The sequence below is a fragment of the Juglans microcarpa x Juglans regia genome, chromosome 4D, assembly GCF_004785595.1.
Source record: "Juglans microcarpa x Juglans regia isolate MS1-56 chromosome 4D, Jm3101_v1.0, whole genome shotgun sequence".
Classification (NCBI taxonomy): Eukaryota; Viridiplantae; Streptophyta; class Magnoliopsida; order Fagales; family Juglandaceae; genus Juglans; species Juglans microcarpa x Juglans regia.
Window position 1 is genome coordinate 12503914 of NC_054600.1, and position 72089 is coordinate 12576002.

General features: G+C 36.8%; 2 long non-coding RNA genes across 9 annotated transcripts; one reads left to right on the forward strand and one right to left on the reverse strand.

The window, feature by feature from the left end:
• Window positions 1-20077: 20077 nt before the first annotated feature.
• Window positions 20078-20443, reverse strand: LOC121261604. Its single transcript, XR_005939933.1, has 2 exons — window positions 20389-20443; window positions 20078-20270 (listed from the first exon to the last, which is right to left on the reverse strand). It is a non-coding gene; the product is annotated as an uncharacterized LOC121261604 (long non-coding RNA).
• A 26400-nt stretch (window positions 20444-46843) lies between these two features.
• On the forward strand, window positions 46844-54055 carry LOC121261547. Of its 8 annotated transcripts, none has more exons than XR_005939917.1 (5): window positions 46844-47211; window positions 47531-47628; window positions 47904-48316; window positions 48665-48794; window positions 53907-54055. It is a non-coding gene; the product is annotated as an uncharacterized LOC121261547 (long non-coding RNA). The 8 variants fall into 8 exon arrangements; XR_005939919.1 differs by having other exon boundaries at window positions 46847-47211; window positions 48744-48794; XR_005939913.1 differs by having other exon boundaries at window positions 46849-47211; window positions 48727-48794.
• Window positions 54056-72089: the final 18034 nt, after the last annotated feature.

Consider the following 72089-nt stretch of genomic DNA (forward strand, 5'->3'; position numbering starts at 1 on the left):
AGGAAAACCTAGTTGGGGTTGAGAATCTTTATTAGGTTTTAATTTATTTTATTGAAAATCATTAGAAACGGGTTATAGTTGGACCCTAAGGAAATTTTAAGGCTTGATTTAGTGGGTTTAGAGCACTAGCCTTGGTTTAGCCAAATGCTAGTATTAGCTAAAATTTCGCCAATTATACTAGAAGGTAGAGGGCAATTGTGGAGAATAAAGAGAGAATTTGTGAGGGAGTGGGGGCACGAAAAGGCAGAGGGCAATTGTGGAGAAGAAGAACTGTAGTGGAGTGGCGTGAATGGGGATGAAACGGGGAGAGGGAAAACAGGGATAAGAGAGTGACGGGGAGGAGAAGGATTCGGGAGGGAGAAACTGTCAGCAAGGGAAGAGAGAGAGAGAGAGAGAGGAAAGTTTCTAACACCAAAACAACGCTGTTTCTTCAAGTGGGTTGGGCTTCCCTGTGGGTTTGGGCCTAACTTGGGCCTAACTTGGGCCTAACTTGGGCCTGGGTGTTACATCTTCTTCCCCGTAGAAAATTCCATTCTCGAAATTTGCTAGCACCTCAAGCAAAATATACACACTTATCTGTGACATCCATTCTATGCCTATTTTGATTGTTGACCATAATATCAAACCTAATGTTCTGAGATAAAACTAATGTTCCTAGATTCTAATCCTCCAAAATTTTAACCCCGCGCCTCACATTCCTCCCACTAGACATACATGTTTGCGCACACTGTATTGATTATCATACACTCCAGTGTCCAAATAAAATAAAAATGTAAACCTTCCACAACAACTCGATTAAAAGCCTAATAATAATTTTCACCCAACTTCTTAACTTTACTTCATCTAAAATTGAACATAAAACCATTAACATAAAATATAACCTCATGTGGATAGTAAATTATAACTCTCTAAAGTCCAGGGTTCTTAATCTCAGACTCGATTCTAAAGGTATCTGGCTTGTGGTTCTTAAGAATTTATGGTTCCTCATAATCCTCAAAAATTGAAAATCCATAGCCACGAGATTTAAATTCTAAATGATCTTATGTCAACTAATTTTTAAACCCTCACGAAGTTTACTTTCAACCCATCCTGCCAAACTTCATTTGCACATTCTAATAAATCCACCATCAACGCCACCCATCATAAGTGGGTATTTACTATAATGCAATCAATTAATATAATCCTGTAATTTAATTACAAATAAATTCAATTTTATAAAAATTGATGCAAAGAGCAAAAGAGCGTCAATTTTTATAAAATTGAGTTTATTTTTAATTAAATTACATGATTACGTTAGTTGATTAAATTTATTTTCTTTTAGATTATGCAAGAATGTCATGTTTTAAGATTTTTAATCTAGATTCAAATAGCAAAAGTGAAAAGAAATAACTGAGTAGTAAAAGAGAAGTAAATGAGGTGTAATGGTATCATTACCCATGTTACATATACACTAGTCGCACGATGAGACCACATGCACGTAAGAAAAAACCAAGGGTTATTGTCATGAGAAGCGCTTCAGACCAGTCCGACAGTTAATTCCACAAAAACAACCCTCCATTCAACTCAAGACACGTAAGGAAAAAATACTGAAAGAGAAATAGGCTAGACCATAGAGAATCCCTTTCTCATTTCCACCGCCCAAGACACGAGCCCCTCATTTGTTCTTCTTCCCTCTTCCACCAAAGCCCCCAACCCCAGAAATTCCCCTACCCAACCTGTGCGACGGAGATCAACCAAGAGCCACAACGGAGCTCGACTTCACGAGGTTACCTTCGGATTCTGGAGCCTTGGTAGACTGGGCGGCTACGTCCTCTTCAGCCGCGGGCCATGCCGCATCGGATGAGTTCTCCCTTGGCTTTAATGTCAGACTTACCACTGCAAGAACTAGCATAGGACCCACCTTTGGAATGTGGTCTGCTGCGCCCTCCAGGCAAATCAATTACGGCCTCGCTTCCACGGAGATGGGCATGGTGGGCCTGTGCGACCTCTTCATCGTCAGACTTGCCTCATCTTTCCACCACAACCACCACCACCACCACCACCACCATCAGCATAACCCCATCATGTCTGATCCTCATTCCATCAATGGCTCCAACCCCGCCACTACACTTGGAGTGGGCGTCGACGTGGGCATCATCCCTCTCCTCACTAATACTCATTGCCTCGTGCCATCAAACATTGGTGTCGAAGACCTTCATCTTTGGTTCGTTCAATCCACTTTTGTAAGCTGTTATCTCAAACAATTCGATTATTCACAACAACATCAATGAAAAATTATTTTATTAAAATCAAATACATTTGACAGATTATGGTTTGAGGAGAAGGGTCAACGTCGGTGGACTGTGGATGGGCTATGGGTTTTGTGAGGGCACGAGGAGAAGATTTGGGAGTTGAGATTCAGGGGTTCTGGTTGCCTTCGGGTTGAGATTCGACGAAGCCAATGCAATTTGTGGAGAGTTCCTTCGGGTTGAGATTCGACGAAGGGGGGTGCGAGGGGTGTTCCTTCGGGTTGAAATCGCGTAGAAGAGAGATTGCCCTTTTCTGATGTTTGCTTGTTTAGGATAAGTGTGGTGGAAGTTATACGTGTAACTATGTGATTGACAGGCTGTTATTTGGCTAATAACAGCCGAACCAGTCCTAAGGAATTCTCTATTGTCATTCCACACCTTACTGAGCTCCACACATGTTAGCCACCAACCGTGTAGATGGTTACTTTATTTAACCACCATAAAACCAACCTAAACCACCATCTCTCCATTACAACACCACCCAACGTGGCCTTGCACTGCCACCCATCAAACTAGGCCGAAGGAGGAGCCCCAAGTTACCCCAAGAATGGGCAACATACTTCAAGCCCAACTACAACCCATACCAGTGCATCAACGCAATCCATAACGGTGCACCTCCTTCATCCATCCTTTTGTTAGAAAATTATAATGAAAATAATGGAATCACGAAGATAGAAAATAAAATTTTGGACTCCAAGGGTTAATCATAATGATGATTGTTTTAGAATATATTTTGTCCCCTTTCAATGTACTATAGAGTATTGACAAAATTGTTCCCAAGATCATACAATGAAACCCTCTCTCTTCTAATTTTTCTACAATAGCACTTTTATAGAACAACTCAAAAACACACCTTTTTATTATTATTACAAAATAGAGTGATATATTTTAGAATGAGAACTCTGATTTTTCTTTTCTATTCTAAAATCTGAATAGATTAATTATTTTATAACCACTTATGATGCATTCCAACAGCTAGAAAACAGCTAGTTTTCTTGTTACCTAAAAATGCCATCTAACAGCCAGTTTTCTTGTTACGTAATAAATGCCATATAACGTCTAGAAAACGGTTAGTTTTCTTTTACATAACAAATGTCGTACAAGGTTTCCTTCTTGATATATTTTAATGAGTTAACGTTCTTTATCAATGCACAAGATTTTATTTAAACATATAAGAAAAATGAAATATTACATTATTATTTAAAATACCAAAAAATAATTTATCATTTTAATAAAATCTAACATTCCTCCATTATTTGATATAATAATTAAAAAAGATTCTTGTGCACATGGATGAAATAAATTGCTTCAATGAAAGTGTCTTTTGGACTTGAACCTTCACCTGGTGTAATTATATCAAAGTTATGTCAATGTAATCAGTGAACGTATCTTAAACTGATGACCCTATCAGACTAGCTGGATAGAATTCACACAATTATTTTCTAATTCTCCAGTGGTTTTCATTTAGCTTGCACTCAAATGGCCTTGTGCATATGCCAGTTTAATGAGAGCTCTGAGCGTGGTCGGTACCATAGGAAGTGGCCACACTTCCACTCTCACATAGGTAAGTTCATCTAAGGTGATCCTGTTTCACCTCGACAAAATTAGTATATAAACTTACTAAGAGTTTTACTCATCCTTTAAACTCTATGAACTATTAATACTAGAATACATCTCTTTGAAATTGGGGTGTAAAAAGATAATTTCCTTTTAAACAATTATGTAGTGTTAGACAATCATCACTCTATCGACTTGTTGATACCCATTAAACCTTGTCTATATTTTAAATCCAAGGATGGGTTCCCATCATAGGAGATTTAATTTATAGACCTCAATCTCATTCCCTATGATGTCTTATAGATCATATCTCTTGGTAGGCCTTTTATCAACATATCCGCCAAATTTTGAGTAGATTTAATATATTCAACAGTAATCACTCCGTTATTAAGTAATTCACGCACATAATTGTGTCTCAAACTAATATATCTTGATTTATTGTTATACGTCTTAGTTGTAGCTACTCACAAGATTGTCTCACTATCATAATAAATCGCTATTGCAGAAAATGGTTTAGTCCAAATTGGTATGTCTATCAATAAATTCCTAAGCCATTCTGCTTCTTCACATGTAGGTGCTAAAGCAATAAACTCAGATTTTGGGAAGCCCCCATCTCTACTTGCAATGTAACAGAGACTTAGAGCGTTGGGACATGCAACACAAGGTTACATACCTCATACATGATAGTTAATATGCAATGCATCGTAGAAATGCAGCTACCAATATCCAATAATCATAGCGGAAAGTAAGGGTGAAATGAACTTGTGCCAGAATAACTAAAATCATCCCAATAATATTGATTAAACCATAAGTTCAAATCATCAAGTAGCTTAATCCTAGTATAAAATACCAAGTTTCCAAAAAAATCTAAATCAGCTGCTTCATGCGCTCTATGGCACGAAAGGCAAGGCCTAGAAATATCAAAATAAGATCAAGTCTCCTATTGGCGTCTGGTTCCTCTTCAATCCTCTTGAACCGTTGGTCCATTGGGTCCATCTATATCTATAACTTTTATCATTTTGAATTGGTCCACAAAGGGTGAGATTTACTTGAAATTTTAGTAAGTTAGACAACTAGCGTACACAAAGATAGACTATGCATAAAGAGTGATAAACATGACATGCATGCAATACAGAAAAATTGTATTTGTCTCCCATTCAGATTTCTCAAGAAGATAGATTTTGATGCACATTTTCTTACAAAGAATATAATTTTACTTCCGTTGCTAAAAACTTAGTCTTTCATAAAAATCATAGAATTAACATAACGTATGGTATTATCACAGTTCCCTATATGCATTGTGCGTATCTATTGGTGATAGTAGTACTACTCACATTGAAACTACGTTGTCTATAGATTTGTTCTCAATGCATTGGTAATATAATATAAAATAACATCGTAAAAATCATAACATGTACACCCACCAGCATGAGGTGTTGTAACATATAATTTCGCTCTGTCGTTCTTTAAAAAGAACCCATTCAAAACATGTTGACTGTTATTCATTAACTCAGGAGTTACCACTCTATATTTAATCACTCCAAAGTGGACAAAAGAGTTCCAACAGGATACTTCCCCATCCTAGCCTTTGGGGTCATGATAAAATAATTTTTTATGAAATACTTTTAAAGAATTATCGTAGCAATACAAAGGAGTTCCACCACTCCATAGTTGTATGCAAAATGACAAAAATGGAACATAAAATATGACATTTCATTCTCAAAATGACACTTATAAAATGAATGCGACATTTATCAATAATTCATAAATAATCATCAAAGTGTAAATTAGAGAGCAACTTACAGAATCTTGAAGTTGGAAGTGAGGTAGTGGCTAAGACTGTTCAACCGGGCCGGATTTTTTTCCGGCCCGGTCCAGAACTCAGATTCCGGTTCCGGGTTTCGGCCCGGATTATAAAACCTGGACCTATACAGTCCGGATGTGGGTGTTTAAAGCAGGTTCTAGATTGGAAATCCGAAACCCGCATTTATATGATTATGTACACTATTTTCATTCGATTTCGCTCTGTTGTCACTCTCTCTCTCTCTCTCTCTCAATTTCCTTAGGTCATCGACTCATTGCCGTCCCCTCTCTCTCACTCTCTCTTCTCTTCGAGTTTCTGTTTCTCACTTGTGGCTCCGTCGTCTTCTTCTCTTCTCTCTTTACTTCGAGTTTCTCACTTATGGGTCGTGGCTCCGTCGTCTTCTTCTCTCTCTCTTTCTCTCTCGTGCTGAAACCCTACCTCTTGTCACTCTTCCTCTGCCGATCAAAGATCTGTTCCTCGTGGCGGTCGTCTTCTACTTGACAAAAACCAAATTATATTCTCTGTGTTAGTTCTTGACAAACCGAAGGTTCGTATTTACACTTCTGAATCTGATTTTTTTTTACAGTGTTTTAGATCTGTAAGCATGTGGGGTAGGATTAGGGTTTATTTTTAAATGTGGGGTTTATTTATTTATTTGTGTCTGTTATATGTTGTTGTTTTGCTAGATCTGCAATTTTTTTCTGGTCTTGGCTTGATTTCTGCGACTAGGTTTTTGTTCTCGCTGTTGTTTTTGAGTTTATTTTGATGTGAATGTTTGAGTGGAGTAATCTTTGTGTAGTGTTTTTATGGGTTAGATCTGGATTTGTGAGACCTAGAAGGGAGAGGAGTGAAAATATCCATAACAACAGTCTCCTAATAATATCTGGATCTGGGTTTGTGAGATCTAGATCGTGGGCATAAGTTTTCTTATAACAGATTTGATACGAAACTCGTATGTACTTTTATTTAAAATCATGATAACTCTTCCAATCACGATAACAGATTTTATTTAAAATGTATTGTTTTGTTATGATCTGTCGGCATGTTCCATGCCAGTAAAAGCTCCTTGTCGTCTGTACTCTCTAGATCCAACCAAATCACTATTCTATGTTTTAGGGTAACAAGAGTTGGTCAAATTAAAATTTTCAGGAAGATTCAAGAAGACATGTAATTGGGAACAACTTGGAGAGTCGATCACATCAATATTTAGCAGTTAGCTACTCTACAAAGGTATGCTTTGTAGATTATCTTAAAGAATGGAGAAGCAGAGTAGATTATAACAGAGTTTAGTAAAATGTTGTTATCTGTATAATATCATGTGATGGCCATGTTATAGGTCTTCAACATGGATCTATCATCTTTTATTCGACTATTTTATGATCTTATTAAATGTTGCATATTCCTTGTGTCACCACTCATCCATCTTATCATAATCATATAGGCTGTATATTTTCTTAATAAATTATTTGTGATTGCCCAATACAATAATATTACATTATACTGCTTGATGGATCATGTGAGATTTGGATAAGTGCCATTACATATTTGCATCTCTGCTGTTACCCATATACTTGATTTTTATCATTTTGTACTGCATTGTTTGGCTTGATAAAAGAACTGGTGCAACCTATTTGTCAAAGGGTGGGTTTCTGCTCATTTTTGTGGAAAATGTTCTTTGAGAAGCATGATGGCTACAAGGTAGATGGAATGAAATATTTCTTTCGTTCTTGAACACTTTTTGACGTGAAATTTTTGTTTTTGCAGGATCTCTCAATCCAATCACTTGAAGTTGCTATTTGGTTTGAGATTAAATAACAAATAATGTAATAGAGGTAGTCAGATCACTTGAAGTTGCTACTTGCTGGAATTATTTTGTAATTCATATCTTGTAGTTTTGTATTTTGCAATGTAATGTAATGTGTAAATAACAAAATAGTGAAATATGTAGTGGATTACATGCATTTGAGTTTTTCATTTTTATATATTTTTATTATTCTGGAAAATGTTAGTATTATGCTTTTTAATGATGACTCAGAAATGTTTTTCATTAATATATGCTTTTATAAAAAATTATGATTTTCAACACTTTTTAAATTTTTTTTAATAAATATAGAAGAATTATGCTTTTCAACATTTTAATTATAGGCTTTTATTAAAAAAAAAAAAAAAAAAAAAAAAAAAAAAAAGATTATGCTTCTAAACCCTTTACATGAAAAAAAAAAAAAAAAAAACGGTTACAACCCGGAACCCAAATTTCTGGGTTTCAAAAAATCGGATCCATCCGGGTTCCGGCCTGGGTTTGAAACCTGGGTTCCGGTCCGGGTATACCCTGGTTCTCGGGTTGGAACCCGGATGAACACCCCTAGTAGTGGCTGTGATAAAAATTGCACTAAGTTAGAATCTATACCATCTTAAGGAAAAATAAAACTTTCTATATAAGTGGAAATTACAAAAATAACCCTAACCTATATGAAATTTTGACTATTGATCCTCATAAATGCATGCATGAAAAACCCCTCCAATAAAAGATGATCACTATAAATCCTCGATGACGAAATAAAAGATTAACCTTGAGCAAGTTCATCTCAACACTTAATCGTGCCTAATAGAATCATTTTAACTAAACCTCAAGTAATGCATGATATGACCTTTCTATCAATGACATGCTAGAAATAAATCATGCATTCTTCTTATCCTAATGAGAAGGTTTTCTAAATACTCATATTTCAAGTCTAAGTAAAATAAGTTAATTTTCTCAAATGAAGCATGATTAAAAGTCAAACCATACATGCTTTGATGATAAACACAAGATAGAGATTAAAACCTGTTATGGCATGTTTCTAACCTTAACATGGTATCTCATGCTATAATCACCCAAAATTAATGCCAACACTCAACAACACAACTTAACATATGAACTAAGATCTAGAGAGAAAACTTACAAAGATTTTGTAGCCTTTGAAGCTTCCCACTCAAAGCTCCAACTCAAGAACTCACTTAGAACACTTAAGAACTTCAAAGAACTAGAGGATGAGAACTCTCAAGAACACTCAAGGGAGTTTGAAGAAATGAAGTGAGGAAGAAGTGAGGGTGGAGTGGAGTTTATATACGCTCCAAGGGATGTGAGCAGCCTTGGCAAGGTGGCCTCCCATTGGGGGGTTTGGGCGGTGGTGATGATGCCGCCTAGCCTAGATCCTCCTTGGGTGGTTGGCTCACTTGATGATCATTACTCCTTAGAATAGGCTGCAATGGCTATGGGGAGAAAGCGGCTGCCGTGTGGTAATAGTGAAAGGGTGGTGCAATTAATGCAAAGGCTTAAAGGCTATTAGTGTCACCTGGTATGGGGAATTTAACAAGGCAAAACTTTTTTGTCTTCTTCATATGGACTACCTTCTTGGCAATATGTGGCTAGTTAAATGCACACTTGAGTATCCTCCATAGGTGGTAGACGGTGGGGATTGGGTGGTGAAGTGGTGATCAATTAAAATCAAATAAATGGTGATCAAGGGAATTTTCAGATTGGACAAAAATTTTGGGGGTTTTAGCTAGGGTTTTCGAAAATCAAGCTTGGTAGTAAGTTCATGAATAAAAAAAAATGAGGGGCCAATGACTGAAATGTCCTTGATAAAAATGTATAAAATATTCAGCTAAGGGCACATTAGTCCGTGCACACAAAAGTATACATGGGTGCCGATTGATATGGTTTTAAGGCTTGACATGTCATTACCCTAAATGACATGTGTAAAGATTTATTGAAAATTCTAATATGATCTATGAGTAATATAAATGGATAATCAACAAGGAAATTTTAGAACAAGAAGGGTGAGAAATGATAAGAATAAAAAATCAAGCTTAAAACTAGGTTTCAAGATCACTAATCGTGTGGTGATCGATCAATGCTCTTAACCAAGATTCTAAACTTAATTTAATTCTTTCTAAAGCTCCTAGGATCGTGGACTACTCTAATGATCTATTATTCTAAATTCAAATGTTGATCTAAGAGTTAATCTATAAGGGTAAACAGACGGGGTGTTACAGATTTGATTGTAGAATGAGTTATACAAGTTTGCTTCTTTGATCACCATGAGATCGCAGCTCTTCCTAACGTAAGAATCCACCCACTTGTAGACTTAGAATATGATTCTACACTATTCCAACTAGCATCACTATATCCTTCTAATACAACGGGTTCTCTTTGATAGTGTAAACTATAATCCATTGTCCCCTTAAGGTATTTTAGAACTCGAGAAACAGCATCCCAATGCTCTTTACCTGGATTGCTAGTAAATCTACTTAGCATCCCAATAACAAATGCAATGTCAACTCTAGTGCAATGCATAACATACATTAGACTACTTATCAAACTAGCATATTCTAATTGGGATCTACATCTCCCTGTGTTTTCTCTCAATTTAAGATTAGGATCATATGGAGTTGAGACTGATTTTTGGTCTTCATGACCATACTTCTTGATCGCTTTCTCAATATAATGAGACTATGCCAAGGATAAACCATTGATTGTCCTAACAATCTTGATTCCTAGAATCACGTCAACCTCTCCCATATTTCTCATGTCAAATATTGAGAAAAGAAACATTTTAGTTTCTTCTACACATTGAAGAAATACTTCCAAATATTAACATATCATCAACGTACAAACATATGATCACACAATCATTGTTATCTAGTTTATAATAGACACATTTATCAGCATCATTCACTCTAAAACCATAAGATCAAACTATTTTATCAAATTTTTCATGCCATTTTTTTGGACCTTATTTTAAACCATAAAAGGATCAATTAACTTTCTTTTCATGACCAGCCATGATAAAACCCTTGGGTTGCTTCATATGAATCTCTTCATCTAAATCTTCATTTAAAAAAACAGTTTTTACATCCAATTGGTGAACTACTAGATGATTGAGTGATGCAAGAGAAATTAATATTCGAACAATGGATATTCTAGCAATAGGAGCATATGTATCAAAATAATATATACCTTCTCATTGTCTATATCCCTTAGCCACTAAATGAGCTTTGGATTTATAAATAGAGCCAAAAGCATTAAGCTTCGTCTAAAAACCCACTTACATCCTATTTCTTTTGAACTAGGAGGTAAATCAACGAGTTTCCAAGTTTGATTTAAAACCATTGATTTCATTTCATTATTTATAGCATCTTTCCAGCAAGTTACATCTTGTGATGACATAGGTTCTTGGTAAGATGAAGGATCACTTTCAACGTTAAAAACAAATATAACTTCCTTCTTCACCTCACTTATATCTCCTTCTATGAGATAAATTAGGACCAAATGATGTTTCTTTTCGAGCCACTTGCTCCTCCTTAGTTTAAACTCACTAGGATGTTCAATCTCATTTTAAAAAGTATTTGGGATATGAACATGAGAATCATTCTGTTGAAAATTCAACTTAGTCAAATTTTTAGAAAATTCTACATCCCTAGACTCATATATCTCATTTGAATCTAGGTCTAAAAGTCTATATGTCATGCTATTTTGAAAATATCCAACAAAAACACATCTATATGTTTTGGAATCCAATTTTGGTCTTTTAAGATCCGGTTTCCAAACATAGGCTAAATGCCCCAACACTTTTAGTCTTTTCAAAGATGGAAAATGCTTATGCCATAATTCAAAAGGAGTTTTTAAAATTTTCTTATGGAGTGTATGGTTTAAAATATAACATGCAGATAAAATAGCTTTACCCCACAAGTTAAGAAAAAGACTAGAACTTAAAAGCATGACATTCAGCATTTCAATAAGGGTTCTATTTTTCCGTTCGGCTATTCCATTTTGTATAGGTGTATAACGAGTAGTGACTTGATGATTTATCCCATGAGTTACACAAAATCTTGTAAACTCATTTGATAAATATTCATCCTCATAGTTCGACCTAAAAGCCTTGGTCTTTTTTTCTAACTAATTTTTACTTTGGCTTTGTTAATGAAGAATTTAGAAAAAACTTCATCTTTGCTCTTGAGAAAATAAACATGTGAATATCTAGTACAATCATCAATAAACGTAAGAAAATACTTATTACCACCACGAGATTCAACATTTTTAAGATCACAAACATTACTATGAATAAGTTCAAGAATTTCATATTTATGCTCTAACATTTTGAAAATATTTTCTGGTTATTTTTTATTGTTTTATCTAGCATTTTTTAACATTATCATCAAAATTAGAAATCAAACCAAGATTACACCTATATTTTATGGAACCATAATATATATATCATAATCTACCATGCCATAAATATTTAAAAAAAAAAAAGATGCAATATAAACTGAATTCTCATCTGTTACATTGAATTTAATCATTACATTATAAGAGTAGCCTTTCCCTACAAACACCCCATTCTTGGATAAAATGAATTTATCTTATTTATACACAAGCTTAAAACCTTTCTTATTCAAACGATCACCAGAAATTAAATTCTTTGCCATGTTAGGAACATGGTGTAGATTGACAAGAGTCAAAACTTTCCAGAGGTGAACTTTAGCATGACAGTTCTTTTTCCAACGACCTCGGTTCAAATGTTGTTATCCATTTTCACCACGGTTCCATCATCAATCATTTCATAAGTTTTGAAAAGACTTCTATCCTTCAAGATATGAATTGTAGCTCCAGTATCAAGCCACCATATATTCTCGGATGTCACATGGTTGGATTCACAAACCGTCGCGACAAGATCTTCGGTCACAATATTAGTTTTTTCTTTCCTATATCAACATTGATAGGAATGATGCCCTTGCTTGCCACAAAGAAAACAAGTATCTTTTTTCTTGTTGTTTTGATATTTAGGGTTAGGGACAATTTTCTTGAACTTTTTATCGTTCTTTGCATGAAGCTGGTTCTTCTACTTGTTTTTGTTAATGTCAATCTCGTTAACCTTTGTGTGGCGCGTCCAGTCTCCGTTTGGGATTCGACGGTGACTGAAATGCCGGGACATGCAACACAAGGCTACATACCCCTTATACATGACAGAGAAGATGCAATGCACCTATGTATATTAGCAATATGCAATAAATATCACAGCAAAAAATATATTGCTTCATATATTGTTCTCATTCCTAAAGTGAAGGACCCAAGAAATTTTTATAAATTCAGGCCCATTAGTTTGTGCTCTGTTGTGTATAAACCTTTTTTCTAAAATTTTGGTGCAACGGTTGACGAGATTTCTTCCACAGATTATCTCCAATGAGCAAGGGGATTTTATTCCTGGTAGGAGCATTTTTTACAATATTACTCTTGCGCAGGAAATGGTACAAGGTATTAGTAAGAACACTACGGGAGGTAATGTAATGGTCAAAATTGATATGGCAAAGGCATATGATCGTGTGGATTAGGAGTTTCTTCTTCAAGTGCTTGAAGGTTTTGGGTTTTCTGTTGCAGCTTGTAATATGGTGATGGAATGTATTAAATCTCCTTGGTTTTCTATCATGCTTAATGGTATGTATAAGGGTTTCTTTCAACCGACTAAGGGATTGCATCAAGGTGATCCTTTATCACCCTACTTGTTTATTGTGATGGAGGAGGTTCTCACAAGACTTCTTCGAGACAGGTTCCAACAGGTTCAGATTAGGAGCTTTTCTCATCCTCGAGGTGCACCTATGATTTCTCATCTTCTTTATGAGGATGATTTGTTAATTTTTGCTAATGGCTCTAAGAGGACTATGAGAAGTTTGATGCAAACATTGAGTCTTTATGAGAAATGGTCGGGTCAGGTGATTAATAGTGATAAATCAGCTCTATTTTTATCTTCTAAGATTGCGGTTGGAAGGCAACAGGAGCTTCTTAGATTGACAGGATTTTCTTAGGGAAATTTTCCTACAACTTACTTGGGAGTGCCTCTTGTCTTAGGGAGGCTTAAAGTTCAGGATATAGAGCCTTTGGTGGTGAAAATAAGAAATAAAGTTGCAGGTTAGAAATTTAAATTGTTGTCGCAAGGGGGAAGGTTAACTTTAATATGGCATGTTCTATCATGTATGACTACATATCTACTAGTTGACTTGAAGATTCCAGAAGTTACATTGCATAAATTGAATACTATCCTTTCTACTTTTTTTTAGGGGGAGAACGATGGTAAATCAAAGATGAAATGGAAGAGTTGGAATAAGCTGTGCAAACCTATAAAGGAGGGTGGTTTGGGGTTGAGGAATTTTGAGGAGATATAGAGTTCCCTTCACATGAAGATGGCTTGGAAAATTAATAGAGAACTCGATGTGGTCAGTACTTGACATAAGACTTGACTTATGCAACTTGACCTTTTTCAAAACATGAGACAGAAATCCTTAAACTTTTTAGAAAAATGTCTTTTTACATCATTTTCATGTTGAACATTACACATTCATATTGTATTATTTCATGTGAGCTCATGGTCTTGTTCATTTCATACAACATATGGTGGACACATCATGGCTCCCTTAAGCACCGTGTGTTCCTGCTAGTTACCACAACACCAATGATCCGTACACCGTAGTGAATACGTCTTATTCATATTCATTATAACACAACAGTACTTCGTCGAGTTATTTGCTTTAGTCATGGCACCCACTAGCATTAGGCCCTACCTCACTCTAGCATCCTTTCCAAAAAGATCGATTCGAGGTACACCAACGGTTCTTTATTGACCTAGGGATTACCACTCCATTCTTAAGCACTCCAGAGTGGACAGAGGAGTTCCACTAAGACACTCCCTTGTCCTAGCATTTGAGGTTGTGATCAAACATGTACTTGACTTTTGAAAATATCATTTACCCAAATGCATGTGACATGAGACTTAAGACGTGCTTTTCCTTATATAAGACATGTGACGTATGAAATGTCGTGTATGCATGAACAAGCATATCACATTTGGTTTCATGGCATGGTAACATATGAGCATAACATGATACATAGGCAATATCCGAAGCATATTACAAATAAAAAATCAAAACTCTCAAACCAAACATACACAAACATGCTTGGCCAAAACTCATAGGGTTCATTACCAAGTGAAATTCATCTTTAACATGCATCAAATCTGAAACACAATAGACTATACATCATGACAAAGATAATCACATAATCTGAATCATGAAAACATGGTAAATCATCACACAAGTCAAAACCCTAATCTCTAGCTAAAACCCTAAATCGCATAAAATCATGGCATAACATCATGCAAACCGAAACCCTAATACACATGTGATCTTAGCATGGCATCATATAAACCAAAACATGTAATCATGGCATGTTCTTATACAACTCACAACAAGATATTTGTTCACAAAATCACTCAATAACAAACATACACAATACCAAACAAAATGAAAAATTCACACAAGTATATATATATATGTTAAGTGAAAATAGGTTGAGGGTTTACTTATAAAAATCATTCGAAATATTCACTAGCAAGTTGTAATAGAGTTGGTATGACTTATTAGAACAGAGGTCTAACTCTAATCCATGTGTGTGTGTGTGTGTGTGTGTTATGGAGTTGCTAGGGTTTTTCATTTGCTCAAAGTGATGCTTTAAACATTTGGTTCAATGGTTTAGAACACAAAGAACTTCAAGTTCATGTGACCGTGGCTAGGTCATGAACATGTGAGTCGTGTGCGTCTGCGTGTGTCATGGCCGAATGCCTTGAGGATATGAGTGCTTAAACTTTCGGTCTCTTCCCCTTGGAAAACCTAATGACCTTTCATGTGAGTACGTGTGTGTTCTAGGTGATCGTCTAATTCTAGATTTTCATCTTCATCGTGTAGGAGCCTATGTGTTTGTGAGAAAGATTATGGAAACGTGAATCTCACGGTGGGGTTCCTTCTTTGCTTGGAGCCATGGCCCTTCTTGCGTGTGGATAGTGTTTGGTCGTCGCTTGGTTGGAAGGAAAGTGTGAAAAAGTGAGAATATCACTAAGTGTTTGTGTAGAGAGAAATGGTTGAATTCAAAAATGGCAAGAAGAAAACGCATGGGCGTGTGGCTTGTGGCCTTCTTATAACATTTCCCTCTTGAAACCGATTGGTCACTCAAAAGCCATTGCATGTTGGACATGTGGCATGGCCTTCTTCCCCTTTGGCCGAGATCCTCATCATTGAGTGGCTTTGGGAAGTGCAAAGGCCACCTTGAAAAGTGGCGTGTGCTTTGCCCTAGGTCCCTTCATCTTCCCAAGAAGGAGTGTGTGCATGCATGCTAGGTGGCATTGCCATGTGGAGGGTGTGTGTGTGCCGCCCCCTTTCTCTTTTCCCCATGAGGATCCTTCCTCTTCCCCATGCGTGTCTCTTCCTTTTCTCCATGTCTATCTCTTCCTTTTCCCCATGCATGTTCCCTAGGTGGCTTCTCCCAATCCCCAAAGTCTTCTAGAATCCCTACACATGACATGTTGCAAGTGAGGGATGGTTGGGTGAGTGTGGTGATTGAAATCCTAGGGTTAGGAGGATAATTTCGTGTGGTGCCTCTTCCATTTCCCTAAGGCAAATCTTCTAGAACCTCTCTTCCACCAATGAGTGAGTGAAAAATGGTATAAGGATCTAGAAATGCCCTTGGGTTGGCATGTGGCCTAAGAATTCGAAATGCCTCTTTGTGTTCCCCATGAAAATCCTTAGGAAGATCAACCTTTGCTCTTCCCAAAGTGTCATTCCCCATGCAAAGACCTTTTTGACTCTTCACAATGACAAGTGGTGTGGGGTGGAGGTGCATTGGGAGTGTAAGTGGCGTGTTGGCCGAGTGGCTCTTGGCCTCCCCAGGTGAATCTCATGATGTTCCTTCTAGAACCTCCATGCATGGATGACAAGTGGCAAGTCTAATAGCTTGTCACTAGGGTAGGTGTGCAAGCCTCCCTTGGATTTCATAAAACCATATTCTCTCTCCCTTAGCCCACTATCACGTCCAGATACATTAAGCTCTGCATGCGCGACAAGTGGCAAAAGCCACATGGTATTGGGCATGACCTATGGTCTTTTAGGGCTTTTGGGCTTAAGCCCACCTAGTTGGCCGAAAATTCAAGGGATTAAGTGGCACTTCTCTTGAGCTTTGGATGCCTAATATAGGGGCCCAAGGCCTTAATCACTTTATGCCTAATTCGTGACCCTTAATAAAATAACAACTTAGACAACGAAATACAGACGAAAAATCTAGCTAAGTCCAGGTTATCACACTTTGTTTTCATTCCTAAAGAATCATCTTTTCTGTCTCTATTGCTAGAATCTTCCTCAATACATAAATGATGTTGAAGAGATTCTAAAGAATATTTTCTATATCATGCTTAAACTTCCTCTTGTAATCATTCCATGCTGAGGGGAATTTATTAACAATTGCTCCCACCAAAACAATTTCAGCAATATCAATTCCCATAGATTTAAGATCACCAACAATAAGCAATAATTCATATACTATGGTTAAAACTGGCTTATCATTAGTCATCTTAAAATCCATAAAATTTGAAATAATAGACATTTTGATACTTGCTTCCTCGATTTTATATTTTGTTTCCAAACTCTTCCATAAATCCTTTATCAAAGGAGTATACTGATAGACATCATATATTGAATTGGACAATGCATTGAGGATGTGACCTTTACATAGAAAGTCGTCCTCTTTCCTACATCCAACACTCTCCATATACAAATTTGTGAAGGTTCACAATCTAGAAATAATCGGTTCCTATGAATACTTAATCAACAATAGCCAAAGGTTAGTACTCTAACTATTATTTTATTATTAGATTTTCTCCCAAATCTTATATTAGGGTATCAAAGCAAACTCTTGTGCCACGTTGTTTAGTATGGATTTCGATTGTTATGTGGGTTATTTGTTGAAATACATGTTTTGGCATCTATGTTTATTTTGATATGTGAGTAATGAAAAATTCTATTTAACATCCCCACACACCACACTTTTTGTTTCTCTCTTACCAAATGTATGCATATGGATGATAAGTAAAAGGATTCAATAAGTTTAAGAAGAATAAAACTAAAAAAAAAAATAAGAATAAAAATAAAATGTAGTGTGTGGTGTGTGGGGATGATGAGTAGCAAAGCTGGTGAGTTATTGTTAGACTTCATCTTTGTGAGTTAAAGTTTTTTAAACTTCTTTAGATCTGAAATATTTCTTTTATTTCGACTTTATAGATCATAACTTTTGTGAATTTGTTACAGAATTCTCAATGGAAAGTAAGGGAAGGCAAGGTCTCTCTTTGGTTTGACAAGTTTATGGAGGCAAGACCTTTATGTATTAGGGCAAATGACATCTCGGAGACTCATCTTAGGGTGAAAGATATAGTGGTGTAGAACTGTTGGGATGTGGATAAACTCAATCAGCTCGTTGGACTGCAACTGGCCAGTGAGGTTATGGCTTCGGTGGGTGGGGTGAAGAATAAAGACGATGTGTTAATTTGGACTCCAGATAAGCACGGGGATTTCTCTACCAAGTCGGCTTGGGAGATTATTCGTGTCAGAGTTACAAAAATGGATGGTGCGCTATGGATCTAGAATAAATGGTTGTCTGGTAAGATATCTATTTGTGTGTGGAAAGCTTTCTTTAATTGTCTAAGTGTGGATGATCAAATTCGCAAGATTGGTATTCCTATTGTCTTTTGTTGTAATTGTTGCAAGAATCGGCAATGTGAAGATCTTAATCATGTCCTGGGTAGTGGAGATTTTGCTACTGCCCTTTGGAGGAAAGTTTCCGTTGAGATGGGTGTTCCGTTTGTGGCTATACAGAACTGGAGGGAACGTATTTTAGCTTGGTTTCGACGTGCTACGTGTCAGTCCCAAGTTGGGATTCTTACTGGTCAACTTCCGTCCATTGTTGTGTGGAGATTGTGGCAATGCAGATGTAAGGCCCGGATGGAAAATAGGAATGAATCTGTGAATGAGGTTTGGTTGCATGTGGTGATGGAAAGTATATCCAAAGTTGATAAGTTGAGCATCGGAGATACTAGGCTTCTAGCGCGTCTTGACATTCCCTTTGTCGTTCCTAAGCATAAAAAGGAAAGAGTGGTTTGGTGGTCCAAACCGGCCCATAATTGTGTTAAATTGAATGTGGATGGGAGTAGTTTGGGTAATCCAAGGAGTGGTGGTGGTGGTGGAGTGCTTCGTGACAAGGATGGAAAAATTATTTTTGCTTTCTCTAAAAATTTTGGGTCCTGTACCAATACAGAGGCTGAACTCCGTGCTTTGCTTGAGGGCCTTCGTCTTTGCAGAAATGCTGGTTGGAGGGACATTGATGTTGATTGTGACTCACAGGTGGTGGTGTCCTGGGTTAAGTCCAGGAATTGCTCTCTTTGGTATTTGTGGGATTTCTGGGATCTTATTGTTGATCATCTTGAAGAGATGGATGTTGAGTGTCGTCATTGCTTCAGAGAAGGGAACTCAGTGGCAGATTCCTTAAATAAGGAAGATGCGATGGGTGTGGATATGTTTTACATGGATACCCAGAGTCTGCCTTGTCATATTAAAGGCCTAGCTAGGCTGGACAAATTGGGTCTTCCCTATATTCGGTCTTAGTTTTCTTGTTTTGCTAGGCATGTTTAGAGGTCTTTTTAGGCTTGTTTAGAGTTGTTGCTATTTTGGGTTTGATGGTTGTTTTTGTTTGGGTATCTTTGATGTATTTTTTCAAGTTTTGCTAGGCTTGTTTAGAGGTCTTTTTAGGCTTATTTAGAGTCGTTGCTATTTTGGGATTGATGGTTGTTTTTGTTTGGGAGTCTTTGATGTATTCTCTCACTTGTTTTTCTTGTTCCACGGTATTCCTCCTCCATAAGTGAGGGTTTCTTTAATAAACTTGAGACGGGGCTACTATTGGACATGTGGCTACAGGCTCTTCTCTAAAAAAAAAAGAAAAATAAGAGTGGATTTATGTTATGGGTTTACGTTTAGCTTTTTAAACTGAGTTTCGTTCAACATTTGATCTTTTATTTTGAATGCCTGTAAATTTTTCAATGCAAAACTAAGTCATGCAAAACATAGTGTAGATATTTTTATTATTCCTAAGAGTTAATTGCAAAACTCCTAGGGTTGGCCCAAGTGGTAAAGGCCTTGGATTTGGGGGTATTAGGGGTAAAAACCGACCCTCTCGGTTCAGCTTTTTGCAAAAATCGAAACCAACTGACTGTAGCTTTTTGGGAGAGAAAATCGACTGGATCGGTTGCTGGCCGATTCATGGTCAGTTTATCGATTTGGGCTGGTTTGGACCTTTTTAAAAGCCAATTCAACCTCTTTTTAGGTTCAATTTATTATTCAAGATCATCAACATTTTAGGTTTTTTTTACTGAATTTTTAAAATTAATTTTACATATTCAATTTCATTTTAATTTTAATGTCATGTATACTATTAGTAACTAATAACTACTACATATATACTACTAATACTACTTATACTTTATAGTCTTATATACTAATTACTAGATAACTAAAAAAATAATAAAAATAAAAAAATAAAAAACCTCCACTAAACGTCTAATACACATTACAAACAAAACTAAATTGTCTTAAACAAGTAAGCAACAATTATTCTTGAATAAAATTTCACAAATCTTCATTCTTCAAGATTCCAAATAGATTCCCAATGGAGTCTTTGACTCTTCAGTCATCAATAGTTGTGATGAACGATGCTCCTAACTCTATATAGAAAAACATCAAATAATCAATATTAATAAATTAAGATAATAAAAAAGAAATTAAATTAAATTATAAAAGTAAATAAATATGGAAATTGAATGAGAAAAACATTACCAGATTCTACCACAAAGCTCTCAACATTATCCATGGACTCTCGAATATCAATTGGCGTTAACGGATGTCGCAATCAATTCTGAGTACAAATAAGTGTCTCAACAGTTCTCGGAGCCAAAGAACTCCAAAAAGGATTAAGTACACTACCTCCCGTACTAAATACTGACTCTGATGCAACTGTGAAACAGGCATAACTAACACATCTCGTGCAATCCTTGTAACTATAGGATACTTAGGCTCATTAACTTTCCACCAATTCAACAAGTCAAAAGATTGGCTGAATGCACCACAACCATCTGATAAATACTATCTATCTCTGCTTTGGTAGCTGTAGATCCAGAGGCAATCAATGCTAACAACCACTCATAAAAAAATTGTGACTCATGACTGTCTTCACCATCATTTGTGGGTGCAGATGCCGGAGGGGAACATGTTCTCCGCTAGTCGAGGTAGAACCGAACATAGCATTATACTCTGCATACAAGTCTGATAATAACTGTCTCACACTCGACAACAACTCTTCAACCCGACTCTCATCATGAATTTTTTTCAAGTAGAAAGTAAGAAGCCTAACTTACTACATTGATCAAGGACAACTATAATCAACAAAAAGTTCATCATATCCAATGGACCTCAATATTTATCATATTTCATTCTCATGCTTATGGTCATGTTTATCAAACAACTATTCTCACTTTCACTTAGCCTAACAAACTCTTTTTGGAGCATACAAATCTCCAAAAAATTGGTGTTTGCCGTGACATATAAAGACCTAGAAAATCAACAAGTGGCATCATAAACAGCTTCAAAAATTTTACAAAAACCTGCACTATCTCCTACTCGTCAGCTTTAAGAGGCCCAATGTTTCCATCCTTAAAGTGTAACGCCCATCCTTATAGTGGGACATTTTATAAAATCATTTTAGAAAAGACAACATGAATTACCGTTCGATTTAAAACTTTTTACTTTCATACCCAGGGTGCAAGACTCTACGTTATAAAATAAAATGTGCTTTGAGAATAAAAGAGGTTTACAGCAGAAAGCATTAATCTTAAGATACAAAGGCCTCTCATACAGTTAAAACTCTCATGCCTAGACTTTCGTGCTCTTCCTCTTGGGCCTTGTCCGTCCTGACGCGTACTGATCATTTAGTTCCTGTGGGGGGAGGGGCACATATAAAAACTAAAATGAGTCAAATACTCAGTAAGCATTACTTCATACAGTTAAAATATAATAACATAGGTTTTCAGTCATGCATTCAACATTCCATACATACTATACGTACATGAATACATGCATTCATTTGAAAACATCACTGGACGGGATTTTTCTTTAAAAAGGGTTTTCATTTCGTGAAACGTATCTCCCATCAATGCCTTCATTTCTTAAAGATTTCGATACATTCATGCATTCATATATTCTTTCTTATCGCTTTCATTGGCCAGTACACATTGTTACGCCCCGTGTGTTGGGGTTAACGGTCTTTCTTTGGACCCGGACTCCTGCCGTGGCCACGAGTTGGGAATCCATTTTCAGTCAGGGGCAGCACTGGGTGCACTACCAGTACTACTTACCCAGCATTGCAATCTGCCCATTCCTTTGGTACCCTTTTCATTCATTCATATGGCCGTTACGTATTTTCATGCATTAAACGTTCATTTCATTCAATCCATTCATTTCAGTCCTTTCATTCCATTCTTTTCAATTCATTTCAGCTCTATCTTTTCAGTTCATTCATGGAAAAACGTCGTTTAAAAACATGGGTTTAAACACCATCTTTCATGGCATCCATAAAGTATCAGTTCGTAGAGACATACTTTCTTCGCGTCGTTTAAAGCATCAATTAAAGCATCAAGCATAAGCCTCAATATTTCTTTTCATGGAAAATATATACAATAGATACTGCGTATAGTCATCCATTCACATGTGTACAATTAATACTTTGGGTGCATAAAAAGGGGCTGCCAAGAAGGGTCGTACATACGTATACCTTTGAACACCTATACTTAGCACGTTTTCATAAAACATCTTTCATATCGTTTTGTAAGGCATCGTAAAGGAAAAGCATTTCATTTTCATTTCGTATATTTTCGAAAACTCTAAAGAGTATGAACATAATACTTACCTAGACTCCATGCTATACTCATATCATGCAGTTCGTTCATGTGCGTGTTAGATGGCAACCTACATGCATACACAAAACCTTAACGTCATCCTTTATCTAATGCATAAGCAACTAAACTAGAAGTAAAACTACACTTCACTTGAAACACTCTCCTTCTATCCCGTGCTCTTACATGCTCTTTACTGTACTAAAACCTTCGGGGTCAACTTAGGGTCACTACCTCTTCCAAACTCAATGTCTTACCTCGAGTGTTCATCCACTAAAGTGAACCCATGATTCACCTTAGGATTAAGACATTGAGACCTTCCTCTTATTCTTCTTATTGACCACATTCCGACGCACGATTCTGGCTAATAGAGTCACGCATCCCAATAGACAATACACCCGTCACTGCCTTTATGCATCTTAGCTTACACTAGATCCTCATTCTCATCCATACACGCCACACGACTCTAAGCCAACTCTAAGGCTTAAGTAGCATGTAACCATACTTAGGACAGATTACCCATTACATATGGTGAATCTGTCCAGTACATGTGTCTCACCAGATTACACATGTACCTTACCCATTTATCACCTAAAACTAACCTATAACACGTTAATCACATGCTCGTAGGGACAAGCGCCATACTCCGATACCAACCTTCTCTTAACCCGGCTAGCATGACTCTTCATGCTACCCGTCCCTTTTGACAGTTCATCACAACACTTAACACGACAAGATTCTATTCACAACTAGCCTTACGTCACGTCATATAGCTCGAGACTACTCCCAAGCTACACCATGACCTTGTCAAGTCATTTGACATCCTGCTACGTCATTTCTACGCCAACTCCTAACTCATAGTGAGTACGGTCCCTCACGTACTCCTATCACATCGTGACATCTCGTCACATTCCTACTATGTCATTCTTACACTAACTTCTCACCCATCACAAGCACGACTTTTGGTTTAACCATGTCCATTCCCCAATCATCTTCCGTTGCGCACTCTTACACTTGTTCTGCCACTTCACACATATTCCCAGCCATAAATCAAACACGGTGACACCTGTCACCTCAGACTACAGGCCACGTCTTAACTACTATGGGTCACTATTCCAAGTTCCCGACACTACTCATCACGCTCTACGCCCAACAACTACACAATCATCCTTATCTCTGCGACACGCCACATGATATATCGCTGCACCTCATGGAGTACACTTCACATATACTCCCTTCACACACAATACGACCCATCACCACTACGGCATACTCGCCATATGGTGCATCACTCCATCACATGGAGTACATTCCACGTGTACTCCCTTCACACACGCTATGCCACACAGAGTACACTCCACGTGTACTCTTCTGAATCCACACTTCACAGCACAGTCCACATGTAACGCCATGTTCCCGGAGGTCCGGAGAGTTAGCTCTTAATACTTAATATCAACTTCAATAACACAACTACAAAATCTAGAAAACTCTATAAAATATTAATTTATTTACTCAACCCAAATATTTATGTTCCTTGATGTACAAAGGATTAAATACAGGTCAACAAAAAAAACAAAAACAAACCCAAGAAGGATGAGAGAGTGACGTGCATGCAGGTGTATAAGGTGGATTTATATATGTGATGGAAACCCTAAGGGAAACACTGAGATGAAGAAACGTGCATGCCAAGGACGTGGGAAATAACTTTAGGGGAGAACATAGATGAAAAGAAAACGTGCGTGAACTGTGAAGTTAACATGTGAATAAATAGGTGATTGAAACAAAACAAAAACAAAAATCCTAAAACTGAGGAGAATAGAGGTGTACGTGCATGGGGGTGCAATCGTGCGTTGCGGCGAAAAAAAATCATAAACTCAGTTGGTTTTAATGGTTTAAAAGACACAGGTGTGGGCTCGGGTCTTAATCTTTTTCTTGAGTCATTGATCATGAATCAATTTCAAAAAATAATTCCACTAGTCCAAAAATATATAAAAAGAAAAAATTGGGCTTGACTAGGTCCGGGTGTTACACCACAACACTACACAGCACAGTTCCCAACTACGCCCAACACTTCGCATACACAGCACATCACATTACCACACTACACAGCGAACTCCACAAATACTAACAGCACAGTCCACAACCTAATCAACTAATTAACATCTAACATAAATAATGAGGGATAGAGGGTTATACCATCGACGGGGTTGACCCGTGCGTTGTTCGCTGACCATCACGGTTGATGATGTCGAAATGTACGTGGCGGCTGACCCACGTATAGTAGCTGTTTGGGCCCTTAAAGGTGGTTACGAGTGCAGATCTAAGCGTAGGAGGGTTGGGTCATGGTCTTGGCGTGGTGGTCTTGTGGTGGTGCCAAGGTGGCACACGTCGAAGACACGGCGGCTCATGGAGGAGTTTAGGTCATGGGTCTCAAATAGGGAAAATCAGAGGGAGGGCTTCGCTAGTCGTGTCTGACCATGGAGGGACTGAGGGAGGTGCGATGGAGCTTGTGGTGGAGTTGGGGTGATGCCACGGTGGCTGGAGGCGGCAGATCTAGCTTGGGGGTGGAGGAACAGCCCGTGAGAGAGTGAGAGAGAGTGGGGGAGCTAAGTGGCTCGGCTAGACATGGGGGTGGCTCGGCTAGACATGGTGGTGGCTAGGGGAGGTCGCCGGTGGGAGGAGAAGCCTTTGGTGGTGGTGCGGTGGCCGTGGGAGGGGAAGCTCAGCCATGGGTATGGGGAACCCGTGCGTTAGAGGAGCTCCGTGCGGCCGAGGAAAAGGCTACCAGCTTTGGGTCAAGGGGAAGAGGAAGAGGGAGGCACAGGGGGGGCTCGTGGCGGTGGTCGATGGCCTGGGTGGCCGCATACGGCAGCGCTAGGGGCTAGGCACGGTGAAGCCGTGCATGAGGAGCTACAAGCGTGCGTGGGAGAGGGTGGCTGCTAGGTGGAGACTGGGTTGGGTGGTGGGAGCTCGCCGGCATGAGAGGACACCGGTGGTGGTGGTGGTGGTGGCGGTGAGTCCAGGCAGCGCACGGCAGTGCCGGGCTGGGCTGAGGGAGAATTGGGTGAGAGGGAGGCTTACGCGTGAAGGAGAGGGAAGGGAAAAGTGAGGGAGAAAGAGAGGGCGCTTGGGTATTTAATCTAGACCCTTCATCTTGGGATCCTCAAAACGATCTAACGGTGGGCTTTAAACATTGATTTGGAAATGCGTAAACATTAGCTTAACTATAAGCACTAAGAAGAATTAAGGTAGAATATTATTTAAACTAAACTTTAGTTTATAAAATAATATTCCTTCATCATTAATAAAATAATGAAGTCTTATTTATTATCTTTAAGGGAATAAAACCATTTAATTAATTTAGAGTTTTCAACATAATTCAAATCTCATAATATTTTAAATAACTGAAATCATTTCAATAAAATTATATTAAAATGATTTCCAACAATTATAATATTTTTGGAGCTCTTCAAGAATATTATAATTGTCTTATTTAAAATCAAGCTTAGTTTAATAATACTGAAAATACCTCATATAAATATTTTCAATGCATTTAAAACATTGGGCATACTTTAGAAATCACATAATATCTTTATAAACACGCCATCGAGATTCGACACGCATAACGAGGCTCACAGTCACTAGAGAGAAGGGGCAAACTGTTACATAGTTTTCGTCCTCGAAATTTACTTACGTCAAAAAGAATGAGTGAGGTGTTACATAAAGTAACAGAGAAAATTGTAGTTCTCACTCTCCATCTGCCTGAAAGACTTCTCAAATTTATCAACTGCCTCCAAACATCATGTAAGTTGAATTCCATCAGGTTTGTACATCAAGGGACACCATTTTTTTTTACAATCAATTTCCTTTTTTTTGCACATCTTTTAAACTTGTCTAATCTTCCAGGGGAGGAGTGCACATATCTAACCGCCTTTCTAACCATTGTAATGGCGTCATTACATTCCTTAAGACCCTCATTCACGACAAGGTTCAGAATATAAGCACAACATCTCATGTGCATATACTTTCCCCCAATATATTTCCCATAAACAATGCCTCAAATATGTGATTACAGTATTATTTGAGCTAGCATTATCAACAGTAACAGTAAATATCTTATCAATACCCCAATGAAGGAGGCATGATTCAATATATTTTCTAATAATATCCCCTCGATGATTAGGGATTAAACAAAAATTAATGATTTTCTTTTGCAATTTCCAATCATTATTAATGAAATGTACAGTTAGGCACATATAATTAAAATTTTGTACCAATGCCCACGTATCAGCAGTTAATAAAATCCACATTCCCCCATCTTTAAATAATTTCTTAAACTTGGTCTTTTCAAATGAAAATAGTTTCATACAATCTCTTGCAACTGTGACATGGCACTTTAAATCTAGGTTCAAACAACCAAACTATCTTCTTAAATCATTGCCCTTCAACAATTCTAAATGGTAATTTATCGATGATTACCATCTCCGCATGCGTCAACCTCACAGCCTCTTTACTATATTTGTGGGTTACAATATGAGAAAAGCTTGGAGCCAGACGAGTTTAAAAACACTTTTCGCACCAGTTAATAATAAACTGCCACACAGTATGAACCCAAGTCCACCTAATTCCCCTTTGTTTTCTCTGAATCTCTCTCCCTCCCCCATCGTCTACACTCAAGTCCAAAAGAGAAAAAACCCATATTTCTCTCCCTTGACTCCAGACTATGAATCATAGCTCGAAGCCTCCATTTTCTTCGCTAGTGGCTCATCAGATGAAGCAGTTCTTGACTCTTCTCTTCTAGTAATTCTTGGGTTTCTGGTGAGTCGTTGCACTAACTCATGGAAGTTTGCTATGTCAGTTTTGACCATAGAAGAAATCGTCCCTACTCTCGATATTTCTCGTTTCTGCTAATTAAATGTTTGGGTTTTCCTAAATATATGAATGTTTTGTGGGATATGTCAATGGGTAGGCGATTAGCTGAGCTGGGGTTTCCCTTTCCCTTTTCTTATTTGTCTTTCGATATGGATTTAAGCCATCTAGCTCTTCTGGTTCATGTGTGAAACTTTGAGGACGTGATCAAAGAAAGTGGGCATGCTAATATTTGCACTCCTTTGATGAGAAATTTATTAGCTTGGTTTATCAAGCATTTGAAGCAATAATTATTGGGTTAGCAAATTCGCACACCCTTTGGCTCGTTGATGAAAAGGCTTGGAAGGACAAAATTGTAATGTTTGGAATCTTATTGTTCATAATTATTTGTTCTTTGGCTCGTTGCTGAAAATGAGTGATCAAGTGGCTCTTTAGGCTCAATTCAGTTATGGTTCTTGTCTTTTCAGGCAAAGTGAAAATGGAGCTCTGACCTATGATTTGTGGTCTAAAGTCAAGGGAGAGAAAGAGGGGTTTTTTTCCTCTTTTGGACTTGAGCGCAGATGATGGGGGAGGGAGAGTGATTCGGAGGAAACAGAAGGGGATAGGGTAGACACGGGTTCATACCGTGTTTTCTTGGAGTACCTACGTGGCACATTATCATTGGCTGGTGTGAAAAGTGTTTTTAAATCCATCCGACCCCAAATTTTTCTCTATGATTCCTTAACAAACCCCCTCCCCTCGAGGATGCCTCACCTACCAATGTTGTTTGGTATTTATCCAAATGCCCATGTTTATGAGGATTTTTGGGACATGAAGGTAGATGATTTTGCATGGTTGAAGTTTCGTTCCTCTTTGAGTGGCAAGCGTACATCTTGCCACAATAATTACACTTGGCCTTGGGATCATCTACGGCACAACCCTCAACTTTTGTAAAATGGTCCCAAACAATTGATGGATCATTCCCCTTTCATTTCTTAGGAAGTGGACAATTACTACTATTAGGGGCACTTGGAGGTCTTGGTGTTTGGGTCTCTCCCAAATTAATTGTTTGGGAGTTCGAATCAAGAATCCATCTAACATGTGAAAAATTATATACACCACGTCATTACACAACAATTAAAACAAACAAAGAAAAAAAAATCAACAAAATTACAAAGCAGCTAGTTTGCAACGTGGCAAACATCATAAGTCTAAACTCTAATCTAGATTTTAGATCGCTCATCAACCTCACAAATTATTTTAAGAATCAAAATAATTTTATAACAAAACTGTCAACACAATATTAAATCAGCAAATGCCACACAATTTAATAATTTCTATTAATTTGATTTTAATCTAATAGGAACACTCACAGTGGGAATTCCGAATTAGGTCTCAAATTTAACTTCATAGTGCAAAAATTTGATCCAAAGTTTTCCAATCCTTGTCCACACACAATACACAATAAACAATTAAAAATATATGGGACATAAATTGATATGATGATAAAGTTACAAAAAATTAAAAGCATACCTAAAAAAAAAAAACACCAGCTTGCGGCGGACTCCGTGAGTGGGACGGAATTGGAGTGGGATGCGCCGTTTGCCGGAGGGATGTGGAGGCCGATGCCGTTGACGTTGGAGAGTGCAGACTAGAGAGGATGAAATACAACTCTTCTGAATTCTGAAAATGAGGGATCGACTTCGAGAAAGAGAAGCAAAGGCATAGGTTATTTAAACCCTAGGTAGAAACGATGTCGTTTGGCTTGTTTGGCCTAAGCCAAATGATGCCGTTCCCTTTAGTTTTTTTTTTAAACCACAGAAGCAAAACAGCGTCGTTTCAAAACGGTATATATAAAAAAAATATATAAGTATATGACGTCAGCAAGTTCAACGGTTTTTTCCTAATTCAAACCGGAACCGAACCGGCCAACGTCGGTTTTGTTATATTACCACCGCTGGTCGACCGGTTTCAGCCAGTTCTAAGCTCTGACGGCCAGTCTGAGTCTGTCCCAATCAGTTTTTCGAGTTCTTGTACAGGACTAAGGGGTATGCTCCCCCAAGGTCTAAGGTTAAAATTTCCTTGGGTGCAAACAATCTTTTGGGGCCATTGAATTGGGAGATTTTTCTCTTGAATTACACGAGACCACACTTGTAGAAAACTTCTTATTGAGGGTCTGTACACCCCGGGATTAGTCGGCACATTATTCCCGAACACTAGATGCCAATAAAAAAAAAAAAAAGTTAATTGCAAAATCAGACTAACAGATGTGAAAGCTCTCCTTTCTCATTTTAGGAATTAACTCCTTGAATTTACAATCCATTGCAATTAATTCCCTCTATCCATCTTCCATCTTCACTAACGGCATGGTTGCCATGTGGCAACCAATTAGAATTTGATAGATGGCATATCAATGCCACATCAACCACTTTATTTAAAAATAATAATTAAAAACATAAATAGTTTTAAAATTAACATTAAAAAAACTAAGAAAAAATATTTTTAAAAATATATAAATACATTTTTGTGACAAGTACAAGATCTTTTATTAGTATTGAAATAGGCATAACCCAAATGCACAAGAGATTATAGCTATCTAGGAACTCGAGATAGATGCAATGAAATTGTGAAAGGTGAAAGTATCAAAATCTATAGCAATGGCCCACATAAACAAAGCCTAAAAAAAACTCTTAAATTCTTTCATAGAGCGCTCGTGATCCTCAAAGTTTCGGTCATTCATCTCCCTCCAAATAAACCATAGTAAACCAATGAGAACCATCTTCCACATAGCTGCAATCTAGGGGGTACCTTTCTTAAGTTATGTCCAACTAGCTAGCAAATCAACCCCCTTCCAAGGCATAACCTATGCTAATCCCATTCTACTAAAAAACCATACCAAAGGGTTGTGGCTAACTTACAATGTAGAAGTAAATGATAAACTGTTTCACCACCCTTTTAACACATACTACACCAATTAATAAGGATAAACATGCGCTTCCTTTGGTTGTCTATGATCAAAATCTTCTCTAATGATGTTGTCCAAACAAAAAGACAGCCTTAAGGGCGCCTTACTTCTCCAAAAACTCTTCCACGGGAAGTGATTGTTATCATGAGTAGTGAGGGTCTCAAAGTATGAGTGTACAGAAAATTTCCCTTTACTAGAAGGAATCCAAATAGTCTTATCCACCTCTATGTTACAAGTACCAAAAGCAGCATAGCAAATTAAAAAATTCAGTGAAACAACGATCTCCCAATAGTGAGCCTCCCAAATGAAGCTGACATTCCACTGCTATGAGTCACTAGAGAACACCCTTAACTTGGCTACCGATGCCTTTTGTAGCCTGTAAAATGCTGAGCCTTGTTAAAGACCTTCAAATTGCTAATCCCTAGCCCACCACCCCTCGCCGAAGAACACTCATTTTCCCAACCAACTAAATGAAACTTAAACTCCTCACCTAATCCACTCCATAAAAAATCTCGATAAAGCTTCTCAATCGGGGAAGCAGCGCCAATTGGAAGAGGAAATAATGATAGGTAATATGCAAGAATGTTTGAAAGTGTACTCTTTATTAAGGTAATCCTACCCTTTTCGACAAATAATATCTTTTCCACCCAGCCAACCCCTACTCAATCTTCTCCAACTCCACATCCTAAATAGTCTTAACTTTGAAGAATGCTCCCAAATGAAGGCCAAGGTAATTCATAGGCAAAGAACATACCTTCCAGCCCAATAAATGGGCCAAACCCCTTACATTGCAAACATTGCCAACAGCCACCAGCTCATGGAAGATTTACTTTCAAACCAGAGATAACTTTAAAGCAAAGAAAGATAGCTCTCAATGATTGGATGTGGCCTTGGTCCACCTCATAGAATAACAACGTATCATCATCAAACAAAAGATGAGAAATGTTGATTGTACCACGATTAGTATCCCCTACCATGAAAACTGTGACGCCCCTAGCCCCTGCTTGGGATTGGACTGTGACTGAAGCATCGAGACATGTAACTCAAGGCTACATATCCCTCGTACATGACAATTAAGATGCAATGCACCTATAAATCTAGCAGTATGTAGTAATTCGTAGCGGATAATTCTTTTAACTATGTAAGGACAATGGCAATATAATAATCATGGTACCGAATGCAAAATCTCAAAAGTTTAAAATTTTCATAATTGTACTTCCCAAAATAGATAATTGTTTTAAACAACTCCCAAGACAAGGGACCATTAAAATATTATTTTTACAAAAAACCATAAATTCATGTCTTGTTACTACTACCACTTCCATGGTCCCTTCTCTCTTTTCCAAAAAGTGACCCTTATCTCTATTCTTCAGCCTCTTTGTCTCTTTTATAAGTTGTAAGGCCTAGAAAATGAGTCGGTCGACATTCTTTATCCTATCCAAAAGAGGGGCTCCGATGAGCTCTCATTGGTCTTGGGCACCTCCTCGGTGGTCAGGGGTACCTTGGTCCTCATGCGTTTCGTCATCTAAACCTGTCACCACTTTTACCATTCTGGGTAAGGAATGGTAGTGGAAACTACCATAGTGAGATTTCAAGAAATCTTAGCAAGTAAACAGTCAACGTACAGTAGATATCATAAGCATATACAAGTAAACCACAATAATTGCAATCTATAAAGAAATGCATGGATATGTACTTTGACGTAAAACATTTGACATATGCAACATAGACTTTTCATATTTTCATCTTTTAGACTTCTTATCACATGGTCATATCATTTGAGCTCGAGTACTTGTTCTTGTCATAACATATCATGTCATTCTTGTCATTTCATAACATATCATGCCATTCTTATCATTTCATAACATTTCATGCAATTCTTATCATTTCATAACATTTTCATATTGTGATCATATCACATCGTAACATATCATGGCATATCATAACATATCATGACAGATCATAACATATCATGACAGCTCAAGTGCCTTGTTCATTTCATGATTCATATGGATGGATACCTAATGGCTCCCCTAAGCACCGTGTGTTCCCCATTAGTTACTGCATCAACCAATAATCCACTTGGTCGAAGTGACTACGTCATAACATCAACTTATTCTTTTACGCCAGTGCGCTTACTTTGCATTCACCGTACGACACCCACTAGCTTTAGGTGCAACATCGCTATGATATCATTTCCTTTAGGAACCATTCGAGGCCTGTCAACTATACTTCGTCAACCCTCCACTCAACTTTAAACACTCCAGAGTGAACGGGGAGTTCCACTAGGGTATTTCCCCATCCTAGCATTTGAGGTCGTGACAAAACGTACTTTGACTCTTTTTTTTTTTTTTAAACATAGACTTCCATGCATGAGACATGAACACATGATATCACACTTTATCATACTCATGCAACATGTACAACCAGAAACATATATGTCCAATTCTCAATGTGCATCTCACAATATGGCTTGAAAACATTTGAACATGCAATCATATGATGAATATATGTAAACATAGTTGAATCACACTTATCAAAATCCAAAACAGATTCGGATTCCCTTGATATGGCCTTGGTCGAAACATACAAGTCCTCTAAACAAGGATTTTCATCATCACATCACATATTCTCATGCTTTTACACATTCATATATCAAAACAAGCATGCATAGCACATCTACATGTCAAAACTGAAACCATAATCATGGCATAATCAAAATACACTTCAACAAACCATCATGGAAACATAGCATCTCATCCCTTTTATCAAAACCAAACATACATATGACAATATAAAAATATTCAAGCAATGATAAACTAATAAGAGTTCACGAAATATATACAAGTGCTATCAAAAGTAAGTTGGAAGTTTACTTACAAAAAATCCGAAGTATAAAGTAGTAAAATCTGAAAAGTACATGCAAGACATATTAAAAGACAACTAGAGAAACCCTAGTCTCAAAATAAGAGTGAATGTGTGTGTCTAGGGTTTTCGAAAAATGCTTTCCCATGAAAAAAAACCGTAGAATCCGAAACCACAACCTTTCTTCTAGGTGGTGGCCATGGCCTTCAGTCCCTCTTCACTTCATGTTCAAGAGCTTGAAATAAAAGAATATTGTTGGGTTCTTCATTCTCTTGAAGAAAAACCCTGGTTTCTAAAGTGAAGTGTATGTACATGTGGGAAAACCTTAGAACCGAAATTTGTTGGTGTTGTTTTCCCTCTTGGCCGTGTGTGTATGTGCAAGAAATCATGGAATGGTTCTTACCTCCTTGTGTTCTTCCTCTAGCTGAAAGATTGTAGAAGTATTCTTGGTTGTTTTCGAAATGGGGAAGAGAATGGTATCGTTTGGTTGGTGAGAAAGTTTGAGAAAATGTAAGAACTTAGAGAGAAAATAGTGGTAGCAGAAAATCCTTAGAAACAAGGTTGAGAACTTGAGCAAAAGGCCTCCATTATTTTCGGTAATGCCTTTTTATAGAGCCTCCATCCCTTCTTAAAATGCCAAAGGCTTGTGCATGGTTGCCACTTGGCATCTTAGACAAAGGGTCTCTTCCTCTTCTCGAGGATGCTTTGGAAAACCAAAGGCCTTCTTCACATGTGGCGGTAGCCTCCTCAAAAATCGAAACCCTTTGTTGCCTCACCTTCCCATTATGCCCTTCCTTACTTGTCTAGGTTCAATGTACCTGGTGACAAAAAGGTCAAAACACATAGCTCAATCCTCCTTGGAACTCCACCTCGTGTGCATGGTTGCTATGTGGCAAGTGAGTGTGTGTGTGTTCCTTGTGTTGGCCGAAACCCTAGGTCTTCCCTAGGTGATCCTTGGCCTTCCCTCTGCATGAGTCGTCACTTCCTTTCTCCTCTCTTGCTCTTCCAACATTCTTTTAGAACATGTCCTTTCCTCTTTCCAAGTAAGATCTTCTTGGAACTCCAAATGTCTTTCTCCATGCTTGAAAAGTGTCAATCTTAGAAAAAGGGATCCTTACATGTTGCGTGTAAGCCCTAATCTTGATGACCTCATCTTCCACTCACACCTTCTAGAACCTCTTGCATGTTGGACAAGTGTCATACTTACCATTTCCCTAGGTTCCTTTCTAGAAAAGATCAAATGGCTCTTCTTGTGCCATGTGGCACCTACACCCATCTTTAGAAAACACTTTGGGCTTCCAAACCCTAATGCTAACCTTGTTTGCTGAAATCCACATGGGCCTTATTGGGTTTTTTTTTCTCCTTTCTCTTATGGGCATTCTAAATTTAGAACTCTTAGGGGCAATAAAAGATACCTTAAGACTTCTCCTCTAACACTTAACATTTCCAATAACTAAAATAACCCTTCGAATAAAATAGGAACGAGGACTTGGCAAAGTCCGGGTTCTCACAGAAACTGAAAAAAATCCACCCTTAACTAAAAGCGACAACATTCTGCTAAGAGCCTCCATGAAAATGATAAATAAAAAAGGTTATAGAGGATCATCATGTCTCAATCCGTAAGTACTATTGAAGAAACCCACCAGATCACCATTCACCAAAAATTGAGAATCGAACCATAGACCCACAATACATGACCCATGACCTCCATCTCTCCCCAAACCCACACCGGCAAATAATGTAGGAAGTCCCCATTAGCGTGATCAAAAGCCTTCTCCAAATCTAGTCTACATAACTACGAAGTACTCTTGACTTGATACTATCATCCAAACATTTATTAGCAATAAGGACCGAATTCAATATTTGTCTACCTGTTAAAAAAGCATTTTGTGACCTAGAAATTATTTCCATAATCGAGCTCATTCTATTAGCAAGGACTTTTGAAATTGTCCTATGCATCCCATTCACGAGGCGAGAAGGAAGAAAGTCCTTCACTTCCATAGCACCTTCTTTTTTTGGGAATCAAAGCAATAAAAGTAGCATTAAGACTCTTCTCAAACTTCCCAAAAGAGAAAACTCATGCAAACCTTTCATAGCATCTTCCTTCACCACCTCCCAACAGGTATGAAAAGATGCAGAAGTAAAACCACCAGGGCTTGGAGCTTTATTACTATCCATTCTGTAACTACTTATGAACGTCATCTTCTTCAAATGGTCTCTCTGGCAAAGCAATACTTGGCCGATCAATTGTCTCCACAATAGACCATCAAGTTTGGGCCTCCATGCAAATTGTTATGAGAGAAATCTTCAAAATTTCTAGCAATATGATCCCTAATCATTGAGTGTTTTGGGGAAGCAAAACCATCAATGTTGAGTGTATCAATGGCATTGTACCTCCTATGCGAATTAGATATCTGATGAAAGAATTCTTTGCACTCGCCCCCTCCCTAAGCCACAACACCCTTTGGATTTTTCCTCAAGAAATCTCATCCATCAGAGTCACCTTCTCAAGTTCATAAACAACTTGGCTTTTCCGGGAGCAAAAGGGCACTCTACCTTCTTCTTCCAAACCTAGTAAGTCCTGCAATGATGCCCTATTCTATATTCCACATCTCCAAAGACCTACTCGTTCCAAGTCTTCAGATCATTCTTCAACGCTTTCAACTTACCTACCAAAATAAAGCTCAAAGTGCCTAGCAATGGAAGTCAAAGGTGTAGTCTTTCAAATGCCCTTTTAGCTCTCCTAACCCTGAGGGCTTCCCTCCCCATTTTTATCAAGAAAATTGGTCGATCATTGGAGCTATTGTCTATCATTTTGTGTTGAAAGTTCTGAAACATGGTGGGTCTCTGCAAGATATAAATGACACCTCCATCACTCTGATCCCAAAGATTAAGTAGCCTAACAAGGTTACTAATTACAGACCTATCAGTCTATGTAATATGATATACAAGATTGTGACATGAACCCGTGGGAATGGAATTAGTTATTATAGTTGCATTACTATAGCCGTGGCACTATTCATCCAGGGGCATTTTGGGTAAAAGGGGCCTTGTTTTGGCCTAGGGTTAATTGGGGTTTAGGTATTTAAATACCTTGTGTCCAACACAAATTCTTTTTAGACAATATTGAATTTTCATTGTAAGTTGAGTTTACTCTTCTTGTTCTTTATTGAACTTTTGAACTTATCAAAGGCAAATCACAACATTTGCGGCATTCCTCCTTATAATCTGGGTTCTTGAGACAGGTTATTCAACAGGTCTAGATTTTAATATAATCTAGGTTCTTCAAACAAATTCTCAACGGGTCTAGATTCTCCATCCATTGACTTGATGGAGAATGTCAAGAACAAGATTCCATTCCCGTTTCAACGGCTTATCCATTCTCCATCCATTCTTCACTCTCCATTCTTCATTCTCCATCAACGAGTCTAGATTTTAATATAATATGGATTTTTGAAACGAGTTCTCAACGGGTCTAGATTCTCCATCCATTGACTTGATTGAGAATGTCAAGGGCAAGATTCCATTCCCGTTTCAACGACTCATCCATTCTCCATCCACACCAAGTCTAAACTAGTAGAATGTCAAGCAACGAGTCTAGATTCTCCATCCATTCTTCACTCTCCTCATCAATGGGCACCAAGATAGACCTAGTCTTAAAGATCCTTTACAAGTTCCAGATGAGCCAATTACAATATCAATAGCCAAGAAAATCAAGGAGGCAATGCAATGATTGATGCAATCCACTTGGAATGAAGTTAGCAAGACTCCAACACTCAAGACAGGCTTTAGAGAAGGAGATCCAATTTTAATCCACTTAATACAAGCTATGGAAGACATGAACTAGAGTTATTGTTTAGATCTTGTTTAATTTATTAAAAGGGCTTATTTTATTAGTTATAAGAATTAGTCTAGAATAATGGGGCTTGAGAATGTTAGGCCAACATATGTTTTATGTTTTATGAGCTAGGGTTTCAAGAGAAGTTTTTAAGGGTAGTTTAGGGGTTGTTTTAATTTGCAACTAGGGTTTCTTTTGGGAAGACCTTGTATTTCGCCCAAGGGTATTTTGGGAAAGTATTTTATGTTAACCTAGGGTTTTTGGGGATTGAGATATGTAAGTTACTGTAGCTGCGGCACTATTCACTCAAGGGTATTTTTGGCAGATGGGGATTTGTTTTGGCTAGGGTTGTAATTAGGTTTTGGTTTAAATACTCTTTGTAGTCTCATTTTTATTAGTTTATGAAATTTGATGAATTTATTTATTGTGAGTTGAGTTTATCTCCTCTTGTTCTTGAATGAACTTTTGAACTTATCAAAGGCAAATCACAACCTTTGTGGCATTCTTTCATATAATCTAGGTTTTTTAAACGAATTCCTCAACGGGTCTAAATTTTTCCATTCCCATGGGTTCATATCATTTGGTATTCAAAGTTAGGTTTCCAATCAAGTCTGATTCTATCTTTTAATTATTGCATCTTTAAATTTAATTCTAAGACTTCATTATTCTGGGGTTGCAAAAAAAAAAACAAAAAGTAGGCTGCCGAAATTCTTAGGGTTTTTGGTTTTGCTAAAATTTGCATCACCTAGGATCTCAAAATTCTAGGATTTCTTGCATTTCTAAGTTTGTCAATTGCTTGGAGTGTCGTTCCATTGATTCTCTTCTACTTCATTATCAATTCTTGTTTGTTTGAATTCAATTGCTTGATTTTCACAATTGAATATTGCTATTTGTGATTGAATTAGAGAAAATAAGAGAAAATAAAAGAAAAAGAAAAGAAAAGAAAGGAAAGGAAAACAAAACAAAACAAAATTTGAAAATAAAAAAGAAAAAGAAAAGAAAATGTAGCATATTCAAATGTTGTTGTATAGTTACAACAAAGGGAAAGAAAGACATTTGTTGATTGAGATTTATCATCAAATGGGCTAAATACATCTTTCTAGTTGGTATCTTATTTTATAATTACTCTTTCCCTCGTATAAATTCCTTGAGTTTCATGTCAATTTATTCCTTCCTTTTTTTTGTTCTTGTTTCTTGAACCTATTTCTGGTTGAAATAATACAAGTTTGTATTGTCTTGATTTAATTCAACTAGTTCTTAAAGAACTTGAGCGGGAAAATTATTGAAGTAAAAGGCAAGAGAGTGTGAGACTATTATCGAAAAAAAGCCAATTAAGAGTGAAACACGAGTAGAGTGCTATTATTCAAGTGTAAACATGTAAGGGAGTGTGTGAAGTTTTTCACTAACATTCTTTTTGTGCAGCACATTTCAATGTCTCATAGGAGTGACTCATCACCAAAGGGGATGGCAAATAACTCATCATTTGTATTGCAAGTCATGCAGCAACAGCTTGAGCGGTTGAACTTGGTGTTGGGTGAAGTGAGGGATATGATGGATCAACAAGACATCGTGTGTAGAAAACTGCAAAGTGGGAGAGATAGGAGGAGACGTGAGCCTAGTATTGAACATAAGTGTAAGAATGAAGAGTATAGTGAGTCTCTTATTACTAGGCGTGCTCTCAATGTACAAATTAGGATGGATGATACAGAGCAGCGGAGAGAGAACATTTTTCATACTAGATGCCACATCAACAACAAGGTATTTAGTATGATCATTGATGGGAGGAGTTGTATTAATTTGGCTAGCACTACTTTAGTTGAGAAATTGAGTTTACCTACCTTGAAACACCATAGACCATACAAGTTGCAGTGGTTGAGTGATTGTGGGGAGGTTAGGGTAAATACGCAAGTGCTAGTTTCTTTTTCAATTGGGAAATACTAGGATGTGGTGCTTTGTGATGTAGTGCCTATACATGTTGGCCATATTTTGCTGGGAAAGCCGTGGCAGTATGATAGTAAAGTGATCCATGATTGGTTATAGACATTTACAGTTTTGAAAATGATGGAAAAATAATCAAACTTGCTCCTTTAGCTCCAACACATGTCCGACCAACCAAAGCTAAAAAGTGAGATTGATAAAAAAAAAAAGAGGGAGTAAAAGCGAGGATGAGACTGAGGAAAAATGAAATAGTGAGACCGAAAGGGAGAGAGAGAGAAAAAAATGAGAGAGAAAAAAGATGGGGTGGGGTTGAAACTTCAAGAAAAATAGAGAATGAGTTGAAAAACAATTGTGAGGCCAACAGTTCAAAAAAGATGAGAGTGAAAGAAAAAAAGAGAGTGAAAAAGAAAAAGAGAGTGAGAGGGAAAAAGAGAATGAGGCCGAAACATCAAGAGAAATAGAGAGTGAAAAAGAAAATAGAAAGGTGATTGAGAGTCAAGAAAAAATAGTGGAGCTACTAGAGGAAAAAGAAAAAGGGATTGCAGAGAGAAACAAAACAAAAGTGAGTTTTTATGCTAAGGCAAACTTTTATACTAACGAGTTTAACGACTCTTTGCCTAGTGTTGTTGTTTCTTTGGTGCAGAAATATGAGCTCATGATTCCTAGCGGTGTGTTTAGTGGATTGCCACCTATTAGAGAGATAGAACATTACATTGATTTTGCGCCAGGTGCGACAATTCCTACCGACCTTTCTTTGAAGAGCATGAGTCCTTGACACACTTGAAGGGACAAGGTAAGTTGTTGACTAGAATGCATGCTAAGTGGGAGGATTGTATTGAGAGTTTTCCTCATGTAATCAAATACGTACAAGGTAAAGAAAGTTTTGTGGTTGATGCTTTAGCAAGAAGGTATGTTCTTGTCTTCATTTTAGATGCAAAATTATTGAGAATTGAATATGATAAGGAATTGCTTGCTAATGATAATGACTTTGCTAGTGTGTATGGAGCATGTGAGAAGACATCGTTTGGTAAGTGCTATAGACTAGATTGGTATTTGTTTAGAGAGAATAAAATTTGTGAGCCTACTAGTCTTATGCGTGAGATGCTAGTGCATGGATGTGGTTTGTTGAGTCATTATGGTGTAAAAAGGATTTTAGACATGTTGCATGAATATTTGTGGGAGTATCATTTGCCATTCATTGAATTGTTGCATGAACGTTTGCGGGAGTATCAATTGTCTTTCATTGAGTTTGCATATAATTAGAGTGGTCATTTTGGTGTAAAGAAGATTTTAGTCGTGTTGCATGAACATTTGTGCGAGTATCATTTGTCATTCATTGACTTGTTGCATGAACGTTTGCGGAAGTATCATTTGTCTTTCATTGAGTTTGCATATAATTAGAGTGATCATTTTAGTGTAATGAAGATTTTACATGTGTTGCATGAACATTTGTGGGAGTATGATTTGCCATTCATTGAATTTACATATAATTGGAGTGTTCATGATACTACTAAATTTTCACATTTTGAAATTGTTTATAAACTTAATCCATTTACTCATTTAGATTTAATGCATTTACCTGTTGATGACATGACTAGCTTGGATGGACTTTTCCAAATTCCTGAACAAATTAATGATAATCCATATCAAGTGGATCTTCCAAGTAGATAGTATGTTTTTACTGCTTTCAATGTTTCAGACCGTTCTCCATTTTATGTAGGTGGAGATTCAAGATCGAATCCTTTTGAGGAAAGAGGGAATGATGGGCACCAAGATGGACCTAGTCTTAAAAATCCTTTGCAAGTTCCAGATGAGCCAATTACAATGTCAAGAGCCAAGAAGATCAAGGAGGCCAATGAAAGGATTGATGCAATCCACTTGGGATGAAACTAGCAAGACTCCAACACTCAAAATGGGTTTCAGAGAAGGAGATCCAATTTTGATCCACTTGATACAAGTTATGGAAGATATGAGCTAGAGTTTTTTTTTTTTTTTTTTTTATGAGCTAGAGTTATTGTTTGGACCTTATTTAATTTATTAAATGGGCATATTTTATTAGTTATAAGAATTAGTCTAGAATAATAGGGTTTGAGAATGTTTGGCCCACATATATTTTATATTTTATGAACTAGGATTTCAAGAAAAGCTTTTAAGGGTATTTTAGGGGTTGTTTTAATTTGCAGCTAGGGTTTCTTTTGGGTATTTCGCCCAATGGTATTTTGGGAAATGATTTTATGTTAACCTAAGATTTTTTGGGGATTGAGATATGTAAATTACTGTAGCAAGTATTGTAGCTGCAGCACTATTCACTTAGGGGTATTTTTGGCAGATGGAAATTTATTTTGGCTAGGGTTTTAATTGGGTTTTGGTTTAAATACTCTTTGTAGCCTCATTTTTATTGGTTTATAAAATTTGATGAATTTATTTATTGTGAGTTGAGTTTATCTCCTCTTGTTCTTGAATAAACTTTTGAACTTATCAAAGGCAAATCACAACCTTTGTGGCGTTCTTTCAAATAATATAGGTTCTTGAAACGAGTTCCTCAACAGGTCTAGATTTTCATATAATCAAGGTTCTTGAAATGAGTTCCTCAACGAGTCTAAATTTGGCTTTCTTGGGTGAATTTTCAAATTGATTGTGGGTTTAAGGGATTTCATTCTCACGGGTTCATATCAGATTGTGTCTAAGGTCCTTGCTAATAGGCTGAAAAGAATCCTTCAAGAGATCCTTTCTCCAAACCAAAGTGCATTTGTGCCAAGATGTTTAATTATTGATAATCTTTTAGCAGCATATGAAACTCTTCACTCAATGAGTTCTAGAATACATGGCAAGTCAGGTTTCATGACTCTTAAGCTCGACATGAGTAAAGCCTATGATTGTGTGGAATGGAATTTTCTTGAAGAAGTCATGCATAGGCTGGGTTTAAGATGGATTTCTCTTATGATGAGTTGCATTAAATCGGTATCTTATTCTATATTGATCAATGGAGAACCACATGTTACATTCACTCCTACTAGAGATTTTAGACAAGGGGATCCACTCACCTCATATCTTTTTATTTACTGTTCAGAAGCCTTGACTTCACTTCTTAATCATGCAGAAGCAATGGGGAGCATCTCAGGTGTGCCTATTGGGAATAACTATTTAGTCATCAATCACTTGTTATTTGCTTATGATAGCCTACTATTATGTAAGGCTAATTCTCTTGAATGGAGTCGTGTCCTTTATTTATTGGAAATTTATGGAAAGGCCTCTCGAAAAATGCTCAACAAAGATAAAACCTCCATATTTTTTAGTAGAAATACCCCCACCAGAGGTTCAAAGCAACATTTTATGGATTACTGGAGTGAAGTCCTCCAGTTCTTTTGAGAAGTATTTGGGTCTTCTTGCAATCATTGGTAGAGCTAAAGCTACTACTTTTCATTCTGTTATGGACAGAATTTGGAATCAAATTACCAATTGGAAGACAATGTTGTTAGCTATAGGTAAAGAGATTCTCATAAAGGCTATTCTCCAAGCTATTTCCACTTATATAATGGGAATAATTCCTGCTCCCTCATACCATAGTGCAGAAGTTGAATAGAATGATGAAGAAGTTTTGGTGGGGTTATACTGATGACCATTCTAAGATTCAATGGGTGAGTTGGGACCAGATGGGTCTTTCTAAAGAATTTGGTGGTTTAGGCTTTAGGGACTTTAAAAGTTTCAATTTAGCAATGCTCTCAAAACAATGTTGGAGAATCCTAAATCACCCAGATTCACTACCTACAAGAATTTTAAAAGATAAGTACTTTCCTGAGTGTGATTTCTTGAATGCAAGGCTAGGCTCTAAACAACCTTCATATGTGTGGAGAAGTATCATGGTAAGTAGAAGCTTGTTGGAAGATGATTTATATTGGAGAATTGAAAATGGAAACAATGTGAGGATTTGGAAAGATAAGTAGCTACCAATTCCTTTGAATCATAGCATTCAATCTTCAATCTCAGAACTTGCAGAGGATGCTGAGGTGGTAGATCTAATAGATTCAGACCTTCACACATCAGGACGTTAATTAGATTCTCAAAATTCCTATCAGTTCAGGAGGAAGAGGGGACAAGCTAGTATGGTTCTATTCCAAGGATGGCCAGTTTATAGTAAAGAGTGCTTACCATCTTCATAGAAAGCTTGCTACCAGACTTAGTGCAAGTACTTCTACAGGGAGAAGCAACACTGGTTTTTGGAAGTCCATATGGAAATTGAATGTTCTCAACTCTGTTAAAATGTTAATCTGGAAAGCATGTAGAGATTTCATTCCCACTTTTTCAAATTTGTGTAAAAGAAAGGTTATGGAAGATGAGAGATGCCCATTTTGCAAAACTTATTCAGAAACAGTGGTGCATGCTCTACGGATCTGTGTGGCTTCACAGGATGTCTAGATTATAGGATGTATAATAATGCAAAAGATGTCTTTCCAAAGCTATGGATTTGCATAGATATAGAGTGAGTTAGTCCAAAAGCTAGAAAATGAGGGACTAGAAGCAGCTACTGTGATCACCAGGCTAATATGGATGAGGAGGAATTCTTTTATTCATGGTAAAGAATTCCATCCTCCTAACTACTTGATCCATAAAGCAAATGAGGACCTTTTAATGTTTGAAACTGCTCAAGAGAGGAAATGAGGCTTTAATAGATGTTGAAGTTGTTCCTGATGGTATCCATTTTATTGTTTTACAGGAAACTTTATAATTTTTTTTTATTTTTAGCAATAAAGCATCTTTCTTTCAAAAAAAAAAAAACTACCACAAACAGCCAAGGCAATTATTTCATTAAGGGAGCTTTTATGAATATATGGAATGCACCGAATTCTTTTTTTTAAACACTAAAAAAATGCATACATTCCTTTTTTTTTAAATATTAATGCATACACATCGATAGACCAATCGGTTGTGACGCCCTCAACCTCTGCTTGGGATGTAATGAAGACTTAGAGCGTTTGGACATGCAATACAAGGTTACATACCCCCGTACATGATAGTTAGTATGCAATGCATCCTAGAAATGCAGTTAGCAGTATGCAATAATCACAGCAAAAAATAAGGATGTAAATGAACTTATGCAATAATATCTAAATCATCCCAATAATATTACTTAAATCATAAGTTCCAAATCATCAGGTAGCTTAATCTTAGTCCAAAATACCAAGTTTCCAAAAAAGGATCTAAACCACCTGCGTCATGTGTTCTATGGCACGAAGGGTTAGGCCTAGAAATATCAAACTAAGATCAAGTCTCTTGCCGACGTCTGGTTTCTCCTTAATCCTCTTGATCCACTAGTCCATTGGGTCCATCTGCATCTACAACTTTTATCATTTCGAGTGAAATGATAATAGGTCCATAAAGAGTGAGATTTACTTAAAATTTCAGTAAGTTAGACAACTAGTGTGCACAAAGATAGACTATGCATAAAGAATGATAAACATGAAATGCTTGCAAATGCAAAAAAACTGTATTTGTCTCCCATTCGGATTTCTCCAGAAAGTAGACGTTTGCTGCACATTTTCTTACAGAGAACATAATTTTACTTCTGTCGTAAAATCTTAATCTTTCATCAAGAATTACATAAAATCATGGAATTAATGTAACTTATGCTACCGTCACAGTTCCCCATATGCATTGTGAGTACCTGCCGGTGACTGTAATACAACTCACGTTAAACTACGTTGTCTATAGACTCGTTCTCAATGCATTGGTAATATAACTTAACATCATAAAAATTGGCAAAATTGAACGAAGTTAAAATATATACTATTTTAAAGAAAAATAAAATCTTCTAGATAAAAAAAATTACGAAAATACCACTAACTTCCAAATAGTGCTACTAATGCAATTGCTCTCCAAACCTAACTAGAATCCATAGACCTCATATATTGAACGTTCTAAGATCGTCTATGCCTTAAAAATCAAAAGGGATCTTAGCCTATTCATCCTCAATTCGTAGCATGCTCTCTAATTGGTGCCTATATGAAGTTTTGACTATTGATCCTTATAAATGTATGCATGAAAGATTCACCCAATAAAAAGATGATCACCAAAAATCCTCAATGATGAAATAAAAGCTCAACCTTGAGCAAGTTCATCCCAACACTTAGCCAAGCCTAATGAAATCCTTAAATTCTATCTAAAACTCAAATGATGCATGACATGACCTCTCCATCAATGACATGCTAGAATTAAATCATGCATTCTTCTTATGTCAATCAGAAAGCTTTCTAAATACTCACATTTTAAGCCTAAGTAAAACAAGCTAATTTTCTCAAATGAAGCATGATTAAAAGTCAAACCATACATGCTTTGACAATCAATACAAGATAGAAATTAAAACCTATTTTTCCATGTTTCTAACCTCAAACTAAACCTTCAGAATTTATTCTAAGACATATTCGAATCATAACATAAATTACCAAGGCATGCCATAACTAATATCTTCACCAAAAAAAGAATTTAAAACACTAAACTTAGCCTCCAATATTTCGGCTTCTAGCTAAACATGGTATCTCATGCTTTACTCACCCAAGATTAATACTAACACTCAAAAACACAACTTAACACATAAATTAAGATCTAGAGAGGAAAACTTTCAATGATTTCGTGGTCTTCCTAAGCTTCTCACTCAAACTCAAGAATTCACTTAGAACTTCAAGAACACTCAAGGAACAAGGGAAGAGACGCTCTCAAGAAGACTCGAAGAAGACTTGAGGAAATGAAGTGAGGAAGAAGTGAAGGGGATATGAGTTTATATAGGGCTCCAAGGGTGGTGAGGCGCAGCCTAGAAGGCTTGTCATTGGTTGGTTTTGGCGGTGGATGATGATACCAGCTAGAAGCCTCTTGTCGTGCGTGGTTGGTTGATTTTTCATCATCATTGCATCTATGTAAGGCTGAAATGGCTAGGGGAAGAGGGAGAGTTGTCGTGGGGGAGTGAAAAAATGGAGGAGAAGTAAATGCATGGCATGAAGGCAAGCCATCATGCTGCCGGGTAAGGTGCATTCTCAAGGCCATCATGGGCTATAAAGATCAGTGACCCAAGACCGCTGCTTGTGGGTCTTGCATAATTATTACTTGGATTCGTTTATTTGTTTCATTTTATCTGTAATTTTGTGAGTTTGTTTTGGTTTTTTGTTGGATTTGTGATATTTTTTTTATATGTAAGTTTGTTTTGATCTGTAAGTTTATTGATTTTTGTTTAGACTTTTATTGGACTTTTATTGTAAGAAAATGTGATGTTGAATGGGGTGGTCTAAAGGTGGCGGCTCCAATCAGCCTTTCGATATCTAGATAGGGGCACCCACCCACGAGGTTAAGCCTCCCCCCCAGCGTCCATGCGAGGGCATGTGCATATAACAATTCTAGTGAAGAGTGGATGCTTTGCAAAATCATAGTAAAAGCCTCTGTGCCTATTTCTCTCTAATTACTTAGCCTATCTCTCAAATCACAAATAAGAGACAAAATAGTTTATGTATATATGATGTTTGCAAGGTAAACCACCAATAATGATAGTAATAGAGAATGCGAAAAACAATAAAAATATTTTTACAATACTTATCTTAATTTTATAAAAATAGACATCTATTAGATAAAGGCAATATATTATTCTTTCGACTTAACAACTGAATCTTAAATTATGGCACTCAATATACTTTTGAGATACAAAGTATAATCTTGTCTTTTTAATTTTATAATAATCTCACAATTTAATGTTTCTTAATTTTCGCTAAACATAAAATAAAAAAATTAAACCAAAATTTTTTTTTTTATTTTTCCACATTCAATGTGGGTTTTTTGAATCATTTTATTATTTATAAGACAAGAAAAGAGAGAAATTTAGCCATTCTTTCCGTTGTTCAATTGCTATTTTAAAAATTTTTAAAAACAAAACACAAACCATTCCAGCAACGGTAAAAAAAAAGAAGAAAAAACCCACAAAGCCCCGCTTTTATACATCCATGAGACGGTGGGAAGACAATAGTTTTAGCCGTTAGTTTCATTCCATTGTCCAATTTGAATAGAGAGAGACTTCAGGTGAAATTCCTCGTTAATCCTCACCTGTGTCGGTTTGGTCTTTGCCCTCTATTTTGCTCAATCGGTGTACCTCTGTTGCAAAAAAATTGCCTTTCAATTAATTGTTTTCAATTCTAGCTGTGATTTGTAATCTAAGCCGAGGTCGTGAGAATCAGACATGCTCGGGCGCGAAATCATTTGTCTGCTCGAATTAAAGATAGATGGTATGTACGCCTTTTTATCTCCTCCGTGTTGTCTGCTCAGGGTTAAAGATTTGCGATATGCTTGCCCCTTTCTCTTCTCCCTTTTGGATTGATGAGCATATGCTTCTTGTTCTTTTGCTAGCTAGGTTTTTCTTGTCTGGTTCTTCCTCTTAGTTAAGAGTGCTCCTCACATTATTCCCTTGAGTAATCCTCACATTATTCCGTTAAGGTTTTTCTTGTCTGGTTCTTCCTCTTATTAGCTTGAAAACTTACTAGCTTGAGCATTCCTCACATCATTTTGTTGGGTCTACATGATTTTTAATGTTTCTTTGCCTCACAGGTCCTCAGCTATCCTGCAATGAGAAGCACCTCAAAGATTTCTCACGGCAAGGCAGACCCACTACGATCGTGGTTCTGCAAGGCCTCTGCGGGTCGTATGTAAGTGCAGGTGATAGGGGGAAATTTTACCATTAACGATTTGCAACATATCTTTAGTTTTGTTTTTTGTTTTTTGTTTTTTTTTCTCTATATCTTCAAATAAATTCGTATCTGAAACGAATGCAGTCATTGTTTTACTTCTTCTTTTCGCCAATCTTTCTAGTGAAAATTGATTCATATATGTTTATAATTCTCCACGGGGGTATTTTGATTTTGTAGTTTTAATGCAAATCCACTTCTAATACTTTTCTGGTTTGGCTCATCCTCTTGGCTAGGAATATTCAGCCCACCCGCACCCTTCAATGAGAATTTATTCTGTATGGACTATTTTGAATGTTTCTTTGTGATCCTACCAGGTACTCATCATCTCCATCCTTATCTCTTTCTTTTTCTATCTTTGTTTTAAGACTCCATATTTCCCTAACACCCACAACCGGTCGACACCTTGAGCCCCAAAACAGATCCCATCATCTTCAGTTTCTTAAGCCGAAAGTCCATGGCTCTTCCTCTCTTGCTTTCCTCTTCTTTTTCCCATCATGTAGCAGCTGAAATGGATGATAGCAGTTGAAGCAAGGGATGGCAGAGGAAATTCAAGTAATAAGCAAGAGCAGCAGCCTGCACAATACACACAAACAGCAACCATGTTTAGCTTTTCTGTGAATATCTGCTGTTGTCCAGAATTTATATTGTGAGTTCACCTTCCTTTTCTCACATATTTCTTCTATATCTTGTGTATTTGAGTGGATAATCATAAGGAAGGAAAATAGGATCTGTAAATAGGATTAAACCCACCTCTTAGAGCTCAAAGTACCTCAGGAAATTTGTGATGTTTTCTATTTGTGCTGCAGCAGTTTCCCCCTTCATTTTTAGCTTATATCTTCACTACAAGTTTGGAATTTTGGCTTAAATTTCTTTTGTAAGGAGACTAAGTTCAGTTTAGTTTAAAACTCCATCAATTTTCCCTCTCTTAGTTCACGTTTAGCACCTAAAAAGATAGCAGCAACACACTTCCAAGTTCTGGAATTTTCTGCAACAGATTCTGTCATGGTGTCTTCCAACCTCATCTGTCCTTACATTTTTACCCTAATACTTGTTTAGTTGGATGTGTAACCAAGTGGAGGGAAGGTAGAAACATGCATAATTCGTGCAATCTACTGCTTGAAGAGGTGAGATCATTTTCTGCCTTGTTTTGTTCCAAGCTGTACAGTTTCTACAAAAAAGTCCTGCTATAGTTTTAACTACACTTCTTCCTCTATTTGAATCACTTTTCAATTATGTTTAGGCCTCCATTTTCATGTGTTAAACTAGTAGAGATCAGTATGTATTTTTTTACCTTCTACTCAAGCTAATAACTAAGTAAACAACTAAGGATTTCATTAGAATTTTCTGGTTTATCAAGAACTATCATTTGCTGTTTTTATGCTATGTCTACCCATAAATCATGCTTATTTCCAAATTTTCTTCAACGCTTGTTCATTGCTTGTGTAGTTGGGATTATAGTTGAAGGATGGGGGTTTTGAAATAGGTATATAACTAACTTATTGGTTGTACAAGCTAGTGCAGAAAATTCATCAACTTTAGCTCTGATTCGTCTCAAGTTCTAGCCCCTTAGTTTGCCTTTATCTCATCTCTTTAGCTCACCCTCAATATGTGACATTAGAAGTACCAAATGACCTTAAAATCTCATACCAAAACCAGCACTAAGTAGCTGGAACTGAGGGGAACAGCAACACACAGCTCCTCTCTTTTCTTTCTATTGCTCAGCTCTATTAATCTATGTCTACACAACTCACCACAACAGAAACATAAAGCAGAAAATTCCATCACAGAGTAGGTAGCACAAATAGAATTTTAGGGAATATTCCTACTGCTGCAGAGTTTGTTAGTCTGTTATATTTCCAGCTGTAATATACTTTTACATTTTATGTCTGTAAATTTCCTATTGGTCTGCTATGTAATTGGTTGCCTATATAAAGGCATGAACATCAAATGAATATATACGTCTGTGAACATTTTCTGCAGAATGACAATGCTTCTCTATTTCTTCTGCACAACATTTCATTTTCTTTTCATTTTATCATGGTATCAGAGCTGCTGACTAGCAATCTCTTGATCCTTCTTCTATCATGACAACACAGTCCACGAATCCACACTCTTCTTCCTCATCTATTCCCTCATCCTTCTTTCACATTGTTTCCATCAAGTTAACTCCTGATAATTACTTGATATGGAAAGTTCAAATCTCTACTTATCTAAGAGGTCAAGATCTATTTTCTTTCATTGATGGCACACAGACTATACCCTCAAAATACCTTCCCACAGACTTAGGGTCTCAACCAAAAATTAACGCTGCCTTTCTCTCATGGCAAAAATCAGATCAAATGATACTTAGTATTTTGTTTTTTTCAATTACTGAATCAGTTGTTGGGAATGTCATTTCAGCTAGAACCTCGAGAGAACTATGTGTTTCTCTTGAATCAATGTTCAGCTCACACTCCCAAGCAAAAGAGTTTCAAGTTAAATTTCAACTTACCAATTTGTCTAGAGGTCTGAATTTTATAGCAAAGTGAGAATGATTGCCAATACCCTTACAGCCACTGGTAATCCACTTTCAAACAAAGATTTTGTCACCTATCTTCTAAATGGTCTTGGTCCATCTTATGAGTCATTTGTTACATCCATCACCACAAGATCTGACCCAATTACTTCTCATGAGCTTTATCATCTCCTACTTATTCATGAAAGTAGAATGTCTCACAACTCACGCAACACTAGCTCCCTCACTTCATTTACACCATCTGTGAATGTGAGTACTGGTAACTCCTTCCGTGATCAACGTGGTAGAGGAAATTATAGGGGGATTAGATATACTAGAGGAAGAACAAGACCCTTCACCAGAGGCAGATTTTCTACCCACCCAAACCCCCCAAATCCCTCATATTCCACAACCTCAAACCGACCTACCTACCAAGTTTGCCAAAAACCAGGACACACAGCTCTTCAATGTCACTACAAATTCGACCATGCATACCAACATGAACCACCACATTCATTCTCAGCTCATTACACCGCACCATCCTCCATCATTGACCAAACTTGGTACCCTAACTTGGCAGCCACAAACCATATAACCCATGATCTTTCTCACCTTAATCTCACATCCGAGCCATACTCTGGAAATGAACAAATTCGAGCGGGAAATGGACATGGACTGTCCATCAACAACATCGGTGACTCTTCTCTTCTCTCTAACTCATGCTCATGCTCATCTCATCTTCATAACTTGCTTCATGTACCTTCCATTACCAAAAATTTAGTTTCAATATCTCAATTTTGTTCTAACAATACTTGTTTCTTTGAATTCCATGCAAATCATTTTTCCGTTAGGGACCAAAAGACCAGCAAGCTCTCATCCTCTCCACCATTCCCTTGTTTTAGGCCACGTCAAGAGGTAGAAAAACCTTCATAGAAATCACGAAAACAGTAGTGAAGTCTATAGAAAAATGAGGAAGCTCAAAGGTTTAGAGAAACACTTAAACTAGTTCAAGTTTGAGGTGAAAAAAAAAAAATTGTCATCTGTCTTTACTATGTTTCTAGGTTGATTTAATTGCTGCAAATCAGTCACATTCCTCTCCTCTCTTCAGTTTCATCTTGAGCTTGATTAATTCTCCATGAATTTGTGTTAAACCCTTGAAATAACTCCTCATAGTGATGTCTATTTTTATAAAATTAATATAAGTATTGTAAAATTATTTGTATTGTTTTTCACATTCTCTATTGCAAACATCATATATACATAAACTATATTGTCTCTTATTTGTGATTTGAGGGATATGCTAAATAATTAGGGAGAAATAGGCACAGGAATTTTTACTATCATTTTACAAAGCATCCACTCTTCACTAGAATTGTTACTGAGGTACCCTCGCAGGACGGGAGGGGGGCTTAACCCCGTAGATGGGTCTCCCCCCCCCCCCCCCCCCCATTTGGATATCGGGAGGCGGATTGGAGCCACCATCATCAAACCACCCCGTTCAACATCACATTTTTTACAAAAAAAAAAAAAAAAGTCCAATAAAATTTCAAACAAAAACCAACAAATTTACAAATCAAAACAAACAAACTTACATATCAAAAAAATATCACAAATCTAACAAAAAACCAAAACAAACTCACAAAATTATAGATAAAATGAAACAAATAAACGATTCCAAGTAATAATAGTGCACAGACCCACATGTCGTAGTCTTGGGTCACTGATCTTTATAACCCATGGTCGTGATAGTGGATTGTTAAACTTGCAGACTCATCACTCATAGTCACAGTGGGTCTCTAACATATGGTAGACCCATGACAAAAACCATGGTATGGAGTCATAGAGACCAACGACCAAACTATGTTCTTACCGTAGTAGACTGCGGCTTGGCCCCCATGATAACAGAGAGAACTAAGAAGCTGGTTTAAAAGAGGAGGAGGAGAAGGGAAATATGGAGGAGAATAAAAAAGAGAGAGAAGGGGGTGGTGGCTATTGAGGTGTGAAAATCCTCAAGGAATGAGGAAAAGAGAAGGGGGAATGGGAGAAGACAAGGGAGGGGGATGGCCGCTGGAAAGGAGAGAAATGACAGTAGAGAGAGATTGAGAGAGAAAAATTGGTATTTAGTTAGGGTTTTATTTTTTTAATATATGATATTATGATTTATATTTATATATATATATATATATATTATATATTAAAGGCCAGGTGGGCCCAACCTGGCACCCCCTGCTGGACTTTAAAACAGGCAAATTAAAGCTCATCCACCTGTGGAATGCAGGCGGGTAGCAGACCTGCTCTCCATCGCATTGTAGGCCAAGGTATGTTGGGTTTTGCCCTTATCAATTTGCTCGGCTTAGCTCATCATCTTTTCATATCATTTATCATCTCATCATCTTTTCATATCATTTATCATTACATCATCATCTTTTCATATCATCATAGTCTCATTACATCATCTTCATAACCATCACGATTCATCTCTTTACATTAGCATACTCATCATCATCTCACCATTTATCATCTCATCATCTTTTCATACCATCATGATCTCATCACATCCTCATATTCATGACTGTCACGATCCATCTCGTTACATCCTCACCTATCATCATGATCTCATCACATCATCATACATCCTCATCTATCATCATGATCTCATCACATCATCATTGAATCATTTTTTCATATTATCATCATCGTTAGTTTTGAGATTATCCTCATTAGTTTCATTGTTGTTATCTGTATTGATATTTGTTGTTGTATACTATTATTTTCCTTAATTTATATTTAATAAATGCAAGAGATTTTATGATGACAGGTTAAGAGATAAAGTTATCTCGATGTTATAAAATTATAGGTTTGATCTACCATTTATTGCTTTTATCCAATAGATCTCTATTTTTATAACATTAAGATAAAAGTATTGTAGAAATATTTGTATTGTTTTTCGCATTCTCTATTACTACCATTATTGGTGGCTTAGAGATAGACTAGATAATTAGAGAGAAATAGGCATGGGGGGCTTTTACACTTCACTAGAGTAAAACATCCACTTTTCACTAGAATTGTTACATGTACCTGCCCTCGCATGGACGGGGAGGGTGGGGGCTTAACCAAGTGGGTGGGTGGGTGCCCCTGTCTGGATACCGGGAGGCGGATTGGAGCCACCACTGTCAGACAACCCCATTTAACACCACATTTTTTTACAAAAAAAGTCCAATAAAAATACAAACAAACAAACTTACATAGATCAGAAAAATATCACAAATTCAACAAAAAAAAAAGACAAACTCACAAAAGTATAAATAAAACGAAACAAATAAACAAAATCAAGTAATAATCGTGCACAGACCCACAGTCTATGGTCTGGGGTCACAGATCTTTATAGCCTATGGTCGTCGTAGTGGATTGTTAAACTTGCAAATTCATCCCTCATAGTCACAGTGGGTCTCTATCATACAAACCCACGACAAAAACTGTTGTCGTGCGTCTGTATGAGTTGTATCTGTGGTCGTGGGTCTCTTCTTCATGACTATCATGATCCATCTTGTGACATCCTCACCTACCATCATGATCTCATCACATCATCTTTGTATCATCTTTTCATATTATCATCATCATTAGTTTTGAGATCATCATCATTAGTTTCATTATTATTATCATTATTGATATTTGTTGTCATATACGACGATTATTTTTCTTAATTTATTTTTAATATTTGCAAGAGATTTTGTGATAACAGGTTGTTAAGAGATGAAGTTATCTTGAAGTTATAAAATTACAAGTTTGATCTACCATTTATTACTCTTATCCAATAGATGTCTATTTTTATAAAATTAAGATAAGTATTGTAAAAATATTTGTATTGTTTTTCGCATTCTATATTACTACCATTATTTGAGGTTTACTACCATTTATATATGATGTTTTCTAACTCTCATGGTGGTATCAGGAGAAAACCCTGTGATGAATTTTACAAGAAAACTTATAAAAAATCATTTTCTAAGCCATTTTCTAAGAAAAAGAAATTTAAGGATTTTTCTCAAGGAAAATATTTTATTTGTGGCAATCTAGGACATTTTGCAGATAAATGCCCTCAGAAAGCCAAAAAAGATAAAAAATTAAAAAAGAAGTTTAATCAGTTGAATATTGATAACAATGATAAAGAAGAACTATTTCAACTTCTAGAAATAGCTTCGTCTTCATCATCTGATATCCTTGAGTTCAGTTCTAGTGATTCAGAATATCACTCAGAAACTGAATCTCCAGATTCTACTGGTCCTAAGCTAGGTTGCAATTGTAATGATACTTGTTGCCAGACAAATGGTAAGACAATTCATGTCTTGTCTAAATCCGAAGAACAAGAAAACCTATTGCTAACCTTGATTTCTCAAATGACAAATCCTAAGTTTAAGGAAGAATATCTTCTTAAGTTAAGAAAGACTATGGCTCGCCAAGAACCAGAGTCTTCTAAGCAAAGGATTAGTTTTCAAGAAACCTTGAAGAGATTTCAGAAGAAAAAACTTAAGAAAATTTCTACAAATGATTTACAACACGAAATTAATCTTGTTAAAAAAAAATCGTTGAACTCAGAACTGAGGTTAATAACCTTAAATCTGAAAATGAGATTTTAAAACAAGAATTTTTAGTGTTTAAAATTGATAAACAACTTGATCAGGATATTCCTTCTGACAATGAGCAAACAAACGATTCTGGTTCAAGCCAACATGAGTTAGCTGCTAATAATCAGATTTATTTGATCCATCATACCATTCCTCCAAAATGGTTTTCCAAGATTACCATTGTGGTTGCCCATGATTTTCAAATTTCTGTTGTTGCTATGATCGAATCCGGATCAGACCTGAATTGTATTCAGGAATGACTCATTCCTAGCAAATATTTTGAAAAATCATTTGAGAAATTATTTTCTGCAAATGGATCTCAGATGAAAATCACATATGAGCTTAACAACGCTCATATTCGTCAAAACAATATTTGTTTTAAAATCCCTTCTATTTTAGTCAGAAACATGTCTGACAAAGTGATTTTAGGCATTCCATTTATTTCTGCTTTATATGCTTTTTTGACTGAAAAAGATGGTATTACTACCGACCCTTTTGGTCAAAAGGTCAAATTTAAATTTGCGTCTCATCAAGAGATTGATCAAGATAAAGGTTTGAAATTTTTTATCTTTGCAAAAGAAAAACATCTGAATTTCCTCCAACAGGAAATAAGGTACAAAAAGATTTCTGAACAATTATCTTCGCCAATTTTAATTTCAAAAATTGATGATTTTAACAAGCGTCTTGTTTTTTATTTTTGTTCTGATTTACCAAATACTTTTTGGCATAGGAAGTAACATATCGTTTCTCTTCCCTATATCAAAATTTTCGATGAAAGCACTATTTCCACTAAAGCCAGACCCATTCAGATAAATAGTCAGACTTTAGAATTATGCAAAAAGAAAATTGCAGATCTTAAGAAAAAAGGCATAATCAGAGACAGCAAGTCCCATTGGTCTTGCCCAGCTTTTTATGTCTGGAAAAATGCTGAACTAGAAAGAGGTACCCCTCGTCTAGTCATTAATTACAAACCCTTGAACAAAGTCTTGCAGTGGATTAGGTATCCTATTCCCAACAAAAATGACTTAATTCATAGGTTGAGTGATGTTGTGGTCTTTTCCAAATTTGACCTCAAATCTGGGTTTTGGCAAATCCAGATAGCTGAGTCAGACCGGTATAAGACAGCCTTTGTTACCCCCTTCGGTTATTTCGAATGGAATGTGATGTCATTTAGTCTCAAAAATACCCCTAGTGAGTTCCAAAATATCATGAACGACATTTTCAACTCGTTCACTGCTTTTACCATCATCTATATAGATGATGTCTCTTACCAAACGACCGAATGTTATTTTGTCATCTTGTGCCAAAAGCAGCCGTCCACAAAGACAGCTGGAAAACACAATAATGACATCCTGAGCCCCGTGCTTAAAGAGTTCTTACAGTTCACTCACGGATTGATTTACTGTTTTACTTTAATAATTGTAAACAGGAACTCCTTATGCTATAAAAGGAGAACCTTACCCTTGAGCTAAGGTAGAACTCACATTCGAGAGAAACACTTCTGATCCTCTCTCCCAATCTTGAGTCTCCTTATTTACTCTGATTTCTGTAAGTGCAAATCTGCTCTACCTTGTACTTGTAATACTTTAAGTTTGTTAATTTTAATAAAGCTTATATGTTTATTACAATTAATTTTGCATACTCATTCATGCATATGGCTGGTTTAACCGCCTGTTTATTTTGTGCTTGTATAATTTAATTATTGTGCAATTTACTCTGACTCTTCCATTCCCTTCCTTCTCTTCTTTTTCAATCAATTTCGGCTATTCCTTTAATCCATTGTTTTGGTATCAGAGCCAATTTGGTATCTAATTGTTGTGAATTGTTTCTTCTTTGTTAAACTTATTTTGTTTTCTGACAACCCCCACCTGGAGTTTCTACTTTAATTGGTTCAGGATCATCTTTCGACAAGTAGGTCAGGAACCCGGAGGTGTAACCCCATTTTGAAGCCGGTGAGGCGAGTATAGGGCAGCTATAGGTTCAAACCCGAGGGCCGAGAGTGGTAAGTTCGCAGACCCCAGAGATGCGACAGTCGGTGTTGTCCTAGGACAAAATAAGTTGGATAAATAAATCCAATTTAACAATTAGTTTCAGGTCCGCCATGCCGCCTGACATTGTTAATGAGGAAGACTGTGCTTTTGAAGCAAAAGAGTCGTCTGTGCTGGGATCGTGGAAGATTCCAAAACTTGATGTTAGCACGATCTATCGGACCAATTGGTTTGAGAGATCTATGCACACACAATTTTGCGTGCGTACTATTGAACAAACTTATGCTATTTCCAAAACTCAAGAAAAATGTTATCTCTTCCCGAAAGAACAGATGACAAAATTCTTGCAGCAAGATTTTAGATATATTCATATTGGATCTATCCAAATTGCTGCCAAACCTTTAACAAGGAGAGGTATCAATGCATCCGTATTGTTTCGTTTAGGGGATGTTAGATTCAATAATTTTGAAACAAGTATTCTTGGAATGATCCAATCCTCTCTAACGGATGGACCAGTCCATTTTAATTGTTATCCAGATTTAACACCTGCTCTTGATGATGAACATATTTTAAAATGTTTGACTTTAAACATTTTAACTTCTGGATATGATATGCTTAAGGGTAACAAACCCCTTACTTTGATTTACAGGATTTATTATCGTCTTTTAAAAACGAGTTTAAATCCAAAGGCTATTACAAAACCCATCCAGGGAAAAACTCTTCTGATCCAGAGTTCAATCCTAGATGCGGATGTTTCAACTCCAAAAATGATTTTTTGGAAAGACATAACTCTTCCCAAAGAATGGATTTTGGAAGAAGAAGTCTCTTCCATCCCTCAAAACCCTGTTGAAAGTTATCCAAGTAACATTCAACAGTACCTAGATGGAACTGTTAAAATTAGTTTTGATCAGACTAGATCTCCAGGGCTAAGAAGAAATTCTTAGAATTTTTCTATATACAGGCGGTTTGGGGCACCAACCGGGCACCAAATACTGACATGGCAACCTGTAACTTTTTTATTAAAAAAAGAAAAGAAAAGGCAAAAGAAAAAATACGAAAACTCAACCCATTCTCATTGCACTCACCACACCTCCCCGATCAAAACCTTCATCTTCAGACAATTCTTTTTCTTAAGATGCAAGAAGCTCTGGATCAAATAGGGGGACTAAAGCTCTTCCGTCACGAGGAAAGCCCCAAATTGTTGCTAGGACTGTCTATTTTATGCGCCCTGATTAGAGACTCTTTCACCGGATAACTTAAATTCAATGCTGCGTTACAAGAATCTTCAGTATGATTCTTAGTTTTCAAAATCCCTTTCAAGATATAGTCAGAATGTCCGAACAAATTAACCCATCCCTTATTCTCTTTCCCAAGAAATATCTTCACCTTCTTCAAAGTTCGTAGACCAAATCTGATTTGAGAACTTCAGTGGTCTCTTAACATCGAAACCCACGAAACCATGGAGAAAAGCTCTTGGTTTCGGGCTTTTCTTGGCTTGGGTATTAGAAATGGACATTCCTTTCCTTCTTCAAGATCTTGCATGAGTTTCCAAACATTAATGACTTCTGGCTCCTTGGGCAGAGGAGATCTCTGTAACATCCTACAACACAGTGCTCTTCGATGGGTTTCTCATTGTCCAAGTTAAGAAGACTGTAGGTGCTTGAAGTAGCATCTCTCTTTGATGAAACGCAACCCATTGATCAGTGGGGTTGGCTTTGGCTTTTTCCTTGTTTTATTTTGTGGTTGGGATCTGCAGAGTGGAAAGATGTGGCCATGGCATGCCCATCTCTTGCTAATCTATTGGTTTATCATCTCCAGCCTTCCATCAAGACGCACCATTTTATTTTCATTTTAAACCCAGTTTCCACGTCATTTTTGGTGTGCATCGGTGCACGAATTTGCCTTCAACAAGACTTTTCCAAATTCTTATGCTGGATCTAGTTCTTCATTTGCAGGGTCAGAAATTCCAGTAAGAAGAGACCAAAATCTCAAACAATTTCTAGAAGATTCTGTTAAAACAATCCAACCTGCTAATCCTGTTTTAAAACTAAAAGGACTTTCTAAGTCCTCTCAAGTTACTTCTGCTTTTTAGTCTGCACGGGATGCTGATCCTCTAAAGACCAGCCTATTCATAATGAAGCCGATAAAGAAGATGACTCATCTTTATCACCTACAGCTTCAGATATGGTAGCTCCTGTTGCATCACAAGTTCATCACAGTTTAACTGTGTTGAAAAAACCATTTGCGTTTGATCTTGTTTATCTTTTTGAAGAGTACAAACTTCCAAAAAACAGTGCTACGCCAAAAGCTTATCACACAAAATATTCTGAAAAAGAAAAACAATGTGTTAAACGGAAATGGAAAGAAGAAATGAATAAGCAGCAAATGCATATTCTTTTCTTTGATTTTGTTGAAAATATTTATGTTTCTAACAATACTTTGAATGTTGTTAAAACTGATTTTGTCAAGGAAGAATGAAAGATGGTAGTTCAATCTAGCCATCCACCTTTAGAGACTGTTCTCATCACCCATAAGGGAGTTGAGATATCTGCTTCACCTTTCAAAATCTCTGAAACTGTTTCCAGAGATCCTGAGAAAGATAAGATTCTTAAAGAAACAAAAAAGGTTATTTCTCAGAATAACTTTGTGAATCTTGCCCTTCATACGATCGGACAACAGTTGGATTAGATTGAAGAAAAAGTTGAAAAACCTGATCTTATTCCTTTGGTTTTGACTAAAGATCAACCAAAGAAAACAGTTGAAAAACTTTTGATTATCTTACCAGAAAGTCGTGCCAAAATTGATTTTAAAAATCCACAGGCAAAGACTCTTGATAAGATTGATCAAATGCTTAATGATCTGAAGAAAGAACAGTCTTCTACTAGTACTTTGTCTAACAAAGAAATAGAAGTTCTTGTTGAAACTACAGATGAGTCTTCTAACGATCACTCTTCTGAAGAAAAGGATCTTGATTTACTTGGAAAGAATTTTCAAGATATTGTTTTAAAACCTGAAATAGCCAGATTTTCTTCAAAATGACCCAAACCAATGAGTCTGACGAAAAATTGGTATTCCAGGCCTACTCCTCCTGATTTACAGTTTGAAGAAAAAATTTTTCAAAACCAATCTTCTTACTCTGCCGACAAGGTTTACGAATCGAATATTGATGGTTTCTCTGAACAAGAAATCATGAATACCATGAGTAAAATGTCCCTTGTAGCAAATGCTTATGTGAATAACAATATCAGACAACCTGATATTGTTAAGATTTTAACACAAGGTTTTTCTGGTGTTTTGAGAAACTGGTGGGATAAACACCTAATCAAGGATGCCAAGGAAACCATTCAGAACGCTGTCAAGTGTAATGATGAAGGGTTACCTATTTTTGATGAATCCATTGGATCTACCCAAACTGATGGAGTTAACACTTTGATTTATACAATTTTAAAACATCACACCATCTGATGTAACTAGCCGCATCAGCGACCAGTTAAATAATCTTAGATGTCATCAGATGTCTGATTATAGATGGTACCAAGATGTTTTTATTTCCAAAGTTATGCTTCGGGATGATAGCTAGAAGCCTTACTGGAAAGAAAAATTTACTGATGGATTACCCCGCTTGGTCGCTTACAAGGTGAAGGATGAACTTACTATTGCTGGGTCTCTTAATTATGATGCATACACTTATGGTGATATTTGTGCAGTAATCAAGAAACTTGGTATTAGTAAGTGTAATGATCAAAGAATGCTTCAAGAACATATAAGAAATAGCAAGAAAGCCAAATACGAAATGGGGACATTTTGTGAATAATTTGGACTTCCTGCTATAGCTCCCTCTAAAAGGAGACACAAGTTTTCTAAATCTCATGGTGGTATCAAGAGAAAACCCCGTGATAAATTTTACAAGAAAACTTATAAAAAACCATTTTCTAAGTCATGTTCTAAGAAAAAGAAATCTAAGGATTTTTCTCAAGGAAAATATTTTATTTATGGCAATCCAGGACATTTTACAGATAAATGCCCTCAGAAAGTCAAAAAAGATAGAAAATTAAAAAAAAAGTTTAATCAGTTGAATATTGATAACAATGATAAAGAAGAACTATTTCAACTCCTAGAAATAGCTCCGTCTTCATCATCTGATATCCTTGAGTTCAGTTCTAGTGATTCAGAATATCACTCAGAAACTGAATCTCCAGATTCTACTGGTCCTAAACTAGGTTGCAATTGTAATGATACTTGTTGCCAGACAAAGGGTAAGACAATTCATGTCTTGTCAAAATCTGAAGAATAAGAAAACCTATTGCTAACTTTGATTTCTCAAATCACAAATCCTGAACTTAAGGAAGAATCTTCTTAAGTTAAGAAATACTATGGCTCACCAAGAACCAAAGTGTTCTAAGCAAAGGATTAGTTTTCAAGAACCTTGGAGAGATTTCAAAAGAAAAAATTCAAGAAAATTTCTACAAATGATTTACAACACGAAATTAATCTTGTTAAAAAAGAAATTGTTGAACTCAGAACTGAGGTTAATAACCTTAAGTCTGAAAATTAGATTTTAAAACAAGAATTTTTAGTTTTTAAAATTGATAAACAACTTGATCAGGATATTCCTTCTGACAATGAGCAAACAAACGATTCTGGTTCAAGTCAATATGAGTTAGCTGCTGATAATCAGATTTGTTTGATCCATCATACCATTCCTCCAAAATGGTTTTCCAGGGTTACCATTGTGGCTGCCCATGATTTTCAATATTTTGTTGTTGCTATGATTAATTCCGGATCAGACCTGAATTGTATTCAGGAAGGACTCATTCCTAGCAAATATTTTGAAAATCCTCTGAGAAATTATTTTCTACAAATGGATCTTAGATGAAAATCACATATGAGCTTAACAACGCTCATGTTTGTCAAAACAGTGTTTGTTTCAAAATCCCTTCTGTTTTAGTCAGAAACATGTCTGACAAAGTGATTTTAGGCATTCCATTTATTTCTGCTGTATATCCTTTTTTGACTGAAAAAGATGGTATTACTACCGACCCTTTTGGTCAAAATGTCAAATTTAAATTTGCATCTCGTCAAGAGATTGATCAAGATAAAGGTTTGAAATATTTGCTCTTTGTAAAGAAAAACATCTGAATTTCCTCCAACAGGAAATCAGGTACAAAAAGATTTCTGAACAATTATCTTCGCCAATTTTAATTTCAAAAATTGATGATTTTAACTAGCGTCTTGTTTTTTGTGTTTGTTCCGATTTACCAAACGTTTTATGGCAAAAGAAGAAACACATCGTTTCTCTTCCCTATATCAAAAATTTCGATGAAAGCACTATTTTCACTAAAGCCAGACCCATTCAGATGAATAGTCAGACTTTAGAATTCTGCAAAAAGGAAATTGCAGATCTTAAGAAAAAAGGCATAATTAGAGACAGCAAGTCCCCTTGGTCTTGCCCAGCCTTTTATGTCCGGAAAAATGCTGAACTAGAATGAGGTACCCCTCGTCTAGTCATTAATTACAAACCCTTGAACAAAGTCTTGAAGTGGATTAGGTACCCTATTCCCAACAAAAATGATTTAATTCATACGTTGAGTGATGCTGTGGTCTTTTCCAAATTTGACCTCAAATCTGGGTTTTGGCAAATCCAGATAGCTGAGTCAGACCGGTATGATAGCCTTTGTTACCTCCTTCGGTCATTTCGAATGGAATGTGATGCCATTCGGTCTCAAAAATGCCCCTAGTGAGTTCCAAAATATCATGAACGACGTTTTCTACTCGTTCACTGCTTTTACCATCGTCTATATAGATGATGTCCTTGTTTTTTCTAAATCTATTGATGAACACTGGAAACATTTGAATTCGTTTCTAGACATCATTAGAATCAATGGCATTGTCGTCTCTGCGAAAAAGATCAAATTGTTCCAAACCAAGATCAGATTCCTTGGTTATGACATCTCTGAAGGTAAAATCAGGCCCATTCAAAGAGCCATAGATTTTGCCGATAAATTTCCTGATGTCATTACTAACAAAAAATAATTACAGAGATTTTTAGGATCTCTCAATTATGTTGCTGATTTTTGCAAGGATATGAGGAAACACTGTCGTCCTTTATTCGAACGACTCATTTCCAATCCTCCTCCATGAACAAAAATCCATACTAATCTGGTAAGGAAAATCAAAGCACATGTCAAAACTCTTCCATGCCTCGGTATCCCAACTACTGATTCATTCAAAATTATTGAAACAGATGCCTCAAACATCGGTTATAGTGGCATTCTGAAACAATCTGTTTCACTTGGTTCTCCTGAACAAATTCTTCGCTTCCATTCTGGAACCTGGAATCCTGCACAAGAGAAATATAGTACTATTAAAAAAAAAAATTTATCTATAGTACTATGTATTTCTAAATTTCAATCTGATTTGTTAAACAATAAGTTTTTACTTCGAATTGATTGCATGAGTGCTAAATTTGTTTTAGAACAAGATGTTGAAAATATTGCATCAAAACATATTTTTGCATGATGGCAAGGTATTTTAAATGTTTTTTATTTTGATATTGAATACATCAAATGCACTAATAATTCTATCCCTGATTTTCTTACCAGAGAGTTCTCGCAGACACCCAACCATGAGCGTGAGCAAGAAGAAAGAAAAAGAAAAACAGAGAGCGAACCCCCCACCTCCAATACCCAATATAAAACTCATCAAGAATGAGTCTGGATCCACCACTGTGCCCAGTGCCTCATCAACATCACTGGATATTGCCAATAGGTTTACACCTCTTGGTAAAATTGTGCAACCGGCGAGCTTCGCGTCTACGGTTTCTACATCTTTTGATCCATAGGTAAAAGCAGTGGCATCAAAAATTTCCACTTTAATTACTCCTCAGTTTTTCCTCCCAAAAGGAAAATCTGAATATCTGAAGAAGCCGTTTATAACCCATCTGTTTCATATACAACCTAACCGTTCTAATCTAACAGATCCGTTCAAAATAGCTTCTTCTTATTTTCCCCTCAATTTCCACTGGATACCTGAAGATTTATCCAAAAATCTCCAGTATTATTCCAGTATCTTGATTCTCACCAACTCTCTTGTCATAAAACTCATTTATGATAAGAATGATTCCACCAAATTAATCTATCACAGTGCTTACATCCTCCGAGTCATTATAGAAGCTGAATGGGGTACAAACCCATAGACTACCAAAAGACTCTCAGAATCTACACTGAGTTATAATTACTATGATTATATAACTGTCTGGAGATGCTTCATGTTTTTTCAGGTACCTGATATGAGCTATTCATGGTTTATCAATTTTGATACGAGATTCAAAAGAACTTTCCCTTATTGGTTTCTCCAATGGTGGGACCAATTTGGTTTAATTCCAGAAAATCTTCCAGAGCAGCTCGCCAGAGCTTTTACATTCTATCAACAAGTTGCTGGTACAAAATTAAACCGGCATTCAGTCATGTTTCCTTATGAGCTCCATTTTTGCAAGAACTACAAACTACCGTGGATCTTCAAATGGACTTATGAGAAAAATGCTAATATAATTGACCGAGCCTACTTCACAAAGTGGTGGGATAGGTTTGGATATACTGAAAAAGTAATCAACCAGATGATTAAAGATTTTTCTCAAGTCGCCCCTGATTTGCAAGACAATAAGGAATTTCCAGCAATCAAATCTGATACACTTGTTCCTGAATACCCTTTAATAATTCAGACTCCTAGTTCACCAACTACTTCAGCAAAAGGAAAAGCCACCAGCTCATCCTCAAAGAAATCTTCTAAGTCTGCTAAAGATAATATCCTCAACAGACTTGGTAAAAAAGATTTAATAAGATTGATTGAGCAACAACTGTCTAAGTCCGCGAGTAATAATTCTGAAGATGATGAGAATTCAGAAGCATCCTCAGAGGCTTCATACAGTAACATATTTGGTCATGATTCAGAAGGCATTCCAAAGCTGGAAAATGATTGACTACTACTTGAGTTCAAAGAAGACTGACCAAAGTCTACTTTGAGATAATTGTCGCCTAGTATCCGAAGCAGCCGCCTTCAAAGACAGCTGGAAGATAACCAGAAGACCGAATATTATTTTGTCATCTTGTGCCAAAAGTAGCCACCCACAAAGACAGCTGGAAAGACACAATAATGACATCCTGAGCCCTGTGCTTAAACAGTTCTTACTGTTCACTCACGGATTGATTTACTGTTTTATTTTAATAATTGTAAACAGGAACTCCATATGCTGTAAAAGGAGAACCTTACCCTTGAGCTAAGGCAGAACTCACATTCGAGAGAAACACTTCTGATCCTTTCTCCCAATCTTGAGTCTCCTTATTTACCCTGATTTCTGTAAGTGCAAATCTGCACTACCTTGTGCCTATAATACTTTAAACTTGTTAATTTTGATAAAGCTTATATGTTTATTACAATTAATTTTGCATACTCATTCATGCATATATCTGGTTTAACCGCCTGTTTATTTTGTGCTTGCATAATTTAGTTATTGTGCAATTTACTCTGACTCTTCCATTCTCTTCCTTCTCTTCTTCTTCAGTCAGCTTCGGTTATTCCTTTATTCCGCTATTTTGGAGAAATAAAAACATCTTTGTACCATCTATAATCAGACATATGATGACATCTAAAATTATTTAACTGGTTACTGATGCGGCTAGTTACATCAGATGGTGTAACAATAAAATGTTTTAAAATTGTATAAATCAAAGTGTTAACTCCATCAGATTGGGCAGATCCAATGGATTCATAAAAAATAGGTAACCCATCATCATTACACTTGACAGCGTTCTGAATGGTTTCCTTGGCATCTCTGGTTAGGTGTTTATCCCACCAGTTTCTCAAAACACCAGAAAAACTTTGTGTTAAAATCTTAACAATATCAGGTTGTCTGATATTGTTATTCACATAAGCATTTGCTACAAGGGACATTTTACTCATGGTATTCATGATTTCTTGTTCAGAAAAACCATCAATATTCCATTCGTAAACCTTGTCGGTAGAGTAAGAAGATTGGCTTTGAAAAACTTTTTCTTCAAACTGTAAATCAAGAGGAGTAGGTCTGGAATACCAATTCTTCGTCAGACTCATTGATTTGGGTCCTTTTAAAGAAAATCTGGCTATTTCAGGTTTTAAAACAATATCTTGAAAATTCTTTTCAAGTAAATCTAGATCCTTTTCTTCAGAAGAGTGATCTTTAGAAGACTCATCTGTAGTTTCAACAAGAACTTCTTCTTCTATTTCTTTGTTAGACAAAGCACTAGTAGAAGGCTATTCTTTTTTCAGATCATTAAGCATTTGATCAATCTTATCAAGAGTCTTTGCCTGTGGAATTTTAAAATCAATTTTGGCACAACTTTCTGGTAAGATAATCAAAAGTTTTTCAACTGTTTTCTTTGGTTGTCTTTAGTTGTCTCTTATTTGTGATTTGAAAGATAGGCTAAATAATAAGAGAGAAATAGGCATGGTGCTTTTACTATCATTTTTCAAAGCATCCACTGTAACACCTGGACCCAATCAAACTTTCTTTTTTTTATTTATTGATTTTGTTATTTATATATTTTGTTCATGTTATTTTGTTTTAATTCTTCACACGTAAATTTTTTTTTTTTTTTTTTTTTTGTCTTTCTTTCCGTCTATATTTCTTTTTCACCCGTTAGTCTCCTTTTCGTCCACGACATGCACACACACGCATGACTCTTCTCCGTCCGCATGCATGTTACTCTCTCATCTCTAGGGTTTTATTTTTGGTCATCCTTTCATCTATATATTTGCACGTTCTTCATCCTCAACGAAAACTGAGAGTTGCCGCTTCTCCTTTTTCACGCCTCAGCCTCAATCACCCACTGTAACCACTCGTTGCTGCCACACAATTCATCCACTCTCCACTGTGAACCTCAACCCAGACCCCACCACCGTGCCCACTGCCCAGACCATGCGAACGTAAGCCTCAACCACCGCACTGTCGTAGCTGCGTCCTTGTACGTTTGCAGCAAACACCTTCGCACCGCCACCTCCATCTCCACGTAAAACCGAAGCAACCCACATGTCTGGCCCCTTGCACGATGAAAAACACTAGCCCGAAGCAGAACTGTCCACTGCAAGCCTCCACCAGCAGCCGCGCGACCTGCAGATAAACCCCGAAATGAGCCAAAACTGCTCTGTTTCTACATCAAGAAACAGAGTACTTCCATAGCCAGACCATCTTTCCCAAGCACGCGTTTAGCCACTATCCGGAAACGGCCATAACCCGGTCTTGCTAAGCCCTGCACCACCTTGCTACACTGTCGCCGGCTCAAACCACCACCCTCTCTCTTGGTAACACCTCCATGCACATGTTGTGTGTCACCCTTTATAGCATGACTTTGTCTCTCTCTCACCGTGTTTCTCTCTCTCTCATCCAGTGCTCCACCGAGATCATCGCCGTCTGCCTAGCCCCTCGCTACGTCGAACGTTGCCGCGTGATTTTCCTCCGTGAGTAAGCCTTGTCGTGCGTGTTCTGTTGTTTTGCATAGGTTTTGTTTAGTTTTCAAAGAATTAATTGAAATTACCATACAGCGAGAAGAAGGAAAAGCCGAAGCTGACTGAAGAAGAAGAGACTGAAGAAGAAGAGAAGGAGAAGAAGCAGGGAAAAGAAGGATGGAAGATATATTGCACAATAATTAAATTATGCAAGCACAAAATAAACAGGCGGTTAAACAGACCATATGCATGTATGCACAATAATTAAATCATGCAAGCACAAGATAAACAGGCGGTTAAACCGACCATATGCATGTATGCACAATTATTTGTAATAAACATATAAGCTTTATTAAAAATAACAGGCTTAAAGTAATTACAAATGAAAGGTAGTGCAGATTTGCACTTACACAAAATCAAGATAAATAAGGAGACTCAAGAACAGGGTAGAGAGGGATCAGAGGTCTCTCGAGTGAGTTCTGGTTTTTGAGTTCTGCTCAGCTCAGAGTAAGGTTCTCCTTTTATAGAAATAAGGAGTTCCTGTTTACAACAGTAAAAGTAAAACAGTGTATCGACCCTTGAGTGAACAGTGGGTACTATTTAGGCACGGGGCTCATGGTGTCATCATTGTGTCTTCCAGCTGTCTCTGTGGGCGGCTGTTTTCGGCATAAGATGACAAATTAGGATGGCTGCTTTTGGTGCAGAGTGACAATTATCTCAAAGAGGACTATGGTCGGTCTTCTTTGAACTCAAGTAGTAGTCAATCATCTTCCAGCTTTGGAATGCCTTCTGAATCATGACCAAAAATATTACTGTATGAAGCCTCGGAGGATGCTTCCGAATTATCTTCAGAATTATCACTCGTAGACTTAGACAGTTGTTGTTCCAACAGTTTTATCAAGTCTTTTTTACCAAGTCTGTTGAGGATGTTATCTTTGGCAGACTTAGAAGATTTCTTTGAGGATGAGCTGGTGGCTTTTCCTCTTGATGAAGCAGTTGGAGATTTAGGGGCCTGACATATCAGGGGATATTCAGGAATAGATGAACCAGACTTAATTGTAGGGAATTCCTTCTTGTCTTGTAGATCAGGAGCGACTTGAGGGAAATCTTTAATCATCTGGTCAATTATTTTATCAGCAAATCCAAACTTATCCCACCATTTTGTGAAATAAGCTCGGTCCAATATATCAGCATTTTTCTCATAAGTCCATTTGAAGATCCACGGTATTTTGTAGTTCTTGCAAAAATGGAGCTCATAAGGAAACATCTGGGAATGTCGGTTCAGTTTTGTACCAGCAACTTGTTGATAAAATGTAAAAGCTCTGGCGAGCTGCTCAGGGAGATTCTGGGGAATTAATCCAAATTGGTCTCATCATTGGAGAAACCAGTAAGGAAATGTTCCTTTGAATCTTGTGTCGAAGTTAATGAACCATGAATGGCTCATATCTGGTACCTGGAAAAACATAAAACGTCTCTAGGCCGTTATATAATCAAAATAATTATAACTCAGTGCAGTATCTGGGAGTTTTTTAAGAGTCCATGGGTTTGTTGCCCATTCGGCCTCGGTTATGACTCGAAGAATATAAGCACTGTGGTAAATCAGTTTGGTGGAGTCATTCTTATCATAAATGGGTTTTATGGTAAGAGAGTTGGTGAGAATCAAGATACTGGAATAATACTGGAGATTTTTTTAGGAATCTTCAGGTATCCAGTGGAAATTAGGGGGAAAATAGGAAGAGGCTATTTTGAACGGATCTGTTGAATTAGAACGGTTAGGTTCTATATGGAACATATGAGTAATTAATGGCTTCTTCATATATTCAGATTTTCCTTTTGGGATGAAAAACTGAGGAGTGATCAAAGTAAGGCCTTTTGATGCCATTGCTTTCGCATATGGGTCAAAAGGTGTAGAAACCGTAGACGCGAAGGTCGACGGTTGCACAATTTTACCAAGAGGCGTAAACCTATTGGCAATATCCAGTGTTGTTGAGACGGTACTGGGCACAATGGATGATCCAGACTCATTCTTGATGAGTTTTATACTGGGTATTGGAGGTGGGGGATTCACTCTCTGTTTTTCTTTGCCTTTCTTCTTCTTGCTTTCGCTCATGGTTGGGTGTCTGCAAGAACTCTCTGGTAAGAAAATCAGGGATAGAATTATTAGTGCCTTTGATGTATTCAATATCAAAATCAAAAACACTCAATATACCTTGTCATCGTGCAAAAATATTTTTTGATGCAATGTTTTGAACATCTTGTTCTAAAACAAATTTAGCACTCATGCAATCAATACGAAGTAAAAACTTCTTATTTAATAAATCAGATTGAAATTTAGAAATACATAGTACTATAGATAAAATTTCTTGTTTAATAGTACTATATTTTTCTTGTGCAGGGTTCCAGGTTCCAGAATGGAAACGAACGATTTGTTCGGAAGAGCCTGGTGAAACCGATTGTTTCAGAATGCCACCATAACCAATGTTTGAGGCATCTGTTTCAACGATTTTAAATGAATCAGAAGTGGGGATACCAAGGCACGGAAGAGTCTTGACATGTGCTTTGATTTTCTTCACTATTTTTGTATGGATTTCTGTCCAAGGAGGAGGATGAGAAAGGAGTCGTTTAAACAAAGGACGACATTGTTTCCTCATATCCTTGTAGAAATCAGCAACATAGTTAAGAGATCCTAAGAATCTCTGTAACTGGTTTTTGTTAAGAATGACATCAGGAAATTTGTCGGCAAAATCAATGGCTCTTTGGATGGGCCTGATTTTCCCTTCAGAAATATCATAACCAAGGAATCTAATCTTGGTTTGGAATAATTTGATCTTTCGTGCAGAAACGACAAGACCATTGAGTCTAATGATATCTAGAAACGAATACAAGTGTTTCCAGTGTTCATCAATAGATTTTGAAAAAATAAGAACATCATCTATGTAGACAATGGTGAAAGCAGAGAACGAATTGAAAATATCGTTCATGATATGTTGAAACTCACTTGGGGCATTTTTGAGACCGAATGGCATCACATTCCATTCGTAATGACCAAAGGGGGTAACAAAAGCAGTCTTATACTGGTCTGACTCGGCTATCTGGATTTGCCAAAAACCGGATTTGAGGTCAAATTTGGAAAAGACTACAGCATCACTTAACCTATGAATTAAGTCATTTTTGTTGGGAATAGGGTACCTAATCCACTGTAAGACTTTGTTCAGGAGTTTGTAATTAATGACTAGACGAGGGGTACCTCTCTCTAGCTCAGCTTTTTTCCGGACATAAAAGGCTGGACAGGACCAAGGGGACTTGCTTTCCCTAATTATGCCATTTTTCTCTAAATCTGCAATTTCCTTTTTGCAGAACTCTAAAGTCTGACTATTCATCTGAATTGGTCTCGCTTTAGTGGAGATTGTGTTTTCATCAAAATTTTTGATATAGGGAAGAGAAACGATGTGTTTCTTCCTATGCCAAAAAGCATTTGGTAAATCAGAACAAACATAAAAAACAAGACGTTTGTTAAAATCATCAATTTTTGAAATCAAAATTGGCGAAGATAATTGATCAGAAATCTTTTTATATCTTATTTCCTGTTGGAGGAAATTAAGATGTTTTTGCTTTGCAGAAAGCAAAGATTTCAGACCTTTATCTTGATTAATTTCTTGACGAGTACGGCCCTGCCACGGGTCATAATAGTTGATACGGCCCAACCACTGGTAATAATAGTGGATACGGCTCAACCACGGGTTACAATAGTGGATACGGTCCAACCACGGGTTATAATAGTAGATACGGCCCTGCCACGGGTTATAGTAGTGGTCTCTGTTTTGAGTGCACACCTTGGTGATCGAGTGATTTATGTTCTGCTTGGTTATCCGCAGATTACACAACCCTACCACGAGGGTTATACATGGCTTCTGTTCTGATATGATGTTCTGATGATGATCATCATCATTTATGCTATGCCAAAAGGATATTTTTGAATGAAATTATTTCTAAATCTTCGCTCTGATATTTTGATAACATGTTTTGTTTCCGCACTCTGAAAATGAAAATGTTTTGTTATGCATTCTAATTTCTGTAAATGCTCATGTTTACACACTAGTATATATTTTCTGCTTACTGAGTTGTTGATAACTCACCCCTTATATTCATATATATTTTAGATAATTTTGATGGTTCAGCTGGAGAACAAGAGTATGAAGTTTTAGCAAGTTGTGATGATCGAAGTGGAATAAGTGTCTGAGGGTAAAAGTGCTTATTTGAGAGTTGTAGTTAGTAAACTGATTTTATTTTTCGGGTATTTTGATTTGATGAGTTAAGGATAATTTCGAGTTTTGGAGAATTTTTAAGTTATGTTATTGAGATTCTATTTATTGTCCCCATGGAGGAACTTAGATATTTGGATTGATTAAATGAATTAGCATTGTTTCGGATTTTCTGGATTTTTAGTTGTGTTATTTAAGTTGATTTTAGATATTAAGAGTTAACTCTCCGGACCTCCGGGATCGGGGCGTTACATCCACTCTTTACTAGAATTATTACATGCACCTGCCCTCGCATGGACGAGGAGGGGGGGGCTTAACCCCGTGGGTGGGTTCCCTCTTCTGGATACCGGAAGGCCGATTGGAGCCACCACCATCAGACCACCCCATTTAACATCACATTTTTTACCAAAAAAAAAAAAGTCCAATAAAAATCCAAACAAAAACCAACAAACTTACATATCATAAACATATCACAAATCTAACAAAAAACCATAACAAACTCAAAATTACAGACAAAATGAAACAAATAAATGAATTCAAGTAATAATTGTGCACAGACCCAATGTCGTGGTCT